We start from the raw sequence: 52013 nt of genomic DNA on the forward strand, positions 1-52013 counted from the left end.
GGTGCTCAATTTATGGACACGACACGAACACCGACCCGGAAAAATCCGGGTTCGGTCAACCCAAACCCGAAACGGTCGGGTTCGGTGTTCATGAAATTCAACCCGTTTTAAAAATCGGCGGGTCGGGTGCCCGCCAACCAGATATTGACCCGAAAAGTGACCTGAAAGTGGACACAAAAACTCATTTTTGACTCGGAAAAAACCGAGATGACCCGTTTTGACCCGACTGACCCGAAAACCGAGATTGACCCGATTTTTTACCCGAAATTAGCAATTTTGGGTCAATTCCGGGGTCATTCGTGTCGCGTCGGTGACCCGGACCGAAAATCGGGTCGGGCTTCGGGTCCAGAAACCTGACACATTTTTAACAAAACCGGGTCGGGTTCGGGTTGACCGCGAAACAGTGCCGGGTCAGTTTCGGGTTTCGACACCAAAAAAAAAACCCCCGAACCCGTTTGACCGAATTGACACCCCTAACATATGGTCATTCCGACCTCCATTAACAGACAACCAATCTTTTCTGACCCCGGTCTCCTGCCTACTACGGGTCCTTCCGACCAAACGAACATGTATATGTAACTCCTACCATGTAATGCAATCTATATGATGTACATTTGCTACATCAAATTCTAGGCCTTCTCCCAAGAAGGGCCTCATTTGTAATCGACTACAAATACTAGTGGATTCATTCAACAACTGGGCCATGCCCCATGGTTTTTCCCCCTTTCAGGGGTTTTCCACGTAAAAACTCTGGTGTCTCTTATGAATGCTACACCCCTCTCACTTATCTAATTGTGTGCTGGATCTTCGTACAATGCTAAGACATTAAACTATATTTCTCTACCGCCGCGAATACTCCAGGACGCAACATACATAAAAATTTATATGTCTATAATAATTAAATCACTTGAGGTGACTTATGTATCTTTAAAAATTTTACCCTTAAAATCTATCATTGAAACTCAAACCCCTCACTCCTTATTTTAAAACCATACTTCTTCTATTCACTATACATATAATAGCATATATATATATATATATTTATATCAGTATAAAAAAATCCATTGTATCACATATTTATATACGATTTTTTTCAATTTTATATCCATGAACTGTTAGCATAGCTTATTAATAATAAATAAATAATTATACCAATAATATGTATTAGCTTATTACGGTTTTACCTTATATGTATCAGCTCTATATATACCTTTGTATCTAGTGTAACAAAACAACTTAATACAATTCTTTACATTCTTGCTCTGTACCCAAATTGGAAAATTATTCAAAGCAAACGGCTTTGCCGGATTTATTGAACCCAAATCGGCAGTCGAAAATAATGATCCGAATCAAGATCTTAATTCTTGGTCTATTACGGATCAAAATCTCGCTACAGCGATGTGCTCTACGATCTCACCTCTTGTTCTTCCCTACGTGATTCACTTCGAATCTACATACGAGATATGGTCTACTCTTCATACAAGATTTCAGTTCTCCAATAGATCGAAGGTCATCCAGCTCGAGCATGAACTGCACAACATATCAATGCAAAATCTGTCCATGTCTCAATTTCTCACCGAGATCAAGAAGATCGTGGATCAGATTTCATCCGCTGGCTCATCCGTCGATCCCGAGGACGTTATGATCTACTTCTTGAATGGGCTTCAACCGGAATTACCACCCTCTTTTCTTATTCCATGCTCCACGGTTAACCAACAACAAACACCTCCACAGTCGATGCAGGTTTCACCTTAGATAGTCTCTTATACTATCACGCCTTCAATTATACCCGAACAGGTGATACCACACCAGAAGGCCGCTCCTCAGCAGAATCACAGTCTTCCTCCCTTCCATCCTATAACCACTCGGGCTCAAACAGGGTCTCTAAAACCTGTAAACAGACTTAATCTAATTCATCACGAACAGCCACAAAATGATCCTACTTCATACACCGAAGCCAGCAAAAGTTTCGAATGGAGAAAGGCCATTGCTGAAGAATTTTTTGCGCTCCAACGTCAAGGAACGTGGACGTTGGTACCTTCTCCCTCCAACAAACCTATTCTTGGCTCTAAATGGACTTACCGAACCATGCATAATTCAGACGGATCAGTCGCAAGGTTTAAAGCCAGATTAGTGGCTCTCGAAAATCAGCAAGAACATGGTATAGATTACTTCAATACCTTCAGCCCGGTTACAAAGCTACCAACAATCAGGATCCTTTTCACAATTGCTCTGTTTCACATGTGGCCAGTTCATCAGTTGGACGTCGCAAACGCGTTTCTTCACGGCGATATCATCAAAACTGTGTTTATGCGGCAGCCTAAGGGCTTCGAAGATTCGGTTCATCCCAACTATGTCTGTCGTCTAAACAAAGCAATCTACGGCCTTCGTCAAGCCCCACGTCAGTGGTACACTACATTCACGACATACCTTACTCAACTTGGTTTTCTCCATAGTCAGGCGGACCCGTCTCTGCTCGTGTTCCGTCAAAAAGATATTGAGATGTATCTTCTAGTGTACGTTGACGATATTTTAATTACTGGTAACAATACTCAAGCCCTGACAAACCTCATAAACCAACTTAATTCACGTTTCACAATGAAAGACCTTGGTGCTGCTCATCAATTCCTCGGTATCAAGATCGATACCTATCCAGATAAGTATATCCTATCTCAATCGGTTTACGCAAATTTTATAGTTCAAATGGCCGAGATGCAGCGGTGCAACTCGGTCTCTAACCCTTCATTCACAAAAACTCCAATTGCAGACTTAGATGCCGCTCCCTGCTTCGACGCAACCTTGTACCGGAAGCTAATCGGGTCGTTGTAATATCTTACCTTAACTAGACCTGATATCTCTTATGTCGTCAACTCGCTCTCTCAACACATGCACAATCCCTCCGCATCTCATTCATCCCAGCTCAAGAAACTGCTACGGTATATCAAAGGAACATGTGGACTCGGTTTGCCAATTGTTCGTTCGAATCTCCTGCTTCGTACATTTTCTGATGAAGACTGGGCATCAGATCCTATGTCCAGAAAATCAACTTCCGGATTTTGTATGTTTCTCGGTGATACTCTTGTATCCTGGACTGTGAAAAAGAAAACTACAGTTTCAAGATCCTCCACCGAATCGGAATATCGGGCATTAGCCTCGGCAACGGCAGACACCATTTGGATTCGGCGGCTTCTAGCTGACTTCGGCATCAAGCATGATCCACCGGTGGATATCTTTTGTGACAACATGTCTACGATTGCCTTGGCAAATAACCCTGTATTTCATGCTCGCACTAAGCACATTGAATAGATCAACGATTCGTTCGGGATCATATTCAGAATAAAGTAATCCGGTTGCTACCCATCAGTACGATCGATCAAATAGCGGACATTCTCACAAAACCGCTTACCACTCCTCGATTCAAGACACTACGATCCAAACTAACAATTGTTCCCACTTGTCAGTTTGAGGGGGAATGTTAGCATAGCTTATTAATAATAAATAAATAATTATACCAATAATATGTATTAGCTTATTACGGTTTTACCTTCTCTGTATCAGCTCTATATATACCTTTGTATCTAGTGTAACAAAACAACTTAATACAATTCTTTACATTCTTGCTCTGTACCGTCTCCACTCTCATCTTCTTCATGAACAGCTCTCACTCTTCATATATACATTAATCAATCAAGCAAAGTAAAAGATTTTCCATCTCCTGTACAAGTCATAAATGCATGGTGACATTTCCTCCTCTATCCCTCAATCATATCAATCTCAATAACTAGTTAGTACTTCCTCATCAGCCCAGCCACAAAGAGCTTTGATCTCCCCGCCAGTCCCACCCAGCCTACCGTGCCACCGCCAACAGCCGCCTTACGCAGGCTAAAACCCAATCGCCATGCTTCTGACCGTCGCCTTCCCGTCGCCTTCCCGTCTCTGGCTCCTCTGTTATTTCCAAGGCCGAAGCGACTGTGGGCGAAAACCTCAAAGGGACTTCTTGAGCTCTGCTAATGGCCGTCGCAGTACTCCATCTAATCGCCCCGCAGACCCATCTTATTTGCGCGGAGGTGTGTAATGAACAGTCTAAAAGGCGGTGGCGCGCAATATGAGGCGGGCGGCACGGACTAAGAGGAGGGCGGCGCTACATAAATGCGTGTAAAGTCGGTCAAGGCAGTATATATAGGATTTAAGACAGCTTAGCTTTTGATACGGTAGCTTTTGCTATCATCCAAGAGTTTCCAAGCTGATGTATACATAAATAGGAATTTTGCCTATATAAGTATATAACACTTAAAATTATTATAATTACATATCTAACACATAAATTATAATATTTACTTTTCTAACACCTAAATAACATTACATTCATCTAAAATATCACTCGGTTAACTCTCAATCAAAATCCCATCCTGACCCATCGATCCCTTTCCCATGCCCTTTGTGAAACTTACATCAGTGCAAAGAATCCTTCCTCCCATTTACACCATCGGTCTGCTCTCCATCCTCACTCGCCGTGCTATTCCAGTTAGGGCGAGCACAATTGAGCGTAGATGTAGCAAGAGCTGAGTAGTAACAAGGTGGAGCCTCTGCATCTCCATTCTTTGTTACTTTATGTTCGTGCACTCATTTGTGATTCTATTTAAGTTGTTTCTTTTGTTTAGGGGTTGTTTGGCAGTAGGATTTGAGCGAAATCCAACCAAACAGCCTAAAATGCAAAACCAAATCTTGGTGTCTCTAGTTAATGCTACATACTCTCTCTTATCTGATTGCGTGCTGGATTTTCGTACAACGCAAAGACATTAAATTTTATATTTCTCTACCACCGCGAATACTCCTTGATGCAACACTCTCTATTGTCAATAATTATATAATTAACCTCAATGACAATGTTCTTTTAAAAAACTTTGACCCCAAAAAAATTCAAATTGAATAATGAGAATATCTATAGGGATTCAAAGATCTAACTTGCTAGCCATTGGTATCACGAGTTCATAGAGCTTAACAATTCATATATGTCATCTCAAATTTATATTCCTTTCAATTTCAAATCCCTTCTCATATTTCCTCATAGGGGTGTAAACGAGTCGAGTCGAGCTCGAATCAGGGGGAGTTCGAGCTTGACTCGTGAGTCAAATATCGAGCTCAAACTCGACTCACGATACTGTAACTAGCCATCGAGCCGCTCATCTGGTTTTCCAGCCTGGTTTTTTTATTTTCCTACCTAGTTTTACCATATGGTTTTGCACGTATGGAGAGAAGTAGCTATCTCTTTGGGAGAAAAAAAGGTTGCAATAATAGCATAATGTTTTTTGTTATATTATTTGTGAGGAAATAAGACTACCAACATTTATTAGCATTGATATTTGAGATAAAACTTTTGAATTTTTGTATGGAGATGTTGTTCTGGGAGAAAAGAATAATACTATCAAACTTACTTTATTACTTTTAAGTATAATAAAAATATTAGCTCAAAATACTATTTTTGAGCTGTCCCGCAAGTTGAGCCTCAACAACCTCGAACTTGAGCTCATAAGCTCGGCTAACAAACCCATAAATGAGTCGAACACGAGCTCTCCCCCCCCCCCCCCCCCCCAAAAAAAAAAAAAAAAAAAAAAAAAAAACCCCCCAAAAAAAAAAAAAACTAATTTTATGAACAAAAAAGATCCTTAAAATTTAGAGTTCAATCTCCATGCTCATAAAACCCGGTCCAACCCAAATATGCAGTTATGATATAATGGTATGTATAAATAAAGTATGCGTTCAATCCAATAGCCTGAAGTTAGAGGTTTAGAACGATGGGCTTATAAGCGATGCAGATTGGGGGAAATTATTGGGTTCGGACACCGGACGTTGTCCAGAGCCCAATAAAAATACGCCACATCATCTTCTACTCGGTAGTGAGCAGTACCAAGCAATACCGAGCTAGGTACTGCTCAGTACCGAGCTTGATACTGCTTAGCATCGACCTCGATATTGTTGCAAATATAATTTTATGGATTATAATTTTGATGATAATAAATATTCCTATTTTTTATGACTGTCTTGCCTACTAATATATTAGATCAACAAGATTGAGTGCAACTCAAGCCAGCTCAAGGGTAGACTATGTCTAAGTCAATTTGTAAAATTTGTCCTTTCATGAGTTTATTGTAAACGATATGGTTTCTGATGCTAAGTAATCTTGCACACACACACGGATGCACTTGGGGGAATCTTTTTTATGTCTGATTTTAGAGTTTTCTATTTTTGCTCACATCATCTATGACGATCCATAAATCGTCCTAGATGATCCACAAATCATCTTGGACGATCAATTAAAAATAGAAACCCTAATTATGACATCCTAGTTAAAGAAGCCGTCATTAAGCTTATTGTCCTGGATGATATTTGTACCGGTCGGGACAATAGGCTAAAATCAGAAAGAATTAGTAGCCAGATCTATTCAGGTATTATTTATTTTTGGACATCGTCCAGGACATCGATGCATCACAATTATGCCTAAATTAATCTGGTAATTAAGAAAAGCAATTAAGATTTGATTGCTTGATCGTATCGTCCTGGACGATCGTAGGATCAGCCGAGACAATTAGTTCATAAAACCTTAGTTGTTCTTGGATGATCAACATCGGCCACCTTCTATTTAGGGCGATGCTCTGGAGTTTTTTATGGATTTGAACTAATAGTTCGGGATGATCGTGAGATCGGCTTGGACGATCCATCGTCCAGACATCATTTCAGTGCTATAACAATGATTTGTACTAATCGTACTGGACAATATGTTATCGTCTTGGACGATATGAATAAATTTCTTCTGATCGTCTCAGATCATCCTGACTGATTGAGCTAAAATTGTATTGATCATACAGGATGATCTCCAGATCGTCCTGGACGATAATGTCGATTTGTTGCATTTAAGAGCTATTCCAAAGCTCTTCTATATAAGATCTCTTGTATCACCCATAAGGGTATCTTTTGCTGCTGTCTTGACATGAGAGAGACTAGAGGATAGAAAGAGAGAGATAGGATCTTGTGAGGGGGAGTTTTTGAGGGAGTTTCACAAATGTTGCTCCAAGCATTGATCCACGTCATATTCTTCCGTCATAGTCCCTTGTCCTTGGAGGGTTGAGAGAGGTCCACTTCAACAATCGATCAAGGTTCTCTGCCTGCTTCAGGAGGAAGCAAAAAGAGTTGGGTTCTGATCTGCCTTATTGGTGTCGGTGGAAAGGAGGTTTTGGAAAGGCTTCTTCGCCTTGTTGTGGGAGCAAAAGAAGAGTCACTGAGTTTAGTGTAATACCCGTAGGGCACCTCCGGGGAGTGGACGTTGGACGAGTTGACCAAACCACTATAAATCTATGTGTTCATTTCTACTGCTTTTTTCGCATTTAATTTCCGCACTTTAAATTTCTTTGTGGTGAATTAGGTTTAGTTTGAGTTTGTGTTTTTGATTGATTTTTTTTAAATACCAATTCACCCCCTCTTGGTTAGCATTGGGCTAGTTCATAAGGGCTTAACATCTCTAACGAACTTTCAGGTACTGCTATGTACTATGAATTACCGAACTCAGTACTTCACAGTACCGAGCTCAGTACTGCTCGATACTATGAATTATCGAACGTAAGCTGTGTACAATGTCCGAATCCAATAATCTCCCGCGGATTGGAAGGTTTATGTTGACTAATGGTTCGAGGCGCAAAACATCTCGCTGCTCCGCTTGCACGTCTGCTCCGCCGATCTTGCTTCACTCACCTGCCACGAGAGATTTTTCGGCGAAATTGCAACCGAAGGGTCGTACATGGCCAAATATGCAAGACCCACTACCACTCTTAGGGGCTGTTTGACAACAAGTGGGATTTAATAAATCCTATAAATTCGGATTTAGTACATTCGAAATGTGTTAAATCATGAAAACTGTTAGGTATGCCAAATGTTAAATCATGTTAAATCTTGAGAAATTGTTTGGTAACATATATCAGGATTTATGACTCTTAGGGATTTAAATTTAAATGAGATATTTATGAAATCAAGATTATTGCATAAAATATAATAAAATCAATTTTAATTCATATAAAATGACAAAAAATTTAATAAAAAGTAAATTACAAACTAACATTTACCAAAATAATAGATGTAGTATTAAATAAGCTAATTATATTAATATTTAATTACTAATTATATCATTACTTAGTCAATTAAGTTAAATTAGATAATTAATTTATGCACTAATTATAATATTAATAATTATATTAATTAAGTAAATCAATAATAACTTTGAGGCCTATATGGTTTGCCTTTCATCTTCGTTGCTTCGCACGAGGTGTAGAGAGATTGCGCGCGTCGCTACTTCGGCTCCCTTCGTGGCTGTTCGACTTCGCTCCTTCGACGACTTTACCTTCCTGTCGGGTTGGAAGTTACGACATTTTGATCGGAAGCAACAACGGGAGCTTGCTGGCTGTGAAGGTTCTCCTTTTCGCGCGCTTCTTCGGCGACTGTTGAGCTTCGGCGATACAGGCGCCGCGGGTAAGTCTTCCGCCTAGTAAATCCGGGATTTAAGCCGTAAATCCGTAAATCCGGGATTTATCGAATCCCGGGATTTAACGCGCGCTATAAAACCGTTTGGCTGGATTTAGCGTAAATCCGACTTAAATCCGACGATAAATCCGATACCAAACAGCCCCCTTAATATTGAGAGGTCTCGCAACTCAAAAACCAGAGTAATTTACCAAGCAGCCTTCTACTTCAGCGTTGGCTCGGAGATGGATGACGAGGATGTAGAGAAAGCGCTGTTCGCTTATTTAAAAAAGAAGGGTTTTTGGCAGACGGAGCGAGCCCTGCATGAGGAGCAGAGTAGGCTTTCCTCTGCTCCGCAGTCGGAAACTGCCCTTTCCCGGTATATGATCACTATTCCCCCTTCATTTTTTTTAAGGTTATGTTTGGTTTGAAAGAATTTGGGGGCTGTAATTAATAGGTTAATTGATTTACCTAAGAACATGAACCTATGCATTTTCCTATTGAACCAACCCATCTAACTCTAGTGAATAATGGATAAAAGGATTATTGATCTGGCCACATATCTCTTCTTTCACATGAAACAAAATTCAATTTTGCATCAACCTAATAAGATGGAGACAATATTTTTCTCATTGAGTTTCTCCTCGACAAGAAAATGTGGTAAATTTTTTTTGATTTTATTCCTTTCTAATTTTCATTATCATTTCCTTTATTTTAATTCCTTTAAACCAAAAGAAGCTTTTAAAATGTTGAAATTGCTATTTTTTTGGTTATTGCACTGATTTCCTTGTTTTTATTTTTTATTTGGAAGCTTATTTGCTTGCTGCCATTAGCGACATACTTTTTATTTGTTTCTGCAAGGCTTAATTCAGTCAAACCCTGTATGTGATCTCATCATTAATTATGCTTGAAATGCTGATAAAAGTATGTAAATGGTCTTGTGGAAGTAGGCTTCATCATACAGATATTGGCAGATGCCATTGCTGTTCTTCTGCCAACTGGAGAGTTTAACTAGTTAAGGTAGAAGTTTCTAACTACATTTTAAAAGGGAAGAAACAAGTGAGGTTTGGCTAGTTCTTGTGTAGAGAAAAAATCTATGGATCTAAAAATTTTAACTTATGCTACAACTTTTCCACTATCATCATACGAGTAATGTTCTTAAACACATTCCATATTGGTTTAGTCCGACCTAAATGAAGTATTTTCTTTTAATATTTGAGGTACTGAATTGTCAACTTTGCGAGTGTTTGACCTTTTAGAATCTGTTTGCATATGTCTTTCACTGTGGGGGAATGATTAATTTTTTATAATGATAGTTTCAAACGTTCTATTCACCAATATTTTTATATTTCTACCTCTGTTTTGTTAAATATTGAAGAAAAAATGTTTTACAGCTCAGAAAGGGGTCCAGCACTGTACCATGATGGTTATAGCAAGCTCAGGTCATGGGCATATGGTTCATTGGATTTATACAAGGTAGGAGCTCTTGGAAAATATTCTCAATTCATACCTCGAAATTGTCTCACATCAAAGAAATGTTTATTATCTCACATTCAAGAAATACAACTTTCATCTTTCTTGTTGAAAATATAAGTTCACTAACAAACACAATATTCAAATGGACAAGATAGAAGCTTCCTTGCTATTTGACTAACTTATGCCACTAAATTTTCATGCTTATGTACTAAAGAAAATTTTTAAAAAATTGACCAGCATCAAAAGAACTGCTAAAACTGTATAGTCGATGCCTTTTTTATTCGATTATGCGTGCCAAGTTGTAGACAATCATGGAGAAATTTATTAGCTTTATTTGCTTGTCCTACAGTAATTTATTATGATTTTGCTCTTCCAAGTGATATTGTTTTAGCTGATGCCTTTTCCATTGGACTTAGCCTAATACTAATTTGAACAATCTAAAAAGCAAAACATTAGGTTTGACCCTTTTTAGTTAACATGATAACTCTTGAAATTTAGACTTTACAACTACTATGGTTGTTGTGCTTCTTGAAAACAATTATGTATTTTTTGCAGCATATTTTGTACTGTATTTTTATTATTTATCTTTAAATAGTTTCACACCATTGGTTATGCTTGAATGGTTTTATTCAAGCAATGTCCCTCATTGGAAATACTTATAATGTTCTTCAGATGTGTTTTGGGCCCATGATGAAATATTTACATTTTCTACAACTAGGGCTACTATAAGATTTCTTTTGTAGTTTGAACCTATAATATTTATATTTTTAATAAAAGTCATGTGGCCGACATTCTTTATTATTCCCTGGTTAACTGATAACAGGAAATGCAAGGCATGCCTATCTCAAGTACTTTGTTAAAATTTCAAATTGTGTTTGAACTTGAAGAAAATATTCATGGTTTTAAGGATCTAGTCTTGTTCAAGTTCAATGCATTTACGCATCACTTTTCTATTAACCTATTGATATTTATGAACCCATTGATGTTAACTGTTTCCACTCAAATGAAATTATTTCAGCATGAGCTTCTGCGGGTACTGTATCCAGTTTTTATACATTGCTTTATGGACCTTGTGGCAGACGGCCACATGCAAGAGGGTACATTTTAGCAAGCCTTTATGTTTTTCCATCTTTAGTATATCATGTTTCACACTATTTATCCCTTTGATGTGTAACCTATATTGGTATATATATAATGGTCAGCTCGAGCATTTTTTCAAACTTTTCGTGAGGACCATGAATTGATGCATCTAAGGGATCTACAAAAGTTAGAGGGGATACTCTCTCCATCACATTTGGAGGTTGTAATGTCAGGAACCTGCTTATGATACCATAACTTATCTAACAATTTGTCACTGACAATGTAATGCTTTATTTCTCTTATGCAGGATATGGATTTGGCTAGATCTTTGAGACATAGCAAAGTTAGCATAAAATTGTGTGAGGTGCCAACTCACCTATGCTTTTGTTTGAACTTTGTTAATTGTTGATGTTTTAGATAAACTTTTTTGCGTCCACACCTTCCAACATTATTTTGTTTGAATTGTGTGGGATTTATTGTTTTAGTTGCACTATCAAGATAAATCTTTTTTAAAGGATGATTTCAAAATATGTATTGAACTTCCAAATTCCTAATTTAATATGAATTTATTGAGGATATTGTTATTATTCTTATTCTTCACTACCTATAGATGCCTTTTAGTTTTGCGTAGGACAACCTCAGGTGATATACAGAAAAATGATCAAGATGACTCTAACAAAACCTTTTTCTTTTCTTGCCATTCCATGTTTACAAATAATCAAATTCTCACACTTGTGAATGATATGTTACTCAAACTTTAAGAGATAAATGACAGTAGTTGAAAAGGGAAACATCGAAAATTGTTCACTAACAATTCATATGTGACCCATTTAATCCAAGAGTCACTACAAAAAATAATAGCTGTTAGGGCACCTTAAAGTGTCATAATATGTATCTATTATGGCACATGATATATTAAGTCATCAAACAATGGTGTCACTTAGGTGGCCGTTGGCATAGGGTTAAGGGCATCTTTTTGTGCCCTAAAAATTAAACTTTCATAACATATAATTTTGCTAGCATAGTCTCCTCAACGACACCTATAAGGTGCCCTAATAGACCAGCTTTTCCAACATGTTTATATGATGGAATTTATTAATAAATATGACAAATATTATGTGTCATAATAGGTTAACTTACCAAACACATTTATTTGATGAAATATGTTTAATAATAAGGCACATTTAAGTTGCCCTATGATATATGATTTCCCAACACTTGAATTTAATAAAATGACATTATTTTATGCCTCAATATATGTATAACTAATATAAATAATATTCAATTATCAATTAATTATGCTAACTCATAATATTTCATTTGCAAAAAAATAATCTCCAATTCAATTATCATGAGAGCTTACATAAGATATATTTTTTTTTTAAAAAAAATTCATAAATATAAAATTACAAGAATTTTTCACCTTAAATACAACAAAAATTCTATTTCAATCTTCATATATGTACATAATCAATCCATTAAAATAAATGTCTTCACAAAACAATACAAGAAAATAAAATAAAATGGCCTTTATCATGAGGCCGTTTTCCTTACACAGTAGCAACCAAGTCTTGGGATTTCTATTTCTACACTTCATTGTCATCCACTGGAGGAAAGTACGTCTCACGATCATCAACTACGCTTTACTTTTATACTTTTGAGGCTGCTTGAAAATATCATTCCACTTGTACATATACTGTAATCAATGATTAAAAATTTCAGTAGTAGTTTATATGCATGACATGACATATCTTATTGTTCAAGATAGATCATTTTAAAGATGCAAAACTATTATGCATGTTATGGTCAATTAAATTATTTGGAAAGCAAAATGAATTTTAAAAATATTTTTAAAAAAGTATATTTTAAATTTGATAAACAACAATGACATGATGAAAAAACAATGTAGGGAAGACAATTGTTGTAGTGTATAAGCTTGCAAATAATTTTTGTTGCATTCATACAGATGATAAGAAACAGTTCAAGTAACATAGATTATACATAGCTATTTTAATCTTAAAATGATCGGCCTTTAACAGATAAGCACGCATAATTTGAAAATTTTAAACAAAGAAAAGAACTTTAATAGATAAACTATACCAGTATGAAGTAACCTACCTCACAATTACGGTAGCTATTTGATTAGTTGTAAGAATTTTCAGAGGTTCATGTTGTCCAAATATTTTGGTCCCCTTCACCACATCTACAAGCCATGCCTTGTATTGAATTCTCATTCATTTGAAAAGAAACCATCTGTTGCACTAGTAAATACCCAAAAGTTATCACTCTTCCATAACATCCAAGTAAACAGCTTTTGCTTTCAAAGCCAAACAAACCATTAACAACCATGATCAATTCGAGTGAACATAGGAAGCATGAAAACTCAAGAATAATCATGACAAGTAATTCCAATAAGATGAACAATTATGGAGGTGTACTGAGAGTTGAACATGCATTGAACTATTTCCAATAAGATATCAGAAAAGATAGACATTAAAATACTTTTATAGTAACGCCAACAAAAATATACAAGAATAAGTGGTATTAGATAACAAACCTTTTTTCAAATGAAATAATGCTACGAGAATACCTATTTCTAACAAAAAAACATTCTATTAGCTTTATCCCTTAATAGAGATCCAGCAATTGTTTTTATAATCTCACGATGAACTATTTTTAACAACAATGAACTATTTCTTATAATCTCACGATGATAAGAATACTGAGGATGAAATGTCTTGATCATATATTTAGAAATTGTTCCAAACATCCCGTTCATGATCTGTTTGAAAGAAATTTTGTAACAAAAATACAAGTTGAGAGAGAAACTGAATTTACTTATTTGAAAAGATCAAAGATGCAGTACTTACGCTTAATATTAAATGGGATTCTTCACGTGATTTCACCTTTGAGCAATGTTGTGCTTACGTACCGAGCAAGTGAGATCTAGAAAATTGAACAGCAAATAAGGCTAATTTCAAAAACTTCATCAATTACTTAGTTTCTGATTGCTCCTGCTTTCTCTCCATTAGTTACGAAGGAGAGTATGTGTAAGCAATGGATTTTTTATGATCAAACGACACAATACATTATCATTACAAAGATTATATCAAACAGTTATAGCAAGGTACCAACCTGAACCGATTGTTTAAAAACATGTACAAACTTTTGTGTGTCATACAGTTAATGCGACTGAATCATTAACAACAAAATAATAATCTTAAGAAAAATTGAGTATGCTTAGAAACACCTGTAACATAGGTGACAATATATGTATTTACTCTTTCCAAGATTATAGGTTCTAGTTGCAAAGAAATAAAAACAAGCCGCTTCTTTGAGACAACATTCTGCCTAACAAGAACATGGAAGAACTAGTGCGGCATATGTATAATTATTGTAGGAAGAATATTTACGACAAAGAGTAAAACTAAAGAGAACATGTTTAGAATTGGGAAAAAATAACTGCATGAACTGAAGTCAAAAGCTCTTCTCCTCTTGTGAACAACATATGCAATACCAAGCCATAAAATCTAATTGCATATGATCCAGCCTGATGCGGAGCATTATAGCATCAGAGCTATCTCCTTATTCAGGCGGAACAAGTTATCCCATTGCTGCTTTAGTTAGTTAGAGGAGTGCCACCTCCACTTTCAATTCTATTTTTTATTACCACAGCATCTTCAAACTCATTATGAATCTGATTAAAATTAATTTTAATGTGTGGTTTTTTTATCCACACATTAGAATTATCCAATCTTGATGAAATAATTGGATTGATGCTCTTATCATTCTTCAATAAATCACTGAAACTGTTTCTTGAAGAAGAAGCCTCCTTGTCATTTGCTCCAGAGATAATAGCCGATGTAGGTGCTTTTGGTATTTTTTCAAACACCGAAATTACCTCTTTCCCTTTACCTGACTCCGTCAAAGGCTTGTGTTTAGAACTCAAACCTTCCCTCTTTGATGACAATAGGAGATTCAAAAACCCGAAGATTGTGAGGGGAGATGCGTTTAAAGGAGAATCTACCTTTTGAATCCAACATAATTGGACTCGCGGTAGAAACAAAGGATTTGGTGTTCCGGTCATCCATAGATGACCGACCACCTTCATCCATCTCCAACTTTGACACCCAAAATCTTCAAATGCTTCTTCGAAAATCCTCCTAATTTTGTGGAGCTTCTCTCTCTTCTCTCTTGACCGAACACTCTTCCAAAGGCTTCCGGGTAATCACACCATGATGAATGATGAACATGTAACAATGATTTATTGGTCACCAACATGTATATAAATCACCAAACAGCCAAACAAAATTTTTTGGACAGCTTATGGTTATGACCAGAATATTTTTATTTGGTGTAAAAAGCTTTAAATTGGAAAACTTTTTCATTGTTGTGTGTATAAAATAGATAGAGAAAATTAAGGAACTAACGATCAAAGAGTACAAAGTTATTTCTCCCTACTATCATCTTATAAATAGTGCAGAAACCCTATAATAATAATCAGAAAAAACATGAATTCAATTGGAGAAGGCCTCTTCTGGAGCTCATATTTCAAGCTAAGCATTAGTTTTTAGAAGATTAGTATACAATACCATTTCACGAATTCGCTTTTGATCCTCTTCACTGAGCAAAATTGCATCTTCATGTGGAGGGAACCTCCATTCTTGAGAGGAAATAAATTATACCAAACTCATCATTCCAGCAACAACACTGTTTTTAATTCTGTCAAGAAAAACTACAGCATTTTTAGAACTTCAAAACTACCTTCAGACATTGATTGTGCAACTCTTAGTGAGAGTAGAACCTGTTCTCAAAATCTCTTCTCCCTCTTCATCATGCACCATCACAATTAGATTTTGTCGGAGCGACGCCACTAGACTACACCATATTAAGAGAATAAAGTTGACTTATAGTATATATTTCCTCTCAAGCCGTAATGAAATAAGCCTACACTGGACTACACAGGTTTGAATCCTCTCCAAAGCAAATGAGCTTCAACATCATCTCTTGTTCTGCAAATGTCATTTCCACAATCTCTACATGAGCATAATATCATTCCATTTCTTTGTTTACAAAGGAGTGCAAACAAAGAAATGTTTTCACTTTCATGGCTTGTATTAAATTGGTTCCAAGTGAGTTTTTTCTGACAAATTAAGAAGGGATGTAAGCTATTCTTTTTTTTTTTTTTTGCATTTTGTGTATTAGCACAAAATGAGAACATTCTATTTAAATAACAAGTTTTATTCAACTTCATATTCTCAAAATTTGTCTTTTAAACTATTAAATGGCTGGGGGTCTAAGGGGGTAGCTCCCCTTGGCGGGGTTCGACCTGCCCGGTTAGGTCGCAGGGTCAAGGGGCAGCGCCCCTGTGGGGGTTTCCCGGGGCAACGCCCCCAGAACAAATTTTAATTGTAAGGATCATTTTGGTTCATGGTTCCCTAATAAATTTGGTCGCAAGGAAAAAAAAAAGGTTGTTAATGAATTTTAAATGCATAGACTTTAACATTAAAACATCAGAAAAGATAAGCAATGCAAGGTTGTCAAAAAACTGCATGCTGGAGAAATAGTCGGCGAAACATTTACCTTTCAGCACTGTAGAAACAGTCGGCGTTCCGTGAACTAAAATTAGACCAACTTCGAACAAGAAAAAGAACTTCAAGATCAACATCCTGATGAACTTCAAGATCAACATAACATTTACCTTTCAGCACTGTAGAAATAGTCGGTGTCCACGAGAGGCAAGTATACGGTCGACCTCAACCTCAAGAACCCTAGACAACGAAAAGAAAAAAAACAAGAAAAGTTTATTAACCGTAGACAGTGGGATTCGACATTCTAAGAAGGATTAAGGCCAGAGATTGAAAGCCATGAGAAGAATTACTTGATGTACTGGCGATTGTCGGTGTAGCAGGAGCGATCGGCGAGAACGAACGCTAGACGAAGAGAACGCACATCGGGCAAAGACGTTCGATGGAGGAGGCAATAGATTTGAATAAGAGCTCTGTTATCGCTCTTCGGCATTAATTCGAAGAAGGATGAAAGAAGCGGGCACAAAACTTATCGCGAAAATTTCTCTTACCGCCAAATAGCTCTGTTAGCGCCAAATCTATATCTTAGCGCAAAATTATAATATGTCCTAATAAATATTTTTTAAGGCACTTCCATAAAACTGCCTTAATATATATGTTGTTAAAAGTTAATTTTCTTGTAGTGAGTGTCACATTTCTTCAATTTAATCCATCGACTACACAAAATCGATCTGAAATGGTTTGTTAGGGACTAAATTGCAGTTAGTTTTGCATGGTCGAGGGATTAAAATGGGATCAATTTAGTATCTCAGTTTCCAGCAATTTCTACCTGAGGGTTCATTTGTGATCAATTTTGTATAGTCGAGGGATTACATTGGAGAAATGTAATACTTTGAAATTAAATTTAGACACACGAATAGTTGGGGGATTATTTTGGACTTTATCTCTGGTTGAAATGTCATAAACTTATAGACCTTATAAAAAGAAGACTATTGAGTTAGAACAATAGAAGGATTTGAGGTTTCCATTAAAAGAATACAATGCAACCCAATAGGGAGGTGAATTTGGTTGTTCAATCAGAACTGAAGAAAATATTCGATTAAAAAAATAATTCACCAAATATACACAAATCACAACAGTCAAAATATTAAGTATATAAATATAAAGAATAAGATAAGAACAATTAGATTGGTTTTACAGTGGTTTGGCCCGACCCATATTGTGTCGACTTTACATGTTCCCTTCATTTGGTTACTACTAGTTGCTTTGTCACAAGTAGCCATAACACTCCTTTACGTTAGTGAGGAGATTCAAGGTGATGAAACTACAAATACTAGCACCGACCAAATAGGTGATGGACTAACTAGTGGATGAGGCAATGCGATGTAATCTCAACATATACAATAGAAGTAAGAAAATTGAATTGCATTGTTGTTTATAAAATTTTATTCGCTAACTTGCTAATATCCTCTGGTTGGATGACCCTCATGTGCACACATGCAATATTAACACTATTTGCAAGCAACAATATCGGTCAAGTTCTTTCGATTGTATTGGAACATCGAAACTAAATAAAGGAAAAGAGTTAGTTCATTTGTCTTTTTGTCTAATCAATCATGAATGCAATGTCTCTTCACTTACTAAGAGATCCATCATCCTTACCATAAGGATTGTGCGATTATGCCATGCCGCACAGTGCTCTTGCAATTCTAAAGTCCCACTTGCACCTCGTACTTTGTATTCATCGAAGACCGTTCTTCGCGCCACTCGCACACCCAAAATCATACTCACATCATCATAAACGTTGATTCACCTCTTGAACTTTGCTTCGTCGTTCGCATGTACAATAACAAACCCTAGCCGCTCACACGCTACTTGTTGGAGATCACTGCACGCTGCTTCAATGCTTCGCCGCTCATAGTTTGAACTTTGCAATCCCTCACTACTCCTTAGTGTATATCTCGCACTTACACGCGAACTGGAATGATAAGTAGCATTGTAAAAAAAGATAATGTATTTACTAAAATTCCCCCCTCAAATACTGAATAGTAGGAGAGTTGCAATATTTTTTGTTAAGTTTGGCGGTTTTGTTAACGAAGGGAACAAATTTGATCAATTTTCAATAGCCAATGGACTAAATTGGGGTATTGCAAAGCTCAGGGATTAAATTGGGTACTTACTAATTGTTGGGGGATTATTTTAGATTTTTTCTTCAATATAACTAAGAACTACGGACTTTGAAAATAATTCACATTTCTAATAACAATATTTATAAAAAAAATATTATTGATATTATTTCATTAGCATAGGAGTTTTTGGAATTGCTTGAAATATATATAAACATAAAATATCCAGGGTAAAAAATTGCTATAAAAAAAGAGAACAACATCTCAATGTCTAGTATACCAAGTTATACAATTTCTTTTGCTTATAATAAAGATTAATAATTAATACAACTTTAGCCTATCAGGTTAGACAATTGCTATATAAATAGAAATGACATACCTTAGATAATTAGGGCCTATATCATTATATTTTTAAAATGTATGTATTTTAGAAATGCATGGGTTGTTTTGTTGGATGAAAATTAAATGCATTGAATTTTTTTTTGTGTGTATTTTTTATTAATTTTAAATACATTGTAATATGGCTAGTGGAGGTTGGCAGAAGTGGGCACCAACAATGACAGTGGGCGGTTGTAATCGGGAAAGGTGAGGTTGCATTCTATGAATTATTTTATACTTTGAATTCAACAAAAATAGGCATTATGGTGTATTCCAAATTCCGTATGCAAAAACTTTATATTTGATCTAATTTAAATAAAACATAAAAAAATCAAAACCTCTCTATTTCTTTAACTTTTTTAGTTTTAATACTTACAACCAAACAACCTCTCAGGAAGAAGCATCTCTTAGCGCCTAAAAGTAACAGGTGTCATAAAAATATCATAGCTAAACACAAAAATATCAATAGAATTGTCATAGCTTAACACGAATTAGAAATATCATACAACAATAATGACAACAAGTATTTATCCCACTGTGGGGTTGACTATATGAATCTTTTTTCTCCGTTGTCGTATTAAGAGTTAAATTCCCATTTAAATTCAAATAAAAAAAAATAGATCATTTTTAATACTTTCTAACAAAGTCTTTTTCAGTTCTACATCAACCTTTCTTAACATAGGTTGTATATAATACATCTACTCTTCTATAAGGTCATCAGAAGGCCAATATTTTATGTGACCAAATCATCTAAGGCAACTCTCTCTTATCTTATCTGTCACTAGAGCTACTCCAACCTTTCCACTTTTATGCTCGTTTTGCATTCTGTCTCTAAATATTAAGCCACTCATCCACCTGCGCATCCTCATCTTTGCAGTACTCAACTTAATTTTATGCTTCTCTTTTAATTACCAAAATTCTATGCCATTAAGCATTGCAAGTTTTATCACTATCTTATAAAATTTTATCTTAAATTTAAGGGGCACTTTTCTATCACACGATATGCTGATGCATTCCTCCCCTTCAACAGTTCAATTTGAATTCTACTAATAATGTCTCCTTTTATTTTACCATTGCTTTGAACAATAGTCCATAAATATCTAAAATGTGTTCTCTTTTTAATGATTTGATCACCCAATGTCATAATCCCACCACTAGTTTTATTACCACTAAAATTGCACTCGATGTATTCAATTTTATATCTACTCAAACGAAAACCTTTAGACTCTTAAGTTTTACATCCTTAATTCATATTTTTCATCAACTCTCTTTCTAGTCTTATCAACAAGAAGAATGTCAGCAGAAAAAAGCATACACCAACACCAAGATACGTCTTCTTGCAAATATCATAGCTAAATACAAATAAAGATTATAGCAAAAACCCCACCCGTTTCTACATTAAATAATTCAATCAATACTGAGCAAAGAAACTAAGCAGTATCAGAGGAGGCAAATAGAGAAGTGACAGAGAAGGAGAGCAACCATTTATTGTGACACTTGACGATGGGTGCTGGATGATTTGGAAGGACGAGAATGATTGAAATGGTTGACGGTCAAGGAAAATGGATACTCTCTTGTCATGAAACGCTGCCACAGCCTCTTGAGAAAAAGGATGAGGGGTGTCTCAAAATTTTGGGCGTTAATATTGGATGAGGGGTAGGACTGGTAGAGGGAAAGTTGATATTTGTTAACCTGCTTTCTCAATGCACTTTCCAGTAGCTATTTTAAAGCAACTGCCCGAAAACAGGTTGACACCGCAGTTTTGGTGAGAGTTGCTTTACATTAAGTAGGAAGTTTTCATCCAAACGCCTCCCAACTGCTGAGCAGCAGTTTTACAGAAAGCAAAACTGGTTGAAAGACAAACCAAATAAGCCCTGAAAGTATATTCAGTCGATACTGAGATATAGCTTTTTGATTGTTATCATAGTTATACATATTTAAATTGGTCACTAAAGAAACTTGAATGTGGCTGATAGATCTACCGATTATTATTTAAAATTTTACTTTCCTGTAGAGAGATGTTCCATGTGATATATTAGTGTGTTATGATCCCACTAGGTTGATACTTGATCACCTTGTTGTGCAAATATTCATTGTGGTTTTAAAATGCAAGTATACTGATAGTTCATTAAAACAACAAAAAAGTTATGTTTTCGTGTGTCAATAGCAGTCCAATTAGAATAACTTTGCTGCGTGTAAAATGCAGCATTTGGTTGGGCAAACTATAACAATTTTTTTCTTACATTGGAACTAGTACTCGTACAATCTGCTTTTGCAATACCTTCAGAAGGCTCAGTCTTTTACCATGCTTGAAGTAATCAATGAGCATATCAACTTTGAAGGTACTAGTCTTCTGTTGTATCTTATTGACACCATCTTTTGATGCTCTCCAGTCCCCTTAAAAAAGTTTTTGTCTTCATTAGCTAATCTAATTTAATTCTTTGTTCTGTTGATAGTATCATCAGTCCAACCCGTCTCAATTTCTGATGACTCGGATGTTATAGCTCTTGTGGGAAACAGCCAGGATTTAGCAAAGCAAGTAAATCGGAAGGAAGTTCGTTGGGGCGTGAGTTTCATCTCCATTTCATTTGTACCATCTTTCATATTTTAAGCGTTATGGATACTAGAAGCATCCTTGGTAGATAACATATATTATTTTATTCATTTTTTATTTGAAATTTGAGTGATTTGAAAGTTTATAATCATTAAGCTGATCTGAAATAGTTGGAATAAGGTTCATGATGATTTCAAATTTTCTGAGCAATGATTTCATGTCCATCATGCAACAGATGGCCTTGACTTTTTTTTTCCTCCTTCTTTCCTTAAAGCATTGCCTTTCTATTTCAAAACTAGCCAAAATTTCTGCGCGGAATGTTTGTTTAGTGGTTTAATTGTGTTTCTCTGTTGCATATGAACTGATCCAAGATTAAATCACTCCCGCTGGGCTTGGCCATGGCTTGGTGGGGAATTCAAGTTGAAAACAAAAGAATGAGCTGACTTCGATTGTCTCAAGTAACATTGCATTTCTGATCTAAATTAAGGTTACCTACCCACCTATGGTCAAAAGTTAGGGCAACTTTATGCATATGGTTCCTTGCGGCTGGGTGCTTCTTGTGATTGTATGTTTGTCACCTCTGTGATTTGACAATTCTTAACGGAGGTCCCTGCAACGGTGGTTTCTTGCAGGATTTCCAAGTAATGTTCCTAATGTTATGGCTTTTCTTCGTTGACTTCTTAGTGCTAACCAATCCTGTTTGATTTTTGTAAGATTTTTAAATAGATATGTCTAAGGTAGGCAACAGAACAATTCTATTATATATATATAATTTTTTGGTGTATAGTTCTTTTATTTATTTATTTTCTTGCGATTTTAAACTTTGATCAAGGAGCTTGAAGCATTCTGGGAGAGATCCCTCGTTTAAATATGAGACATACCAAATGGTTAATTGTTTCCCTTATTAATTCCATCTGTTTTTCTCCTTCTTTGATTTTTATAATTATCAGCTGAAATTTTGATTACCAGTTACAATCTAATTCATGTGAGAATATTTTCACTTTCTAATGGAATTGAGATGAAATTAATGCCACCTATTGAAATTTGTGCAGCAACAACAACAACATCATCAAGCCTTTTATCACAATATGCGGGGTCGGCTACTTGAATCATTTTTTTTTCCATTGTGCCATGTTATGAGTCAAATTCTCATTTAAATCTAATAAAAAAGTAATTTCTAATATTTTCTAACCGAGTCTTTTTAGGCCAACCTCTGTCTTTCTTAATATCTACCAAATCTAATATGTATACTCGCCTAACCGGGTCATGGAAGGCTGACGTTTTATGTGACCAAACCATTTAAGATGAGTCTCTCTAATCTTATTTGCTACTGGAGCATTCCAACATTTTCATGGATATGCTCATTTCGTATTCTGTCTCTAAGAGTAAAGCCTCTCATCCACCTGAGCAACCTCATCTCTACAACACTAACTTAATTTTATGCTTCTCTTTTAATGGCCAACATTATGCACCATAAATTATTGCAGGTCTCACCACTATCTTATAGAATTTTTCCTTAAGTTTGAGGGGTACTTTTCTATATCACAAAAAAGCCTGATGCATTCCTCACTTCAACCATCCAACTTGAATTCTACTAAAAATATCCCCATCTATTTCACCATCACTCTAAACAATAGACCCGAGATATTTATAACGTATACTCTTCTTGTGATTTTGAGAAACATTAGTATCACGTTGTAACCTACACTCAATAACTCTCTCCCTTAGTTTTAAAGTATGATACATTAACTTAATTCCTTTATAATTCACAGTTTCGCACGCTCTTGTGCATCACATTTATTTTTAAAAATAGAAATTAATACACTCCACTCATCTGACTTCTTTTGCTTTTAAAATAATATTGAAAAGTTTCGTAAGCCAAGAAATTTCTTTGTCTCCTAAGCTTTTCCGCACCTCTTTTAAAATATCATAAGGACAAATAGTTTTTCCACGCTTTATTTTCTTTAAAGTCTCTCTAACTTTGGTTTTACTAATATGTCGATAAAATAAAAATCTCTATTTCATTTAAGGTGCTAAGGTCACTAAAGTTAATCATATTCCCACAATCTTCATTGAAAAACTTATCAAAATATCTCATCCACATTTGCTGAATATCCTCTTCTAATAAAAAAACTTTTTGATCTTTATCCTTAATGCACTTCACTTGAACTAAATTGTTACTTCTCATATCTCTTTATTTGACTAATTTATACATACATCTTTTTCTCTCCTTAGTATCTAATATATTATATACATCATTAAAAACTAAAATTTTTGCATGACATATTGCTTTCTTAGACTTCTTACAAACCTCTTTATATTTTTTCCAATTTTTCGATTTTTTACATCTTAACCATTATTTATAACAAATCTTTCTATTTTTTATCTTTTCTTGCACATTTTGATTCCACCAACTATTTTTACTATTTTGAACTTTTCTTTTGACACTCGAAGCACATTATTTGTAACATTCTTAATATCACTAGCTATTTTTTCTCACATAACATTTGCTTCTTCATATACAGTTAGAATCATAACTTCATGAACCTTACTAAAAATATTTTCATTATTGTTCTTTAAATGACCTCATCTAATCTTAGGATAATATTTTCTTTATTTTTCATATTTTGCCCTTTCATCTTAAAGTTCAATACTAATCAACGGTGCTGAGTACATAAACTTTCACTTAGAATAACTTTACAATCTTTGCAATTTAAGCGATCTATTTTTCTTATGAGAAAATAATCAATCGGAGTTTTCTTATATATATTCTTATAAAACGATGAGATGCTCTCTTTTTTTAAATATGTTGTTAGCAATTATAAATTCACAAGTTAGAAAAAAATCTAATATGGTCCTACCTCTTTTATTAGTCGCTCCAAATCCATAACCATTGTGAATGATTTTAAATTTTTCTACCTCTCTACCAACATATCTATTTAAATCTCCTCTAATAAATTTTTTTTTCAAGATGTATCTTTTGTATTAATTCTTCTAAGTTATTCCAAAATTTTCATTTTGAACTATATCCAAACCTACTTGAGGGGTATAAACACTTGTAATATTAATAATCTTAGCATAAAAAATAATCTTTAAACTTATAATTTTATCTCTAATTATATTAATTTCTACAACATTATCCTTGAAATTCTTATATATAATTACACGTACATCATTTATAGTACGACTCCTACCTGAATATCAACTATCAAATTGTGCGTAGGAAATAAATTTTTTGGGATTAATATCTTATTTTCCTGTGAAAGTTGCTAGTATGTTGCATAGATTGATTGCATCTGAATCTCACTGCATTCTAGATGTTCATTAGAAGTGTTAGATCCTTGAATTTCTTACCTCAAATTAATAATTTATTTTGAGAAATGTTATCTTTTTCCTCAAGCATGAGGCTTGCTTAGTTATTTCTTTCACTCCCTCTCTTTTTCTCTTTTATCTTCTTTATCATTTTTACTTGAAAGCATGATTGATTGTCTGCCAAATATATTATAATCTGGTTTCTCTTCTATGCTTGAAGTTTCAGTCACTTGCTTTGCTCATGTTTTTTTTTGTTCCTGTTAATTCTATTAGAAAGCTAATATCCTTTCACTTAACTAGGATTTTAAACGTTTCAAATCTCATTGAACCATGGAAATATTTGTTTTAAGACTAATAGCATTTCTTCTTGTGAAAGTTACGTATTTATTGCTTCAGTTCACTACATCTAAGTTTGCATTGCATTTCGGAACCTTACACAACTTTATCAATTTGATATCAAACTTTAAAATTTAATCATATTGTTTTCTTAAACAGGGTTCAATTTTAGGGCCAATTTATGGATGAACAAATGATGCAATTTTAATAAATCTACAACCATAATGAATTTAACAAAATCAATTTTGGCATGATTCTAGTAGTTATAAATAATATTCATGTAGAGAAAAGGAACAAAATTGTCTCTTAACTCTTTGGGAGGGACCAAAATTGTCTCTTAATCCTTGATCTTTAGTCACTCTAAGCATTCGAGAGAGGTTATCTACTTGTTAAAGCTTGACCGGTCAGTTGTTTCAGTACATGTCAGGAAATCTCTCTCTTTCTCCTTCTAATATATAAATTTTTTCAGTATTGGCTTAAAGCGCACTTTATTCCTATCATATTTGTTCAGACATGATTTCTTGATCGTGTACAAAATTTAACTCGCGTGCATGATTTTGAATTTATTGTTACTAATTTCTATTCAAAGGCCTAAATCTTTTCACTTGAATTGAATTTTAACCATTTTTTAAGTTTTCAACGACTCTAGTAAATAATTACTTTAAGATTAATAGATAATTTTGGTTCAAAAATTGCTTGTTGTTGCATTGGTTGATCATATCCAAACCCTCATTGCATGCTGGATGTGTGCCATCATCAAGGTCAACATTTTGTTTGACATGAATGTTGTGCTAGTCTGGATTTAAAAACTACGCTTTCAAGGTGATGCGATAGACAGTTTTAGAGAATTCTTCATATGAAATTTAAGCTTTTTATAATCCCAATCAACCATGAAGCTGTCCTCCTTAGATGGCATGGATGATAATGCTTCAGTCACTGGTTATTGTTGAATTATATCAAAACTGTATGAACTCCATGGAATGTTTGAGTTCATGGGAAAAATTGAATAGCTTTATTTTTATTCATTCTGCTTATAAGTTCTAGATAAAGAGAGGCTTTTATACTATCCTGGACATGAGCATTCCCCTTTTTTATATTTAATTGCATTGCGCATTTTCTCCCTTGCTGGTCTTTCTTTGTATTCCTATAATTCTTAAATAAGATATGCTGAAGGATGTGCATATTATAGCAGTTACTAGAAGATACTGTTGAAGAACGATTAGAGAAGACATTATCAGATTCAGAGAAAGTTGAAGGTGAAAACAAAGACATGGATCTGGATGATAATAAAGTAAGTACATCTGGTTGCGATTGATCCAGTCTTTTCCTTGGATAATCTCCTTAATTGATATGGTTGATAAATGATTGATCCTTTTCATGCCGTGCAAGTAGTTGTGATGAACTCAACAGATGACCCTTGGCTTGAACCAAGTATAAGTGAAATTTGTAGTCCCACCTAATTATAAAACACCTGCTCAAATAATTTTTTTATTTTTGTAATTAGTCTGGGATGGGCTCATTTTCTTTTTGTTCTTGAAGTTATGGGTGCACCTAATTCAGATGTTTAAGTAGTACAATATGTTATTGCGAAAATGTTACTTAAATTTGGCTGTTTACTTTTTTTTTTCTTTTGTTATTGTTGCCTCGAGCTTTAGTATGAAACACAAATCAGGTACAACAGGCACTAGTCGTCTATTTGATATATCACTTATATTCATAAGTGCTATATATTCGGGCAACTGTCGAAGTCCATTAAAAGAGGAATCCAATTTCTTTGAAATTACCAAAATTTCCTTCCCTTTATTAAACACAATTAACATTATTTTTCTTTTTGATTGTTCTTACTAGAAATGCACAATTGTGAGAGGGAGACTCGACATATTGCTTGCATAATTTTTCCATCTAATGAAAGAAAGTTCTTGCTTATCTTTCTTCTACAGAGTAATAAATAACACTACTTATACAAATTGTCCTTTCAGCTATTGGGATTCTTTCCATGAACTTTAGTTTCATGGAGCATCTTTCTAATATGGAACTTAGTTTGAACCTCAAGTACCAATTGAAATTTCCACTAAGGTACCTAGAGAAAATACTAAATCATTTAGGACTCATCGGATGCTAAACTCCCAATGGTATTCAAATTATATGTAGATGTTCTCAAGGATAACTGCTACACTCTCAATCCCGTGCTTGTGTTGTCCTAGTCCTAGGTGCAATTTAATTATATACGACAAGAAATTGAGTCAATTTAGTCCAGAATGGAGGGCCTTCTTGAACCAATCCTGAGAGTTTAGTCAATGCCTTAACAATAATTGGAACCGAATGACCTATAAATTGGGTGGAAAACAAGGAAGAGTATAATACCTTATTGAATTTATCTTGGTATCCATTATCGTGACCAAAAACGTACTGCAGGCAAAGAAGGTTGACTCAGTGTACATAGGGTGAGATCCCAGGTGAGTTGTAAAATAAAAATGGAGTTTGTTCATTGAGATTTCATTTAATGTCTATCTGAGATGTTGGAGCAGCAATATGCTCTTTATTTGGCCCATATGTTCATTGGCGGATATATATATATATATATATATATAATTTTTTATGCTTATAGAAAAACTCCACCTTCCACATATAAGTTGACTGACGGGCTCAAATTCAAATTGATCCAAGCTCATAGAGGAAATAATGCTGTATCAAATATTGTCAAATAGCCTATCTCAAAGTTCAACACGAAACGGTACATGACAAATTTACTTTGACCAAATGTTTAGTAAAAAAAGGCAGCATTATTATAGTGCAGTTATTATAAAAACCATACGAAGGGATCATTAGCTAAAATTATGACACCATTATAGTAAAAAACGTAGCAAATTCATGTTCCCAATGGCATGGATTTATCATGCTTGATGCGTTAGTTAATGTGCACTTTGTTAATTGTAGTCTATTTGAAATGAGATAGTCTTTGATGGTGTGACATGTTACACATGTAGTTGTTGACAAGAATCTTTTGATCACATGATCATCTTTACTAACTAAATCGACTAGTGCCCATTACTCGGGGTTGATGAAATCATTAATTCTTGATTGGGCTAGTTTTAATCCTCCAACCTTATTGGTATAAAGTTGATGGCCTATTCTCTTGATCTAAAGAGCCACAACATGCATTTACAGAAGGCCTAGTACTGTTGACCTCAATAAAATGTGATCTCTCTTATGGCTTATGTAATTAACCTCGAGTGCTTATGCCCTTGGGATATTATTGCACTATGAAAGTAAAGTGCTCACAAAAGGACAAAATCTCTAAGCACTGCAATATCCACTATTTTAATATGCCTTATAAAAACAATATTCCCTATCTTGCAATGATTCGGTCAACACTTTTTAGAACTAAAAATAAGAGTGTTATTTTGCTAAGTTGTATTGGGGTGAGCCCATTTGTTAGTAACATAGGCTTGTGACTATTGATATCCAAATGGTGAGAATTTTTGGGACTTCTGCGGCCCTTTTTATACATTGTTCTAATGTGATAGGTTATCTCCTTTTACAAGGGTGATGCTTGATTTGATGGCAACTTTTCTTTATACGTTCTTCCTTTAAATATTAATGATGTTTGCATATTTGATTGATTCTTTTATATTTTGATACAACTTAATTTTGGGCCATGACATGATTTTCAATTGGTTAATTTTCAGTTGATCGGATAATTTTAATGTTTTACACATATATGCATTATTTCTAGTTAATGGCTATTCAATTATTAACTGGATAGTTTCTTGGATTATCTGATTCAATAAAATGAAAATATGTAAAAATTAAGAATTTATGATCTATGAAGTTTTATGTATTTGTGTGATTTTGTGTGCTGTTTAAACAAACAGTAGGCTGCAACATCATAATTGTTGTGACATCATGTTAGTTTTTAAAAATTTCTTTTCTCAATCTGATGCAACTTTATAGATTCCTCTGTCACTTAGAGTTACAACTGTCCTATCATGTTTGCAATCACATGCCAAAGTTTTTTTTGCTTTTAGCATTTTTTTATTAAATATTTAGGGGTAGGATTTTCATTATCTCTGAGTTTTATGGCATATTCCATTGCTTCAGCATTTTATAAGTATTGTATGGAATTTTGTTTTAAAGTTATTTTTGTCTTTATTGCTACAAAAGAAAAGGTCTGCAGATGTAGGAAAGCAAGTTGCTGCTTCCAAAAAGCTTAAGAAGGACAAGGTTATTGGTGCAGTGGGTAAAGGTGTCCGTTCTGAGACTAGTACTGTTTCGTTGGCTCCAAGAGTAAAACCAGAACTCACTTTACCCATAATGTATGGTCATAATTTCTACTTATAGTAACATTTTACCCATCAAACTTCCATCTTATTATATGCTTTTTTTGTTTTTTCTCTATAGTGAATTTCTAATAGAAAATATCCTGTGAAATCTGTGAAATAGAAAGTAGAAGTTTATATGCCACTGACATACAAATTAATGCAGAACGTGTAACCAAATGTTATTTTTTACTGAATTCTTTTATTTGAAAGTTTACTCGGAGCTCTAAAGTTAAATTCATTCTGACCGAGACTTGATTTTTCTTATTGAAGATGTATTACATATATTATATGCGAGATTTGGGATTTATGAGTCTTCCTTTATCTAACTAGATATGAATAGTTTAAGTTTCTTTCATGTAAAGCTATGTTTGCAGGAAAAAAGATGTGAAAGGACTTCAGGAGGATTCTGGTGGACAATTGTAGTGGAATAAATTGAGTTCTGAGTGCTGTGATACCTCCTTATGTACTAAAATATGCTTCACTGAGCTATTTACAGTGAATCATGTTATGCATTATAGTTTAATGGCAATTGCATGCTTAAATATTATTTACTTGGGATCAGGTTTGAAGTTATCTTTGCTAAATATGGAATGATGGTTTGCAAGTGTTGGTGAACACCTAACATGGTAATTTATTACATATTAAGTTTGCTGTGAAAAATGTGTCCCTTTTTTAAGGATTTTACGATGCTTATATGCAATTTTCCCTTATAAATTAGAAGCTTGATAAACAAATACTTATTCCTCTTCAAGTCTTTGACTATTCTTGTTTGCGTTTGCTATTCAAAATTTTTTGCTCTTTCTTAGAAGAAATTATATTCCTATATAACTCCAAAAGAAAATAAATCTCAATGCCCCATTGTGATTTTTTTTTTTTTTTGATTGAGCTATAATCTCATTGTAAACTTAAAGTGATTTTTCAAAGCATTTTTGGTGCTTTGAAGCCCAGTATAATATTATTTCAATTCCAAATTGATGAAGGAATTGTTCATTCAGTTTGTTTGTTCATGAACTTGCAAGATGGGTTGTACTTGCAGCTTTACTTCATTACTTCATTATTTCCGCCCATTGTTTTGGTTGATTTACATACTTTCCCTTCTCATATGGACAGCCAGCAAAAGCTCTATAGGTAGGTTTTTACATTATTTTACTAGGGGTATGCTACCTACACTTTGCCAATGATGGTGATGTGCAAAACTATGCTTGCATATTTCATTTTGGTTATCTAGTTCTTTACGGTTATGGCAAATATGAGCAACATCAAAGTTGGAATATACTTTACAAATCCTCAGTGTATTTATCCATCTTTTTGTTTTACATATTAAGCATTAGGTAACGATTTCCACCCTAACTTCTATTACTCGTAGGCTAGGGGATATGTTGCCTTGGTTAGTTAAGTCTTTTTTGCTAATTTGAAGTATTGAGCATATCATATTCGTAACTCCTGTAGATTTTGTTTTCTAGTAGTTATTATAATTCTATTTATGGTTGCTGCGTGCTAGAAAATTCATGATAGTAGAGGGAGTTTTATGTCCTACTTTTGCACAAAGATCCAATGCACACACAAAGATAAAAAAAGAAAAATACAGGAGACAACATAGTTTTTATTTGAAAAACACAGAAAGGAAAAAAACTATAGGGCTTGCCCAGTTGAATTAATCTACAATGTATTTAAAGTTACACCAATTCATTTTTCTCAACAAATGGAGAATACAAATTACAAAATTGGATCCTCTTTCTTGGTCTCCAACAATTTTAGTATAGATTATAGGAGAAATAGTGAAAGGAATAAGGGATCACAATGGAAGATGGACAATGTTAGTCAGACAAAGATTGTCGAATGATGAATGATGGTGATCTAATGGGAAATGGACTATGAAAGCTAGGCGGCGATGGTCAGACATGACAGTCGAGTGATGGCGGTTGAACGGCAGTGGTGGCTTGTAGTCAAATTAACTTTTCATGCATGCATATACTGATGTACATATTTGTGTTACTACTGTCGTGATATTACATTTATAGAACTTTCATGTATAATTACATGTGTGCGCAGGGGCATATTTGTGATCAAGTTCACTAAATCTAGATTACATATCAAAATTTTAATACTGTGTACTTGCTCGCACTTATGTGTATTCCGGGATGTAGAGGTGTGATCTTTGAGCATCCACAAATACATCAGCCTAGCACACTTGAAAGGACTTCAGCATGATTTTCATGGCATTCCATGGAGAAGTAGACTTAACTTGGACTGGTACAATCATTTAGCCTGGCAAAATTTCTAAACAGGACGAGCTGGCTTGCCTACTGAGCAACCTGTCCTATGCTCAGGACAAGCTTAATTTGTAAATGTTTGCAAATTGATTTTGCCATAACTTATGTTTGTTGGGCTGGTTGAGGGTTTTATAGATTAGTAGTTATCAGCTAGTTATAAAAGGTTCTATTCTACAATTGAGTTGAGCATTGTCCGGAAATAATTTTCAGGCCAAGTGAAGTGGAGCAGTCTATTCTAGATGACCTAAGAAATCGTGTGCAATTGAGCAGCTTGGCGTTGCCATCTGTAAGCTTCTATACCTTCATCAACACACATAATGGGTAATTATGACTGAAATTTTCTCTATTTTGTACTTTTATAAATATCAACTATCCTTGTTACTCATCTGTATTTCTTTGTAGATTGAACTGTGCGTCCATTTCTTCTGATGGCTCATTGGTTGCTGGTGGATTTTCTGACTCGTCTTTAAAGGTTGTTTTTCATGGTAATATTTTTCTGTTTGCTTTGTTTTTGTGTTTCAGAATTTGAAATTTCTTTTTTGATATCTATAGGTATGGGACATGTCAAAAATTGGTCAGCCTGCTAAAACAGGTAAGCACTGATAGTATTTCTCATATTAACTGGTCAAAATACTCTGGTGTAGTAGTCATGATTATTAATGAAGAGTGCTATCCCATATTTTATGAAAATAAACATTAGCGCACCACTTAGCTAGCTAGCATGCAGGCTAGCAAGAAATTGTAAAACGTTAATTAAACTCAAGCAATCATAAAATGTTTTGAATTTTAGCGTATTTACTAGATTGATGAGTAAAGTTCAAGTAGTATAATGTAGACACACTAATTAAATTCAAGCAACTATTAAACATTTGAGTTTTTGGTGTATTTATTAAACTTACAGTTGAAGTTCAGGTAGTATAAAATAAGAAAAAGATTGAAACAATACTTTTTTTTTTGTGGAGCTAGCAATGCTTTATAGAAGACAATCTCGAAATAAACTGAAGGGCTTTTAACCACTTTTATTTTTTGGTGCAATTTTTTTGTAACACTAATATCTTGCATATTTATAAAAGTAACACCCACGTATTTTTATTTTATAATAATACAACTTAAAACCTTGAAGTGTACAATACAATTATTAGCCTTTTACCTTTTGTTCTTAATGATTTGTTTAATTCTTAATAATTTAATTGTATATGTACAAATGAACTAGCTCAACATTTCATTTTAAATTCTTTGGCGTTAGTTTATATATATAAGATTTCATGAACATGTAGTTAAATCTCTATTTTTTGTGTTATTTGATGCACAAAGTTTTCAGTCCTTAAACTTTTCACTTGGATGAGACCCCCAAAAAAAACAAAAAAGGTTCGAGCACTAATGTTGCGTAAAAAATTAAAGATAACATTATAAGCCTAATTTCTTAGTTATTATGGTTATTTCAATATTTTCTTAATGATATGATTTATCAATTTTTATTTTACATCTACTGATACATTTTGCCATAATTTTGTGAGATGGCGTGGCCTTTGCATGTAATCTCTATAAATAAATATTTTTAATACTTTCTTTTTCTTGTGTATATTGTATAGGATAAAATGCTAGTCTGTGTGTGCAGACACTTGTGTATTGAACGTTGTTCCTCTTACAAAGAGAATGACTATTTTCCCCTCAATTTGATTTTAGACGTGCTGCTTTTATGTTCTCTTTGAACTCAAGTCAAAACTGTTGATTGTAATTTAGAATTTAAGAGTTAAATGTTGATCAGATCTCTTCAATTTCTATGATGATTTAACCATTCATGTGAAAAGTACAAGGATGTTCAGATGGCATAATAATACTTTGGGGTTTTGGTCGATAATGAAGCGCTACTTTGTAATTTATATTCCATAAAAATACTATGCATTTGTTGCTGCATATCGGTAATTGATGAATTAACTAATAAATTGCATTTTGCAGTCTCGATGCAGGGAGAAAATGAATCTTCTCAAAATGAGATCTTCTTAGGGTCTGATGAGGGTAAAAGATCTTACACATTGTTCCAGGGTCATTCAGGACCAGTTTATTCTTCTTCATTTTGTCCTACAGGAGAGTTTCTCTTGTCTTCTTCTGCTGACTCAACAAGTATGTCTTCTGTCGTGATGTTTTCATTGCATGTTATGCATATTTATTAAATATCCTCTATTTTGTTGAATTGTTGGATCATTCACTGAGAAGGAAAAACATTTCTACTCTCTTTTCTCAAATCTTGGAGTTGGATTTCTAGGAACAATTTTGTGGGCGTATTCATTTGGTAGTCTTAAGAGGTTTTGCAGCCTTAGCATTAATCATGTACTTACCGATGCTATTATTTAAATGCTTTAGTTCGACTATGGAGTACCAGGTTGAATGCAAATCTGGTCTGCTACAAAGGTCACAATTACCCTGTGTGGGATATTCAGGTTTGCATTTTTAATAAAATCATTTTCTTTTGTTTCCTTTTAAATGACAATTATTTGAAATTTGCAAGCTTTATTTTTAATTTTCTTTCTATGATTCCTGCAATGCAAGGAAAGCTGGGTCACACATGCGGATCTGTAATTGTAGGAGTTGTGCTAGTTTTGCCCGTTTTCCGTTAGTGTTATTTATATGATAAGACGCTTCAAGTTAATGCTAATATGATTATGTAGGCGAAGATGGATACAGCATAATTTGCGTGTCCAATATGTATAAGCTTGGGGTTTAATTTGGGCCTAGATCTATTTGGGCCTAGGTTCGCTCTTATGGTCTGCTACATAATTTTCTCCTCTCTTTTTAGGCCTAGATCTATTTGGGCAAGCTTTCACATTGCTTTTCATATCGTAGGCACACTGCCATTTGGTTCTTGCATTCTGGCTATTTTTCTACAATTTATGTATAGAAATATGCTTTTTACATTTAGATCTACTAGAGTGTAGTAGCTATAAGAAACATGATATTCAGTTTTTTCAAAAAAGAAAAAAGAAATATTATGTTACCAACAACAGATTTCATTGAATTTATTTTTTTCCGAAATAATTTTACAACTATTTTATGCAGACCTATAGCCACTCCAACCGAATCCTTAGATTTTCATTAGTGAAAACAAGATGGGTGAGAACCATGCCGTTCATTGTCTTAATGGGTGTTCATGCCATTGAGCATTTTTGGTAGCCTATAGTTTGCCAAATGTTGATGTGAGTTTTCATGAAGGTTCGCTCTTAGTGATGTATCATGTAGCATAAGAAATTCGGTTTAATTAGGATTTAAACTATCTCATTAAACCAAGATTTTATGTTTTTATTTTAATAGAAACTGTGAACAATCGCCCTTTTGGTAATATTTAGTTTGAACTTTGAATTATTTAGGTATTGGTTGATGATTCAGTGGATAAAGTCAAATCAAATACATTAAAGCTGAGCTATTACTAGAACTTTTTGAATTTTTAAATGTGTATTTTCATCCAATTGATTGTAATCCATTATATCATCATATTTTCCTTGCATTTACCTTCTTTAGAGTTGGTGGACAAAATCATTCTTAGATTGACCAGGACCTTACTAAATTCTTTGAATTACAAATTTCTTTAGTTATCATTTGTTTGTATAGCTTATAGAAAGCTTCTAACAATAATTACAACATAAATCATTCTAAATTCTTTCCCAAGATCATTAATGAAACATGCAAAATGATCTCTTAACAAATAATGCTTTGCTACATAATTTTCAAACTTATTGAAATATTCAAATATTATGGTTACTTTGAAGTTTTTAAATTAGTCGTCAAATTGGTAACCATAGCACATAAGTGGAAAATATTAGTTTTAAGTTTATGTTTCATTTTAGCGCATATCTGTTTTACTTATACTAGTTCGCCAAAATATTTGATTTGATCAAATTAACTTTGTTTTAGCATATTCAATCCTTGAAAATCAAAATATATTGTACCTTTTAAAAAGTTCTTTGAACTCCGTCCAAATTGAAATTATCTCGGGATTAGCTCTCCCATCAACTGTAGAAATATTATTGTTAACTCTGCAATAATTATATTGGAATTGTGTAGAATCATAGCTTAAATTGCATTTCAGTTAATCATTTTTGTTGATCTATCAAAATTGCTTTTGCTTTCCTGTTCACTAGCCCAATGTTAGGCCCTACTTGAAAATATTGTGGTATAGTCTTAAGTTCTGATATCAAATTTAGTGTTGATGATTCTAATGTCTAGATTTTTTTAATGCTAATATAGCATTATAAATTAGATTTTGAGTCCATTACCCAACACAACATGCATTTATCGTGGAAAACTAGCTATATTAATACGAGAACAATCAAGTGGTACTATTGATGAAAACTGGAAAAATGGTCAATCCAACTTGTACAAAAAAGTCTTCTATTTAAAATTAATAATAGAAGGTTAGGGATCATAGAAGCCACGCAACTCTAAAATTTCATCAAGAAAGAAAATCCAATTGTCATAAATTTAACAAAAACTCTGTTTCTCTTTCGTCCACTAACGAAAAAACTATTAGAATAAAATGAATGAGGAGAGAAAAGAGAAAAAAGTCATCAAAAGAAAAGACTAATGCTTGTATGAGGAGATAACCTCTTTCATGATTCTTCACGGTTTCACATTAAATTAAGGATTAGAATCCCTTGAGAAGAAGAATGATTTGGACATCCAAAAGTAGGTTTTTATAAACCATAAAATTATATTTACATGCCTCATATACTTTTTAAAATTAGAATGAGAAGAGAGGAGAGTGGAAAATGGGAGATTGAACTATTAGATCTCATAATAATTTGTCTGATTTTCTATGCATTTTCAAATTATTGTTTGCATTCTTTAATTCTGCGAGCATTACCATTATCTCTCCTCCGAAATCTCTATTATAATTTTTGTGGTCATCTCTTCATGTTAAATGTGGTTCTTCTTCAAAACTAACCGTCTCTTACATCATCTGCTTCATTTATCCAGTTTGGTCCATTTGGTCACTACTTTGTCAGTGCTTCCCATGACCGAACTGCTAGGATTTGGTCAATGGAGAGAATTCAACCGTTGAGAATAATGGCTGGGCATCTTTCTGATGTTGATGTAAGACTTACTCATTTCATTGGTGACTTTTGTCTTTCCAACTATCCAATTTTTTTTCAAAGGAAAGTTAAAAAAAAAAATGCCAATAGATATATTATACCACCTGCTCACAATTTTTGCAATCAAACCTTTTTTGTCACAGGTTTTAGCAATAACAAAATCTTTTAATTTTGTTGTGGCTTTCAAGTATAGTTATTGCATGAATATGTGCTTAATTGCAATTTAAAAATTTATGTCTCACAGTGTGTTCAATGGCATGCGAATTGTAACTACATTGCTACCGGTTCAAGTGACAAAACAGTCAGATTATGGGATGTCCAAACAGGAGAAAGTGTTCGCATATTTATTGGTCATAGAAGCATGATACTGTCATTAGCAATGTCTCCTGATGGACGGTATATGGCTTCTGGTGATGAAGATGGTACTATTATGATGTGGGATCTTTCCACAGGGCGGTGTGTATCTCCGCTAATGGGTCATAACTCTTGCGTGTGGACTCTGGCTTTTAGGTTTGCATTGCATTTATTTATACGTTATTTAGCTTTTTGTTTTCTTCTAAACTTATCTCATGTAAGGGAAATATGTGCATATGTTGGTGGAATTCTTAGATTTTACTGATTTATAGAGTTTCTCTTAATAAATTTAGAATAATGGTTATTGTGCTCTGTGATGTTCCAGAATCTAATTTGAAAGAATTATTCTTTTAATCTTTTAATAAATAACAATCAGAGCTATCTAATATCATCTATCAGTAATGAACGTCAAAACAGATTCTATAACTTAAAACATTAATGTACACATCTATATTCAATCCCAAAAATTACAAAAAAAAAATTAGTGCAAGTAAAATACTACAAAAACAACATTATGGCGAAGACGGTTTACGATTTGGAGTCGTATTGACTCCCAAAAAAATTATTTACCATGGTCAAAATACAGGTTATGAGATGCTTTGACTTTGTTGTCATAAAATAAACTTATAGCCTTCAAAATACACTTTGGTATTATTAATATTTTTGGCTCATCTAATTGCTTGAAGATAGCAAACATGTTTTGAAAAATAACGAAGTTTTTTACATTTTAATTCTGGTTGGACATATTTATACACCAACTTTGATTTTAAATTAAACAAATCTTCTCAAAATTCTGTTGCACACAGATCGCCAAGCACCTGCACAAATGACGCCAAGCCAAAGAAAAATTGGAGATCGGAGAAGACAAGAAAAATACTCACCGAAATAACTCTGTATTTCTGTATTACTATCTTCTGTAAAAGTTTTTCAAAAAGCTACCAAAACCTTTTGCTATGTTTCCTATATACTCCCCCTCCTCCGGTGATATACTAAAAATAGCTACTATATTGAAAAAGTGCACTTGTACTGTAAAAACAGAAAAGTAGTAAAAAAGATAGTGGTAAGCAGAGTTTATTAGAAAGGATATAAAGTGCGGGAGTTCCTCTTCCTTATCCTGCTCTGTATCAGTCCTCCCCGGCTTCAGAAGAGCTCGACTCCGACGAGCTAATTGTGACGATAGCGTCATCCGGCGAGTTGTAACGAACTATATCACGGACATTGAATGTTGGAGAAGTGTTGCAATCAGCTGGTAATTCAACGGTATAGGCATTATCATTGATCTTGGCAATGATCGGGACTGGGCCAAGCTTGCGGCGTGTCAATTTCGAATAGGCTCCGGGAGGAAATCTTTCTTTGCGGAGACGCACCATGACCAAATCTCCAACCTTGAACAGCTGTTGTCGCCTATGCATATCGACACCCTTCTTGTAGCGCTGATTTGCACTTATAATTTGTTGCCGCACTTCCTTCAACATGTTAGAGTAATCTTCAGTAAAAGAGGTGGCAGTAGTTGATTTGCTTTTCGGTAAGATCACGAGGTCCATGGCAATGTTGGGAGCTTTAGTATAGACGATACTAAAGGGAGCCTTACCTGTAGATCGGTTAGTCATAGCATTGTAAGCAAATTCAGCTCTACTTAATACCTCTTCCCACCGCTTTGGATGATCTTGTACCAAGCACCGGAGCATATTGCCCAAGGTGCGGTTGACAACTTCGGTTTGGCCATCGGATTGTGGGTGATATGCTGAACTGAGACGAAGGTCAGTACCGAGTCGCTTCCATAACTCCCGCCAAAAATGGCTTACAAACTTCACGTCTCTATCCGACGTAATGCTGCGAGGCAGCCCGTGGAGGCGAACAACTTCGTCAAAAAAAATCTTTGCGATGTGCATAGCATTGGAGGTCTTCTTACAAGAAACGAAGTGTGCCATCTTGGAGAACCTGTCAACGACGACCAATATTGAGTCGCTACCGCGTTTGGTTCTTGGTAATCCAAGGACGAAATCCATGCTAAGATCTTCCCATATTGACTCAGGTACCGGTAGCGGCATGTAAGGTCCAGTATTTTGTGTTCCTCCCTTATAGATTTGGCAAACCGGGCAGCTGTCCACAATTCGGTAGACATCACGTCGTAATCGTGGCCAGTAGAACCGCGACTACAGCTGTCGAAGGGTATTTTCTCTTCCTACATGAGCTGCTAAGGCTCCTCCGTGAGTCTCACGAATAAGTTGTTGTCTCCATGACGAGATCGAAACGCACAACATGTTTTGTCTGATAAGGTAGCCGTGCTGTATGGAGAATTCTCCACTATCTTGTTGTTCTTGACACTGTGCCTAGATTTTCCCAAAATCAGAATCTGTCGTGTATAGCTCCTTTAAATATTCAAGACCCGTAATTTGTGTCTGCACATTGGCTAATAATATGCGTTTACGACTTAGAGCGTCGGCTACGCGATTTTCAACACCTGGCTTATGTTTGATTATGAATGAAAATCTTTGTAGGAACATTAGCCAACGAGCGTGCATACGGCTAACTATCTTTTGGCCGTTGATAAACGATAGAGCCTTGTTATCACTACAAAGTATGAATTGATTGTGTAGCAAATAGTGTTCCCACTGTTTTAATGCCCGAACAATAGCGTAGAATTCCTGCTCATAAGCTGTCCACTTCTGCCGAGTGTCACAAAGCTTTTCGCTAAAATAGGCTACGGGTCGGTTCTCCTGTGACATAACAGCTCCAATCCCGACGGACGAAGCATCAGCGTCAACTGTAAATAACTTTTCAAAAATGGGTAGAGCAAGAACAGGGGCTGAGCTAAGTGCTCTCTTCATCTCTTCAAAGCTATGTTGCTGTTCTTCACCCCATAGGAATACTTTGGATTTGAGACAGTTTGTAACAGGTGCCATTATAATGTTGAAGTTCCTAATAAACTTGCGATAGAAGTTTGCCATGCCGTGGAAGCTTCGTACCTCAAAAAAAGTTTGCGGAGCAGGCCAATCTGTAATCGCTGAGACCTTTTTTGGATCCATGTGAATTCCTTCTGCCGAGATGATAAACCCGAGAAAGCCCACTCGGTTAACTCCCAGTTCGCATTTGGGAAGATTTATGAACAATTTCTGTTGCTTTAAGACTTCGAGCAGCATAGACAAGTGCCCCAAATGCTGCTGCCATGAGGTGCTATACACCAAGATGTCATCGAAGTAAACGATGCAGAATTTGCCTATGAAGGGCTTCAACACTTCGGTCATCATTCTCATGAAGGTGGACGGTGCGTAACACAGTCCAAACGGCATGACTTTCCATTCATATAGTCCTTGGGGTGTTTTGAATGCCGTCTTCCATTCGTCCCCATGACGTATACAGATTTGATGATATCCTCTACGTAAATCCAGTTTGGAGAATATAACAGCGCCCGTTAGCTGATCTAACAATTCCTCAATGCGTGGTACCGGAAATCTATACTTAACTGTGATCTTGTTAATAGCTCTACTGTCAATGCACATTCTCCAATTCCCATCTTTCTTCGGAACCAGTAAGGCGGGCACGGCGCACGGGCTAATGCTCACTTGGATCAGTTGCTTTTCCAACAAATCGTCGATTATATCATGCAGGATTCTCTGCTCTATTGGATTGAGACGATAATGAGGAATATTTGGTAAGCTGGAACCGGGAAGGAATTCTATTTGGTGTTGTATGTCACGGAGAGGTGGTAGTTGAGCAGGTAGCTCCTCAGGTACGACGTCTTGATACTGTCGCAACAGATTGCGAATATCAACATGTAATTCCTTCCTCTCCGAATTAGTGCTCTGTTCGGTTATCAAAAGTGCAAAGATGGGGGATGGCTCCCGCCAGCATTGAAGTAATACAGAGCCTGTGACAAAGTGTATAGCTGTTTGCCTTGGCTGCACGGTACTGGGCACCTTATCGTCGTGAGAGCCGGGTAGTAAGCGTAAGCGTTTGCCCTTCCAGTCGAAGGAGTATATATTTGCTCTACAATCATAAGTGGCCCCTGCGTCGAATTGCCACGGTCTCCCCAAAATAAGATGACAAACATCCATTTCCAACACATAACATACAATTTCACAGATAATTGCTTCCCAATGGAGAACGTCACGCGGCAAGATTCGGTTACAGGCTTACAGCAATTTCGACGCCTCTTTTGACCCAACTTATCTTGTAAGGATTGTGGTTCTTTGACGTCTTCAATTGTAATTTTTGAACAACTGACCTTGAAATTATGTTTTATGTACATCCACTGTCGATCAGAAGGTCGTATACTTTACCATTAATGGTGCACCGCGTCCGGAACAAGGCATGGCGTTGAGAGTTGATGTTTTGTCTTGGAGCTAATAATAATTTTTCCAGAATGTATGCCACGGGTTCTCCTTCATCAGCTAGGAGGTCTTCCGTCTCCAATTCATCTCCTTCTTCGGTTTCTCCTTGTTCTCCTTCCTCTCCGCCTTCTAAAACATGAGCCTGTTGTCTTTGCGGGCATTCGTTCGATTTATGTCCGGGCTGTAGACAACTAAAACATTTGATCGTAGAGGGGCGCACATACGGATCCTCCTTACCTTGGGGCCTCTGTTTGGGTGGGTATTTTGGATCCACGCTGGAAGAAGCTCCATTCGCAGGAGCATTGATTATCTGAGGGGATTGAGAAGTTTTCGGACCTGGTGGAGTTGCCCGATTTGGTCCTGTCAATGGTTCTTTCCAATGTCTGCGATTATAAGTACCCCTCGCTTGTCTATTTTGCTGCATTTCGATCCTCATAGCAAAATTGACGGCTTGAGACATAGACCACACGGAATTCAGTTCCAGGCGATCCTGGATATTGCCTTTGAGACCTCCTATGTATCGGGCAACCATTTGGTTGTTTGATTCGTTCAAATTATTTCGGGCACTTAGTCGATTGAATTCCTCCGTGTAGTCACTTACTGATCTGGTGCCTTGGACACAATGTTGATATCGTAAGTACAGAATTTGTTCAAAATCAGAGGGCAAGAACTGAGATCTTAGCAGCTGCTTCATCCGTGTCCAATTGCGCACGGAACCTTTCCTTCTCTTTGCCTTGTTTGAACTATTTGTTCCCACCAAGCACTAGCGCGCCCTTCAATCTACATGCGACGTACTTCACTTGTTTGTTTGGAGCAATTTCCATGTAGTCAAAGAAATTTTCAACTGATTTTACCCAATCAAGATAATCTTCAATGTGTATTCGACCGTCGAAAAATGGGATGTCTTACTTCACTTTAAATTCACCTGGGTTCTGTTGAGGGAGTTGTCGCCGCGGCCTCTGCCAATCCCTGCGGTATTGATTTCCAGCTTCTTCTTCTTCCGATTCGACGAAGTCAGCTTCCCTGTGTATAAAATCATCCTCCTCTGAATCCGATAGTTGTGGTATCGGCATTGGTGGAGGTCGGCCACCTCGACCCGCAGCTATCCCCCGCCTGTGCAATGGTCTTACAACAGGAATCTCGTCTCTGTTCCGTCTCGGTTGTGGAGGTCCCGCCCTCAGAAGATTGAACTCCCTGCGCATTTCCACTCCCAACCGTTGTATATCCGTCTCCAGCGCGTCAATCTGACGATTGGCGTGATCCTGGTTTGCCCATAATGATTCAAGGTTCCGCCCTTCCTCCGTTGCAGGCTCCTTTCCTCGCTCCGTCATCTTCTTCAGGTAGTGGCTCTGATACTAGCTGTTGCACACAGATCGCCAAGCACCTGCACAAATGACGCCAAGCCAAAGAAAAATTGGAGACCGGAGAAGACAAGAAAAATACTCACCGAAATAACTCTGTATTTCTGTATTACTATCTTCTGTAAAAGTTTTTCAAAAAGCTACCAAAACCTTTTGCTATGTTTCCTATATACTCCCCCCTCCTCCGGTGATATACTAAAAATAGCTACTATATTGAAAAAGTGCACTTGTACTGTAAAAACAGAAAAAGTAGTAAAAAAGATAGTGGTAAGCAGAGTTTGTTAGAAAGGATATAAAGTGCCGGAGTTCCTCTTCCTTATCCTGCTCTGCATCAAATTCCATTAAAAAATGATTTTATTTTCACATTCAAAATGAGTGAAAATAAAGTCATCATTTCTAGAACATTTTTCTATTCACAAGAAGCCAACTGAACCATTAGATAGAATTAACAGTTCTTTGTTTAGCCCTCACATCTTTTTAAGCTAGTGCAAATCTTATCATTTTACTGTCAAAAATGCGATGAACTTCACTGAGTTTAACTTTATGACCAGATTGATTCTTCCACTTCACTTTCCTAGAAGCTTTGTACTTTTCTGGTGAACTTTCACCTCTATCGAACATCATAAGACAAATAATTTGGCTTTACCTACATAAAATGCCAGCCTCTTACAACTGTAATGCAACTGCATGCTTTCAGATAATCTATAAATAAGTCATTAGCGCACTCACGACTACCTTCATATTTAAAGCATTTTGATACACTTGATTTATTCCATCTAATTACAGCGGCGAAGGAACAGTTCTTGCTTCTGGATCTGCTGATGGCACTGTTAAGTTATGGGACGTCACTTCCAGCAACAAGACAACAAAGATGGATGACAAGTAAGTTTATTAAGGAATTTTTACCTACATAACACCTAAAACTATTGAAAATATATATTTAGCACCTAAACTTCTATATTTACTAATATACCACCTAAAATCCCTCTTTTAATTAATTCTAACAGTCCGTTTAAACCTTATGTCAAAAGTCACTATCGACAACGTCTTCCCCATCAATGACATCCTTTCATAGTGAATACAAGTATCTCATCGTTTCAATGGAGTGGTAGAATAGAAGGAAAATGAGATTTTAGGTGGTATATTAGTAAATATAGAAGTTTAGGTGTTAAATAATTCATTATGAAATGACTTTGCTTTATTTTTACCAACTAAGAGGCCATTTTCCTTAAAATGATTTCAGCAAAGGTAGCAGTGGTAACAGACTCAGATTACTGAAAGCTTTTCCAACAAAATCAACCCCAGTATATACATTGCAGGTAAGATATCCCAGTCCTCATGTTCTTAAGCTATGCTTCTCGAGCCCCCAATGTCTTTGACCTATGACTTACAACACAAGAAAATCTGCAGAAAATAGTCAGAAGAACGTTATAATTTTAAGTTTTGTTTGGGATGGCTTTCTTACTGCTTCTTAAAGCAGTTTTTTAGTACATAAATTTTAAATTTTTGTACTAAAAATCTGCTTTAAGAAACAGTAAGAAAGCCATTCCAAACGAAGCCTTAGAGAAATCACTTGAGGCATAGTCAACTTGTCATTGATGTTTCTTTGCGACAAATGAGATTTAGAACATGAAGATCTATTTTGTTTTACAGCTTTTACTCAAAAAAAAAAAAAAAAAATCACCAATGATTAGTGTTTCTTATTTTCAAGCAGTTCTCCCGGAGGAATCTGTTATTTGCAGCTGGTGCATTTTCGATAAGCGGCTGAAAGTTGGAGCAGGAAGCATCACTGCCTTGCCTTAAGAAATCAAAAAAGTTGGCCATCTCCTTTTAGCTTCCTCTCACCAACTGTTCATCCACGATGTTTTTTTTTTCTTCTCTTCTCTCTCTCTTTTTTTTTTTTTTCAATAGCAAAATTGTTCTATGCCCAGCCTGTGTGACTGGAAGTAATATTCCCAGCTCATGCATAATTTTATTTAAATTAAATGTATTTTTAACTATTTATGTAGAAGAAATCAAAGAGCTGTTGTCACTCTCGCTTCCCTTTCGTGGATCTCAGTTTTTTTTGTAACACTTTAGATTCATTTGAATCCAACATCATCGTGAGTTTTGAAACGGTTGGAATTGCTTTGAGATGAGTGTTGAGGGATCAATAAGAACTTATGAATTGTATCTATAAGTTAGACTTTGTTTGAGATAACTTTTTTATTACTTAGGAAAGCTGTCTCAAACGAAATCTTAATAAAGCTGTTTCAAAAGAATTGTATTTATAGAAAATAAAAGATTTATTAAAATTTATACATATTTAAGATATTTGATTGTATGTAATTAGAGATTTAAACTGATTTCAAATTTTATAAATTTGGTAGTTGCTTTAAAACTTCAATCACAAAATTTTTTCTTACAAGCCTTAACAAATTTCTTAATGAAATTAACAATTTATTTTGGTAGAGAAAAACCATGAGATGAAACTACAACATCCTTAGCAAGTAAATGCTTCATTGCATTGAATTATTCAACTTCTTTTAAATTTTTGAATTTATATAAAATATTTAGATTATATTTTTTATTCCCATTTTTTAATATTATGGTTGATGGTCAACGGTGGTGATGATAAATTGTGGCAAACCGTGGCAGATGGTGGTTGACTAGTTGTACGTGTTGCTAGTGGTGGTGGCAGTTGCTGGTGGCGGTTGGTGGTGCTCGACTAATGATTATGGTAGTGGGTGGTGATCAATATGATGAATTTATAGTGTATTTAGAATTAGTCCAAATTTAAGGAATTTTAAATATATCAAAAAGCATTAAACAATGAATTTCAAGTGCACTAAAATTTTTGTATTTAAAATATTTTAAGACTATTTTATTTTAAATCAAACGGCTAAAGGATTCATTTAGTAATGTTTTCAAATATTTAATTTTAAAAGATAACCGCCATTATTTTGATTGATGTGGAAAACATATTGCAGGCTATGTTGTATATTAATTTATAATAGTATTTTTATATTGCATGCCATATTAAAGAGAAGCAATTCCAGTAACATATATTTTTTTATTTTGAAAATTTAAAATTTTAAAAATATAGTATTTATCTAAAAAATGGCTGTATGCCTTGCTCTTTTTTTTTTAATTTACAAAATATTTGATGCAGATTTCTAACTTTTTCTATTATTTTTTTATCATAATATAGATTTTATAAATATTGAGATAAAAATTTTCATAAGTATTTATCTGAAATAAATAAATAAATTATTTATTAACTATATAAAAAGTAATAGTAATTAGATTCTAAGAAAATAAAAAGTTAATAAAATTATAAATATTTTTTTACTAATCATAATAATTAATACCTTAGGAAAATATCCTCTCTCTCTTTTTTTTTTTTTTAATTTCCTATTTTGGCACGTCTATAATCACTCGCCACGGCCCCGACCTATCGGTTCTTCTTGGCTGGCGCGGACAGTACGTAGCTGATAGGCAGCCAAAGTGGATTCATGGCGGCAGCGCCTGTATTTGGATTCTGCCTCCATTATCGCTCAAAGGTAAACGACTCTGTTGCTTCCTTCTGCTTTCTTCTCTTAGAATTGTGTTAGGGCCTGCCGTCTTTCCTCTTCATTGTCTCCTCTCCTTCTTGTTAACATTGTAGATTAATTTCGATTCGTAGGGCGTGGCTCAGCAGCGGTGGGATATTTTGGTGGACTCGAGCTTTCGAACTTGGAGGGGGTATTCTCTTGTCTCGCCTCCCAAATGTGGAAAGAGGTTTTGAGCTTATTATGTTATCCACTTTTAGTGATTGCTGATGCTCCGCTGTAACTTGCATGGCTTTGGGTGACATTGATTTCGTCCTCTCTTGAAAAAAGAAGGCCATTTGCTTGAGTGCTAGATGAATTCGAGTAAAATTTGAGTGGGAGTGCCGATGAGATGTTTGCATGAGGGATCAAAACTTTTGGTTATGACAAGCTGATGTAGATGGATAGTGCTTTCAATTTGCTTTTTAGATTTCGTAGGAATTAATGTTTTTTGTTCTGGTTGTTTTCATGAGAATTATTTAAAAATAAGAACATATGTGTAATTTGGACTTTCAGTTGTCAGACTATTTCTATAAAGTCTATTGTGATTTGTATAATCCTAGTTATGATGAGTTAATGAATCCTTTTTCTTTTTTTTTTTGGCTTGAGAATTTAGGAGTTACAATGCTTTGAGGATTTAGCATCCACAACTTAAGAACTCACTAGTTAGTATCTTTATTTGTTTGTTGTCTTTCCAATTTCCTATTAAATCTATAATTTTCCTGCCTACCTGCATTAATTTGGTTATGCGTGATCAAAGATATGTGGTTATCATGTAATCTCATTGTAATATTTGGTAAGTTTTGGGAATGCCTGTGATTTAGTTTGTTTGTCTTTTACATGATATACTCTTCTTTTGCTTATCTTTAAATGAAACGGAATAAAAATCAAATTCAGTTTGCTACAACGTGTAGATGACTCATTATACGTTAGTTCAATTCAATTTAAATGAGGATAAAGCTTGATTGAAATATTCCATCCCATTATTGGATATAATACATTTAACTTTAGTGCCAAATTGGGTAAGGATTAGTTCATGGAACATGAGTAGGATTGTACTCATAATAAATTTATTTTTTCTGAGCTCAAATTAAGTTGTGCGTGAGTATTCATATATTAAAAATAACAGACCATCTAGCCACATTAATATGAAAAACATGAGATAGTCCCAGGCATTGGTGTGGATTAGGGACAAAAGGTATTGAGGTTTTTAAGTGGCTTAGTGGATAGGGAACTCTGTTTTGTTTGACCTCACGACTGCCAATGGCTAACCCTGCGCCAACAGTAGGCCTATCCCACTCTTGCACACTGCGCAGCCCCACCATCTTTGTCACGCCCAACCACCTCATAAAGGTGTCCGATCGCGCCCAACCTTTCCCTTAATTGTAGTAACTGCCCCACGCACCCCCAACCTGATAGTCTTGCTCGTTCGATCTTATTCTCTCAAAGTAAATACAATATAAAATATAAATTACAAAATAATAATAACAAAAAATAAAGGGCGATTCTAAATGGGCCCTAAAATATTTGTAATGCAAAGCTGCACTGTGTAGTGAAAGAGACCTCATGAAAAATGGCTTTACTTCAGATTTAGATGAAGCAAACTGTATGTTTTGGTATTGTTTTTGTTGTTCTTTACATTATTAAAAACATGCTTGGAGTAATGCATGTTGTGAAACTCCATGGTATTTTCTTTGTTTATAGGTTTGGGGAAAAACTTCTTGAATTTTTACTGCTTCTAGGAGAACCTTACTATTTTCACAAACCTTTCATTCGTAGTTTTTTCTGTTTCTCTCTATACTTTGTGTTTTTTATTTGTTAAACTTGTATGATGTTTGAAACCATTTAATTTAGCAGTCTTAAAAAAATGTATTTACTTTACATGACATTTTGAATAAGTATGAAGATAAAATATGATTATGTTGATCACATATTCCCAAATGGTTTATTGGTGGATGTATTTTTGGTTTGCAAATAAAATGATTTCTGAAATCATATCACAGGAGAACTTTGGTTTATGCAGTCAACCAAGATGCTGAGAAATCATTCAAGAAGACTCTAGAAGTTGATAGACTAATAGATACTCTAAGAGTTTCCAATCCCGGTGAAGTAAGTGTATTGAGATTATGTTCATTTTTCAGCATCATATTGAAGTAATCCAGATATATGAATCTATAGTGAATCTTCCACATGTGGAGCTCTACTTGGTATTTTTTAATTTTAATTTTATTCTCTTCCTTGTTTGTTTGAATAAAACTAGACTAGGCATCTTGACTGTTCTGCTTCTTTTACAGCTAGAACAGCTTGTTGTTGAAAATGTGCTGGCATTTAACGAGGGTTTCTGGATCCGGCTTGCAGCTAGAACTGAAACTTGTAAATCAGATGATGACAAAGCATGGCTTTCTTCTTATTTGATTTTTAATTTTGCACAAATATCTTTAGTTTTTCAGTTTTTTTTTCCTGTTTAAGCAAGTTGTAAGTTCAAGTGTCATACGCTGCAGAAAGATTATGAGGAACTGGCCGCATCAGTGATGAGCATAGTTGACCGATTGGTCCATAAAGCAAATGTAAGCATATAACATATCGTCACAGATTGTGTCATTAACATTAACAGAAGATACTGTCACTGGTTAATTTGAATAAATACGTTATCTCAGAGCCAAACCTAGGCTGAAATTATTATTATTATTTTATGATGTTCTAAATGGATAAGTTCTACATTTTTCTTCGATTATTGGTAGGCTTAATACTTTATAATGAGTTTCTCTTAGTTGAAGGGCCATATCCTATGTTGCACCGATACACCTATTTATGAAGGCGTGCTATATCCGATATACCGATACACAGATACGCCTCTGATACTCCACCGATACGTGTCGGATACGCCAAAGCCGTATCCAATTAAAATAATATTTAATTTCAAAAGGACATGCGTATCTGATACGCGTGTTCGTTGAAAAACAAAAAAAAATCCGAAAAAAAAGACGTGAAGTATTTACTTCCGCGGTTGCGAGCAAGATTCTCTCATTTCCGAGATGGATTTGAGTCTCTTGATGATATGAAAATATTAATCTTTCACTTGATGAGCCTGAATTATAAGCTATGGTATTTATTGAAGATGATATGAAAGTTCAAAGACAAACCAATGAAGAAGATAATTATATCATTCCTTCTATTGAATAGTTGAAACTTCATGTGCTAGATAATTTATGTTTATGCTTTTGTTGTTGTACTAGACATTTAATACTTACTTATATTTTGATATTATAAGCTACAATGCTATAAATGATGTTGTTGCCATTTTTTTTGTAATTTCAAATATTATGTTTTGATTGCTTTTTTAATTTTTATGTATGATTTATAAATTATAATGCCGTGTCCGCGCCGTACCCGTATCTTGTATTTTTAAGAATTGACGTGTCCCGTATCGTTTCCGTGTCGCCGTATCCGTATCGGTGCAACATAGGCCATATCCAATGTATGAAGCTTCAACCAATATATGGTCTAAGAGTGGGTTGATCCATGCAACCTTATTCTGCATTGGAGTGAGACCATCTACCGGAATTAAACATGTGACCTCTAGTTCATAATGCAAGGAACCAAGCTTTGCTGTAGTTGTACAAGTCCAAAATATTTGCAAGAGAAATGGTGCTTTCCTCCCTACAAATATTTTCATGCAATTTGTAAAAGACATAACATGAAAAATTTATTATTGTCATCAACTAATGGAAAAAAAATCGCATTCAGTGATAATATTGGTTTTGAACATACTAGAAGCTTAGTGCTCTCTATTTCTTTTAAGCATGTAATTAAATAAATATAGGACTTGAAGCATTACTCTAGATCTGCATTATATAGGGCTTTCTTGGTAAATTGATACATACCTGATTAGATCTGCATCATATGGGGCTTTCTCATTAAAATACATTCCTAATTTCACTGGGCCTATTACAACTTGTAATTTCTACAGTAGGAGTTAGGTGATCGTATGTGCGGTTGATGTAGAACGGAAATGCTTTGCTAGGGAAGGTGGACAATCTCCAAGTGTCTCCTCACAAAAGCTGAAATGTCCCTTCAGAAAATCTGAAATTTTCAGATTTTTCTATTGGAGAGGGTGGAGAGAATTATAATTAATGCCAAGGAGAGGTGGAGATTTGAGGAATTGCTGTGAAGAAGTTAACAAAAACAATTACGGGAAGTGACATTGTTTCCAGCATACAATTCCTTCCATGAAAGCTGAAATATTTCAGATTTTACCACAAAATCTGAGAGGAAATTCAGCAGGTTAATAAGCAGAGGAAGGGATGGAATTCAATTCCTTGAATCCGTGAAAGGAGTCAGGGAAATAGAATAAGAAATAAAGTCCAGGGAGAATTCGGCTAAGGCTATGGAGTCGGATTTTAGAAAAAAAATCCACTAAGGGGGGAGGCGGTGAGCTGAGAGAAAATTTAGGAATTAAATTCTAATTCCTATTCTAAATCCCAAGAGAGAGGGAGCGACAGCCGTAATGGGAAAAGGGGTTAATACAAAGCCTTAATGCCTGCTAGTCGTGAGATAATTATTTAATGCTCAATTGAGATTGTTTCCAAAAGAGAGGATTTAGAGTATTAATTAATGGGTAGGTGGCAGGGATAGGCTAGAGATGAATTAATGGGTAGGGATTTATTTCCTGCTACAGAACTCCTTAGATTAGGGAATCAATTAGGAATTTAATCAAAATCTGAATTTTAATTTCAGTTTTAATTAAATTAGGAGGGAATTGATTTGAATTTTAAAATTCAAATCAATTCCCTCCTAATTTAATTAAAACTGAAATTAAAATTCAGATTTTGATTAAATTCCTAAATGATTAACTAATCTAAGGAGTTTTGTAGCAGGAATTAAATCTCTACCCATTAATTCATCTCTAGCCTATGCCTCCACCGGCCCCCCTCATTAATACCCCATAGATTTGTTTCCTAAAGCCACATCCTCTCTTGGAAACAATTCAAATTCCTTCCCGTGGCCAAGATATCCAAGATCCACCACAATTTCTGCCCACAATCTCAGTTTCACTCACGTTGGAAGTATTTCCAAAACCTGGCCCATAATTCTGCCCACAATTTCAGCCTCCCTCACGTTGGAATTGAACCATCTCCATATTTATCTGCTGGCCGAAAATTCCCAAGGCTGATATATTAATTTCCTTCTACAATTCTCTCCCAAAATGCTGCCTGACGTTGGGTCTTCCTCCCTGTAAAGCTGCAGCCAGAAATTTCCAGCAATTCCTCTTGAATCCCAGTAGCCTGATGCCCCAATATTGCTGTTTTACCCACAGCAAATTGCTGTCCAGCAATTCCTGCTGCATCCTGTGTGCTGTCCACAGATTCCTGCAGCCATCAAGTGCTGTCCTGCACCCCGGGAGGTCTGAAATTG

At 35.1% G+C, this 52013-nt stretch overlaps 3 protein-coding genes across 17 annotated transcripts in view; all 3 read left to right on the top strand.

The window, feature by feature from the left end:
• The first annotated feature begins 2886 nt into the window (after positions 1-2886).
• Positions 2887-3306, top strand: LOC110096213 (uncharacterized mitochondrial protein AtMg00810-like). The gene has a single exon (XM_020822035.1). It carries the CDS (start codon positions 2887-2889, stop codon positions 3304-3306), a length of 420 nt encoding a protein of 139 aa, XP_020677694.1.
• Positions 3307-8293: 4987 nt separating this feature from the next.
• On the top strand, positions 8294-45144 carry LOC110096220 (transcription initiation factor TFIID subunit 5). 5 transcript variants are annotated; one of them, XM_028692613.1, is made up of 20 exons: positions 8294-8517; positions 8690-8887; positions 9903-9984; positions 11003-11081; positions 11187-11284; positions 11372-11428; positions 21351-21438; positions 21553-21662; positions 26488-26589; positions 29463-29614; positions 32104-32214; positions 32296-32365; positions 32446-32485; positions 33853-34017; positions 34258-34334; positions 36865-36981; positions 37225-37490; positions 43816-43911; positions 44273-44348; positions 44744-45144. In XM_028692613.1, the coding sequence occupies exons 2-20, from the start codon at positions 8754-8756 to the stop codon at positions 44795-44797; spliced, it is 1974 nt and encodes a 657-aa protein (XP_028548446.1). In that variant the 5' UTR covers positions 8294-8517; positions 8690-8753; the 3' UTR covers positions 44798-45144. The 5 variants fall into 5 exon arrangements, with proteins under 5 accessions (XP_028548446.1, XP_020677716.1, XP_020677717.1 ...); XM_020822057.2 differs by having other exon boundaries at positions 8711-8887; XM_020822058.2 differs by having other exon boundaries at positions 8728-8887.
• Positions 45145-46430: 1286 nt separating this feature from the next.
• LOC110096209 overlaps positions 46431-52013 on the top strand; it is a 25859-nt gene continuing 20276 nt past the window's right edge. For 9 of the 11 annotated variants that reach the window (XM_028692619.1, XM_028692621.1, XM_028692622.1 and 6 more), the window contains exons 1-5: positions 46431-46571; positions 46694-46788; positions 48602-48707; positions 48893-48991; positions 49100-49165. In XM_028692619.1, coding sequence (XP_028548452.1) covers positions 46524-46571; positions 46694-46788; positions 48602-48707; positions 48893-48991; positions 49100-49165 — 414 coding nt within the window. In that variant the 5' untranslated portion in view covers positions 46431-46523. Of the gene's footprint in view, positions 46572-46693; positions 46789-48601; positions 48806-48892; positions 48992-49099; positions 49166-52013 lie in introns of those variants that run through there. The other 2 variants (XM_020822029.2, XM_028692640.1) reach the window with 2 other exon arrangements.

The sequence above is a fragment of the Dendrobium catenatum genome, unplaced genomic scaffold, assembly GCF_001605985.2.
Source record: "Dendrobium catenatum unplaced genomic scaffold, ASM160598v2 fragScaff_scaffold_156, whole genome shotgun sequence".
In the NCBI taxonomy this organism is placed as follows: Eukaryota; Viridiplantae; Streptophyta; class Magnoliopsida; order Asparagales; family Orchidaceae; genus Dendrobium; species Dendrobium catenatum.

Bases quoted from the DNA above. Each gene is read 5' to 3' on its own strand.
- LOC110096213 (XM_020822035.1), top strand. From the start codon at position 2,887: ATGCACAATCCCTCCGCATCTCATTCATCCCAGCTCAAGAAACTGCTA.
- LOC110096220 (XM_028692613.1), top strand. From the start codon at position 8,754: ATGGATGACGAGGATGTAGAGAAAGCGCTGTTCGCTTATTTAAAAAAG. The intron at 21,663-26,487 runs GTGAGTTTCATC...TGCATATTATAG, and splicing joins GGAAGGAAGTTCGTTGGGGC to CAGTTACTAGAAGATACTGT. The intron at 34,335-36,864 runs GTTTGCATTTTT...TCATTTATCCAG, and splicing joins ACCCTGTGTGGGATATTCAG to TTTGGTCCATTTGGTCACTA.